The sequence below is a fragment of the Leiobunum rupestre genome, chromosome 4 (genome assembly GCF_980474605.1).
Source record: "Leiobunum rupestre chromosome 4, qqLeiRupe1.1.hap1, whole genome shotgun sequence".
NCBI classification, from domain to species: Eukaryota; Metazoa; Arthropoda; class Arachnida; order Opiliones; family Sclerosomatidae; genus Leiobunum; species Leiobunum rupestre.
Window position 1 is genome coordinate 71,163,519 of NC_143387.1, and position 72,089 is coordinate 71,235,607.

Genomic DNA, 72,089 nt, shown 5'->3' on the forward strand with positions numbered 1-72,089 from the left:
CAACCAAATCCGTAAACCCAACGGTTTTCGAGATAGTTTTTGAATGACCTTGAAGACATGGTTCAAGGTCATTTAATTTTACACTAGTAAATGTCCCCCTGCACGAGGAATGTTCCATAGAAATGTGTAATTTTTCATAAAAATGTATTTAAGTTATCATTTTTCTTTTTAGTGGACACCCTGTATATTATCAATATATAACAAGAGCATGACACTGACATTCCTTAGCAGTTAGAAATGAGAAGTTGGAAACCACTAGTTCATCTCCTAATCCTTATAGTGAAAATGGCTTTCGCTATCTTACAAAACCTTTCTAACAAAGAAACTGTGATAAATGAAAATCCCCAACCCATTGAGCCTTTGAAGGCCGTTAAAATTAAACAACTGATCATTTTCTTTCTCACTTTCAGCCTACACGGCCGATTTAAAACACCCCCGAGTCCGTTCGTGGCGTGGTGGGAGCGCGGAAGAACATTTTAGAAAAGTAATTTCGAAGTGGCTCGAGCGGAGAAAGTACTTGTTAATCGTCGGTTCTGGATGCGAGCACTCATCAGCGGCGCTCCACCCCGCCCATCGAATAATTGAGGACAGTAAAAATCGCGCACTAAGCCCGGGTCTGCCCCCACCTGTCCCCGAATACACCCCCCCCATTGAGGTAAAATGGCCAAATTTGGGAGGAGGGGGGTGGGCTCTCAACTGCTCCGTTAATTAAAGCGTGGGGGGGGGGGGGGGGTGGGCTCCAGCTCGGTTTACCGTTAATTGCAAAAAGGAGAGGGTGATGAATGGAAGGGCTGGAACGTGGCAGCGTGGCAGCTACGGTCGCGTTTATTGCTTCGTTGACCAGCCCCCTTCCCCCCTCGCCACGTGACCACCGGCAGCACCAGCCATAATCTCCCCCGCTGACCAGAGTACACACTGTTCCCGGTCCGCCCGCGACCTTCAACAGTCATTAATTCTACTTCCGACGCTACCAGTTTCTCTGTTGCGCACGTTGTTGTCTCTCTCTCTCTCTCTCTCTCTCGCTCTCTCTTATTATTAGATGGCGCTGTACGCGGCTGGTTTTGTTTCAGCGCAGTCCCTGAACTAAACGCCAGCGTCGTAAACTCGACTCTCCCGCCCAGCAATATACGCCGAGGATCTGCATCCGTTAATCCAGTTTCGGGGCCCGAGTTGATCGAATAAATCCCCCTTCATTATTGGCCCATTGTATACGCGACTGCTTCGGGAATAATATTTTCGGCAACAGTACACGTAAGAGGTGACGTCATTACTAGTCCCGGGGTTAAAGACGACCATTTTGGATTTGGGGAAATTCAATAGCCACGTTTTTGCGATCGAGACAAAGAAATTAATTAATTACTAACGCGTTTATTAAAAATATCTCGTGGTCCGGTATCATGTGTCAAAATTTAATTGATAGGGCTGTGCGAGTAGTGGTTTTAGGCAATTGAGTCGGTTATCCAGTATCTAATTTTTTTCATCGAGTATTCGAGTCGAGTAATATTGAAGTCGAGTCAAGTAATCGAGTACTTGATTAAGGGGCAACTTTATCTTATTCGAGATGAGTAACTAAAATAAAACCTCGAGTAATATTTTTAACGAGTCGTGTTATCGAGTACTTGATTAGGAGCTGGTTTTATTCAAAAAATTATGTAATTAAATTTAAAAGTAACTTTCAATGCCGAAAAAAATTCCTTTAATTTAAATGAACCACAGTTTCCACAACTTTGTAGGTACCGTTTATTGCCCCCCAAAAAGTGGTAAAAACCCCTCTTTGAACTTTGAAGCAACGAGGATAAAAAAAACTACTCGACGAGTTTAGATGTTTATAGTCATTTTGCGTATTTAAAATTGAATGAGTACACATTTTTTAAAAACAAGAGATTGATAAAAAAATATAAAATATTAATCTTTATTCAGTAAATAAAGTTGTATTTTTTATTTATCTACCTCGGAAGATCGTCTAAATAAATATTTTTAAAATGAGCCAAATCTAATAATTCATAAAAGGGTTTGAGATATATCAAATATCCATTCGTACTTCTTTGAAGTAATTTTTTTTTAACAAAAAGATGTACTTAAAATAAATCTCAAAGTAAACAACGCATAAAGCAATAAATCCTAAAAGTGTTATCTTCCGGTGCAAAATAATTTAACGGTAGTTTGCAACGTGGTGGGAAGATGGTAATGAAACCGGGATAATCAAATTTATAACGTAATCGTCCGAGAGCGCCTTTTCGTTTCCAGTACTCCCATTACGAAAGCCCACTTTACAGGAGAGGCCGACATCGCTTCATCGCGAATCAGAGCGCCACTTTAAGCCATTATACGTCTCGCCACCGTTGCAAGTCCCGAGCTACTGTCGAGGGCCTCACGAAACCCCGATCACCATCAGCGGCGGCGATCGCGTGTTATACTCTCATCCCCGGATACTATCTCATAAGCAATGCGTCGCGCGTCTATTCCCTCCCCCTTGTGGCGATGCTAGGTATTTAGAATGGCTGCTGTGGCGCCGGCTTAATGGTCCCAACGTAAACTCTTCCCCCTTCAGACTATATCACGTACACTATACAGGGTGTTTCAAAAGTTATGCCAAAACTTTAAAGAGTTGTAGTTGGTGAGTTGAGAAGTATGACTGTGTCCCATTTTCCTACGATGAGTGAAAAGAGCGCCAGAGAGCTTCACAGTGTGGCCTACTAGCCCCTGGAAGTAGGCCGCAGCAAGCGCAAAACCAAGTTGCAGGGACTTTAAATACTGTATAAGTTTAATTTTTTACGCTGGTTACCTCGATTATTTACAAAGTCCTTTTTTGACTATCACAAGAAACCCAAACTTTAATGTTTGCATTTCCCTGCTGGTTGGTTTTCCGCTTGTTGTGGCCTCCTTCCAGGGGCTAGTAGGCCACACTTTGAAACTCTCTGACGCTCTTTTTAGGAAAATGGGGAAAAAACAGGCATAAGCTTCTGAACTCACCCCCTACAACTCCTTAAAATTGTTGCATAACCTTTTGAAACACCCGGTATAGCTTTCTTTTGTCTTCCTTGTTGTCTGAGAGATAAACAGTTTCTCTGTTGGACCACATTTTACGAGTTGGGTTTGATTTTGCTTTCCTCGCGTTTTAAAGTTTGGTAAAATTTACATCCTTGTGAGCGTACGCCTAAATATTTTTTGTCGATGGAGAAACCGAATTTATCCCTTTGATTATTTATTTCTGCTAAAGGCTGGTTTCACAAGGCCAAAACTCAGTGACGGCTAGCGTTAACTCAAAAACATTGTATAACGTTTGAAGGCCTGATTTTACTAGGGCCAAAACGCAGTGACGGCTAGGCTGGGCCGGTCTTAGGGCAAGGCGAGCCAGGCGACTGCCTAGGGCCCCGCGCTTCACAGTGCTTTCCGGGGGCCCCTATTTCATATCTCGCTGCCTAGGGCCCCGCACAGCGTAACGCCGGTCCTGCGGCTAGCGTTAACGCAAAAATATTGTATTAGGCCCCCCGTCGTCGCGTTTAAGTCCTAGTGAAAACCAGCCTTTAGAGAGAATGTCGAGACGAGTTTTGGCCATAGAAATAGAAATGAGACTAGAACCACTGCGCTTACCGCCAATTCCAAGGGAAAAGGGCAAGTTATAACGCTGCCATTAGGTTGGAATCTGGCTATCCGCGCAATCTGACAAGCGCGTTAAACATTGTCGCCATGGTTACGGCGGAAATTTTGAAGGTGGCGAACCGCGGTGCCCAGTGACGATACTTTTGCATTTTTCGCGTCTATAAGCATAACCCAGTAAAATTAAAAATGGTAAAACATTGTGTTTTTTTGCTCTGAAAAATCCGATTTCGGAAAGAAATGGAATGCTCATTAATATTGTTGGAAGTATTTTTTATTAATCTCGGAATATAAGTGTTTTTAATTTTCAGCGAACTTCAAGACCATGTTTGACTTTGAGTTGGGGATGGGCCATCATCGCGATAGTTTAATAATGAAACTAATTATGTTATATGCCAAAGTTCGCCTGCGCAAAATTGCCAGAGACAAAAACCTGGAAATGAAAGGGAAAGCAATTAGGCATAAGGTTTATATGCTTATTTTATTTCAAGGCCAGAAAATTGAAAACATTTATAAAACTGTAATTTACGGTAATGTAGATTCTTGCGAACGTAATGATTTTCATAGTTGTTTAAATAACTTATATAATGTCGTTGAAATAATAAATCTCTCTTTTTTACAACTCTACTATGTCGAAAACCGATCGAAGAACATTAACAAACCAAACGACGTGGCTTACGACGTTATGCCACGTGTTTATACATAGTTTCAATTTTTTTTATTTTATGGAGCGGATATGCGCGATCCCACTCTAATTGGTGCCTTCTAGCTGTTTCCGACCAATCCAATCGTTGTTCTAGTCTCATTTCTATTTCTATGGTTTTGGAACAAGTTTAATATTTTTTGCGTCTCCAACTCTTAGCGCATGCGCAATGCGTACAAGAACGCGGTTTGAGCACGTTTTGTTTGTCCACGGCCAACTTTGATCAGGTGCTGTTCGCGCTCTAGCGGCCAATCCATTCTCTGAAATTCCGCGAGCAAGGATTTTGCCGCTATAACGAGCACGGCGCTGTGCTCATACAGTTTTTTTTATATTGGCTTCAATGCTAAAAGAGTGTTATTAACGCGTCTTACACGCCAAATTTAAAATGTCACATATATATCGGCAACTTTTGTAATTAAATGGTAATAATACACGTTACTTTATTAATATTCGCAAGTTTTGTCCAAGGTAATTACGTAAAAATGACAATAATACAATTTTAATATGAATAAGTTTGAATTCCCCGCCTGTGGTACGTATAAAATAAACTATTGCAAACATAATATTCCGCTAGGGGCGCTCAATTCATACAGATATCTTTGGCACGTAGGTTAACATATAGAAACTTTAACGAATATCGAATCACCGTAAGCTTATATTATTAATCCAATGTAGAACCATCGAAAATAAAGAAAAGCAATAGCAACCTCGGTACTTTAGGCCTCTTAACTTCCGGTAACGGTATGCCTTAAGCTTTGTCTATTGAAATATTTATTAACCTCAAGTGCCTCTAGCAAACCCCGTAGCTTTAGATCTTCGAGATTTGAAAGCTAGAAGTTGCTATTCCGTTTCTATATTTTATCTCGAAATACTGAAAAAATTTCAATAATCGGGCTCAAGATAATTTTTGAAATGAAAGTTCACAACGTTTTTAAAAGTTGTTGAAATTTGAGAAATTTCGATTCATTTTAACATCATAACGTGAAACTGGTCTAGCAAGTCATAAAGTCTCGTATTTAGCTGTTAGCTGGTGAACAAAGAGAAAATTATTTAAGTTAACTTCTATTTGAGCCAAGGTTTAATTTTTAATCGGTTCAAGTCTAGGGGACCACAGCTCGAGCAAAAATCTCGGCTGTAAAGCACTCCCGTTTTTAATCTTTTTCAGATATTCCAAGTTTATTCATTTAAAATTTATAATGTTTATCAGGTTAAATACGAAAACTAACTCGATAAAGATCATTTTATCGGTTACGAGAAACTTTCCAGACGCAGACAATGAGCAAAGAACAGCTTTCATCCGGACACAAAACGCCTACCTGCATACGGCGACTCCACAAAGATCTACAAAAGCGTCTTACGTTACTTACCGACGAAATTAGACAATCCCATTTCTCTTCCCAGCATTAGAATCTGTCGTCTTATTAATATTCGCGAGGCTGTCTGTCAGCCGGTTTCGTATTCGCAACCGAAACGAGTCTAGGTGGTTCTGTGGTGCTGGCTATTCCGAGGTAGCCCTTACGATCTAGCGTTTGCTATTTTCAAATCAGGGAGAAATTCCTAAACCTAGACATTGTAGGGCTATAAGTCGCAAGAAGACTTGGCCCTTGTACCCCAATAATCATATTTTATACGTAAAATAAAAATATTTGAATTTGAATTTGAATAGTTCATTTTATAAAATAACCTTGGCCATCTTGTTGAAATGTTGCCTCCCCGCTTCAGCTGTGGATCCGTTTTCTCTCCCACTAAAGAGTTTATGAACTCATTCTTAGGCATTGGCTGAACTATTCCAGGGCAACATTTCAACAAGTTGGGCAAGCGTAAAAAGACATTTTATAAAATCAACTATTTGACCGTGTAAAATTATAATAAAATGCAAATATGAACTTTTTATAGGTTCTATTTCCATCCATCATAATTGTCTGATTTAAAAATTACGTCTTTGCGCGTGACATAACCTTTACATTTTGACGCATACCAGGCATATTTCAATGCTTTTATACCCTAACATGGCGGCGTATTTTCACGCGCCAAATGAATTTTAAGATATACCAATTGGGTACCATGAAAAGTCCTAATGCCATATTGGTTTCCAAATTATTTTAGATAAAAGGGGGCGCTGTGCAACATTAGGGGACTAAATCAGCCTTTGGTTTTATATGCCACTCGCGCTCACGAGACAGCGCGTGTAATAAATAAAAAAATATCGTGTGGCTTATACAAACACGAAGGCATAATGCTGTGCAGCGCCCCCTTTTATCTCAAAACATTTCAAGGACCTCGTTAAGGAAAACTGAACGAAGGCTGTACGTCTATTCCGCCATCTATTGAATCGTGACATTTTAATATATTATATAATTTCTCTTTAAATTTAAAGATGTCGCAAAAGAACACAATGATATATAATAATAATAATAATAATAATTTTCATTTATTATTACCGTAAAATAAATTGATTTATATAATTTCTTAAATATAGTTTTTAGTATCTAACCAGATGGCGCCAAAAAGCACAGGGAGATATTATTAAAATAAGTAGACCAAATAATTTTAAAATAATTTGTGTAAAATAATTTGCTATAAAAACGTTATAGATGGCTCAAAACCGCACAGTGCGATTTATTAAGCCCAGAAACTGAAGATCGTGTTGCGCAAAATACGGAGAATGCGCCGACCTATCCATAAACTGATCCTGTCTCGCTTTGGTATTTGATTGTGTGCTGGCACGCGATGCGACGGCTTGTTGGGACTATGTACATCTATAGTTTTTCCGCCCTGGTAGCGCGCTGAGTATGCTTATCCCGCTTCCGGTTGAGGCGTGGGAACCCGGCGTTTCCGGAATTCTTCTTGCAGCTTCCGATATGGAAAGATTAGTGCAAGATATTTGATCCTTCCCGTACCGATGACATTTGTAAATATTTAATCGCGCTGATATTGATATAGGGTAAGAAAGAAATGGATTCTTCTACCTATTTGCCGACATATTTCTCCAGGTATACGTTTTAACATAAGTATATAATATATATTCTTAGAGAGAAGTATACAACTCTACGTACCGATACAGTTATTCTCGTGAAAAGTGTAACTTCGTAGGCTGATTTACCAAATACTTTTCGGAAGAAAAATAGTGCTGGGTGAAAAACATGGTGATTTTCTAAAGCCCTCACATCGGAAAATTATGGTTTAAAAAGAAGTTTCATTTAAATGTTTTTAATTATTACCTAAGTAAAGGTCTAGGCCTTTTGCGTTACGAGCACACGCCCGTTATTAAGCGGTAGGCATTATAAACCGGCACATATCTCGCGAAATGTATTATGAATGCCCTTAGCTTATTCAAAATTTCATAGCTTCCAAAGTTATCAAAATAATTTATCAGAACGAAACAATGGCTATTTGAAATAACTAGAGTTATTCTGAAGGTATTTATTTTTCAAATTTCAGGTTTAGACGCGTTTTGCGTGGCATTTATCAGCCAGAGCGTGGCTGCTCCACCAAGTAAGATGATATTTTAGATGTAGAAATTTGAAAATGCTGCGGTCGTCTTTTCGTACGTTAATTTTCATCTCGCATGGACAATGTCGTTAACATGGGGCCCTATGCTAGACCTTTACTTACAAAGGAGACTACCCGAGGTGTAACACACCGATTTTGATCAAACTCGGATGTTTGGTAGACCTTCATGTAACTTGAAAAACCCTGAAGGGAAATGTCTCCATAGGCAACTGTTATGCCATGGCAACCAAAAATGTTTTTAACAACACAAAATGGAAATTTTACCATTGAATATAGCATGGGAATCTGACCAATTTTAAGGGTACCCCCTGTAAAAGTTTTAATCAATTTCGACTTTTTTCATTATTTTTATATTTATATTTTCTAAAATTGATCAGATTCCCATGTTATTTTCAAAGGGAAAATTTCTATTTTGTGTTGTCAAAAATGTTTTGGTTGCCATGGCAAAACGGTTGCCTATGGAGACATTTCCCTTCAGGGTTTTTCAAGTTACACGAAGGTCTACCAAACCCCCGAGTTTGATCAAAATCGGTGTGTTACACCTCGGGTAATCTCCTTGTTAGTAGGGCCTTATGGTAAGCTTATAGTCAGACTAATACCGCTGGTAAATCCTAAGCCTTAAATCGGTGTTTACATCCGTGGTTTGAAGTGAAATTCACGCGCATTTGAAGGTATGCATAGTTCATACTTTGGTTTTCCACACTGTCAAAGAATTTATTTCCAAGAATTTCGTATTATTTCTCAATAATACTCATCATAAAAGAAAATTCTATTCTTAAGCTTTTGCATTTCTTTCCAAGAATTTCGTATTATTTCTCAATAATACTCATCATAAAAGAAAATTCTATTCTTAAGCTTTTGCTCTTCAAAGCTGTTTTTTTTTCAAATCAGGGGGGTAATGAGAAATCACCCCCATTTGGCCTGCTACTTGAATGGCCCAATCATTTGGCTGGCTTCGAGCCATATGATTTTGAATTTAGACTTACAGAATAAGCATTTTTGTCATTTGGGGTGCCAACTGTCCGAATTCCAAATAATTTGTACAGACTGGATCCAAATGAAAATTACAGAATAGCCTCCCTGAACAAAAACTTCCTAGTTTCACAGCTTCCAGATGGCGTTACACTCGGATTTTAGGGCGTCAACATTTTGAAAAATAGAACCATAAGGTTATAATTATGTTTTACAAATGTGTGATAATTTGTTTTAAAATTTGCGCATTCTTATAGCCAGAAACCACTCCTCGAATATAGCTATCATACACACAGGCCTATTAAACTTAATTATTGAATTTATTGTTTAAGAGCTGCTGGGGCCTTGCTCTCTTTGCATTACATTGACTCAACGTCCTTATAGACCTAAATACGTTCTTGATTGTAATTCAGCCATTCAGTGGCGTAGCAAGAAATTCGTCAAGGGGGGGGGTCGAAGTATGTGAATGTTAAGAGGGGGGTCGAGAAGGGGTGGAAATTTAGTACAGTCAAATGTAGGCCCAAGTGGGGGGGTCTGAACCCGGAAACCCCCCTTGTCTACGCCACTGCAGCCATTTCTAAATAGACCTAAATACGTTCTCGATTCAGCCATTTATAGCAAAGTGGCTTATCACTATGCGCGTTATTCCCTTCGTAGAATTCGAACTGTACAGTTAATTTATTTAACACGCCCGGAGTGCAAACTTTCAATGAAATCTATTTTCTGCTGGTAGCGGTGGGCTAAAAATCCAATTTGGAGGAGCGTGCGGGTATGCGGACGCAATGAACTGTCTGATCTTCAGAGCTCCATAGCTATACTGCCTTACAGCGCGTCCCATTTTCCACCGCACCGTGGCGCCCATCTAATATACTCAATTATCTCCCCCGGTAACGTATATATTACGACCTTCCAACAATTCCTATTCATCGTTCTCCTACAACTCCCAGCCTCCATTTGGGGGCTTCATATATCGATGAAGGAGAACTGCTGAATACGGGTTAAAATGTATGAGATTTGACCAATCATTGGAAAACTACGCCATTTGGAATTTCCTTGCTTGTTAATAGATCCCTTATTATTGCGTGAAGCGGGACCCACGAAAGCGGGATTGATAAGTTAGAACAATAGCGAAACTGGTTATTTACGCTGAAGCTATTTTGTTATTATTATTCCAAAAATAAATGTGAAACAGGACCCACGAAGGCGGGATTATTTCAAAAGTAAATGTTAAATAGGACACAAGAGGACGGGATTATTTCAAAATAAATGTGAAGCAGGACCCACGAAGACGGGATTGATGAGTTAGAACAATAGCGTTACTGGTTATTTACGCTGAAGCTATTTTGTTATTATTATTATTCCAAAAATAAATGTGAAACAGGACCCACGAAGGCGGGATTATTTCAAAAGGTAATGTTAAATAGGACACAAGAGGACGGGATTATTTCAAAAGAAATGTGAAGCAGGACCAACGAAGACGGGATTGATGAGTTAGAACATTAGCGTTACTGGTTATTTACGCTGAAGCTATTTTGTTATTATTATTAATAATAATAAATGTAAAGCAGGACCCACGAAGCCCCGATTAGTAAATTAGAACAATAGCATTACTGATTATTTTCACAGAAATTATTTGGGTAGTAAAACATTTATAATTTCGAAAAGAAATGTGAAGCAGAACCCACGAAGATGCGATTGATAATCTAGGATAAGATAATAACTGGTTATTAACATTGACACTATTTTTTAACCTACTTCTTCGTGGAATCTATTTCATCTCGCTTCATCGGACTGCTACTATTGGTTAACCGCTTCTTCGTTGGAACTGTGCAACTTATAATTATAAATATCCACCAGAAGCTATTTACTAGCCTAATCCCAACCACACGTTATATAGTCTTAAAATAGTCTACACTAAATGACCGCTTCGAGGGGAGGGGCACCTTCACAAAGGTTCTTCGTTGGAAATTGATAATTACCACCAGTAATAGAATATCAATAAGTAATAATAATCACCGAACTGGTTTTCAGAGCTATTTGCGAAAGCATGGTTTAGTTCAGCAAAAGACAAAATGTATTCTACAAAGAACGATAATATACTACGTAGTTCGGTTGCAAATACAACAACATTCGGCTAAACTAATACCCAAGGCACCACCTTAAGCTCAAGTCAGCTAGCGGCTTTTAACGCGTTTATACCAAAAGTGACGTAAGACCAAAAAGTGTGTTAGTGCGATATAATATTTAATGAGAGCTTGTCAACATTTGAAATTTTCTCCACTCCAGCGCCGCCGAGTGAGGCGTTTTAGAACGTATGTCTACGGGCGAGTAAATCAAGAGAGAAAATCGCGCCAGACCATAGACTAAATATAACGTTGCTAGTACTATTCCAAATAGTAGGCTATGTAGTCTATTGTGAGACTAGCTCTCAGTAAATATTTTAACGGGCGCAAAGGTAGATTTGACACACTTTTATGTCTTTTGTCTTATCCTAGGTGGCCGGTTTACAAAGCGTGGGAGGGTGGTGGAAAGCCCTTCATGCCACGCTAGCCAACAGCTCCTTACACTCACTTTTACCGTTAACCTTTACAAGTTTTTATGGTAAGGGGTAACTGATAAACTTGGGGGAAATTCTGTTTGTAAACCCAGTGAAACAAGCTGGGATCGAACCAGGCTTCTCTCGCTTCGAGGCGAAAGTGCTAACCACTCCTCCACCCTACCTGAGTGATGAAAATTAGCATGATAAAAATCGTTATTATATTAGTTACGTAATTACTAATAGCACCTTAGAAGCTAGTGATTAACCCGATCTCAACCATACCCATAAGATATACGCCAAACTATAGTCTAAAATTTTATATTGCTGGTAGGCTTTCAATTCGAGGTGAAATCTATAACCGTCACCTGTTCGGCTAGTCTGCAGTTTTGACTTTCCCAGAAGCAGCGCCATCTATCAGAAAGGCTTATTAAAGGAGGCTTTTAAAACCGCCCGAGGGCGCCACCGACTTTTCAAAAAGGTCCGTCGGGAGAGGCCGGAGAGCTCTCAAAACGTAACGCGTTGAACGGTATCTTCCGTCGAAGCTTTATACGCTTTTAAGATGGCTTTGGCGGGGCCGATGAGAGCCTCTGATAGAGAGAGACAGAGAGAATAAACGTGGTCCCTCTCCCGTTCACGGACGCTTTAATAAAGCCAGAGATCGTCCATTTTCAACGCTTCAGGGAACATTCGCCAAAGGCAGAAGGACGTCACTGATCCCTTTATATTCGTCCGCTACGTACAACTATGTATAATTTAGAGGGCTTTGATTTGATCTAGCTGACTGCGTGAAAGGACGCGTTTATTTTGATATATATATATAAAAGAGTTTCGAGGTCCTATACTTTCGATTTTACGCACCTGACCTTAAGACTGTACACGATTGGATCACATGAATTGGGCTAAGTAAATACCAATGACGGGGAAACTCTCAATGAAGATATTCGACTGAAAAGAACGACCCCGATTATTGAACACGTATCTAAGTGCGAACCGGGGCGAACGCGACGATTATATATTTAGACTAAGCGCGAGCGTGACAATTATGGGGCTTATAATAAGTGCAAATGCGACGATTATACATTTAGACTAAGTGCGAACGTGACGATTATGTATTTTATAATAAGAGCGAACACGATGATTATGTATTTTATAATAAGAGCGAACGCGACGATTATGTATTTTATAATAAGAGCGAACGCGACGATTATGTATTTTATAATAAAAGCGAACGTGACGATTATGTATTTTATAATAAAAGCGAACGCGACGATTATGTATTTTATAATAAGAGCGAACGCGAAAATGTTTTTGACCACTTACAACCAAAATAAGATTTTTCCATTATTTTACCCAAAATTTGTAACAAATTTACCTTAAAAATGTTTCAATTTACCCAAACTTGATGAAATTTACCTAAATGTGGTCCAAATTACACATTTCGTGATTTTCAAAAATTTTCAAAATTTTCGTAGCTCCCTGTGAAACCGAGAAAATCCCATGCTTTTTTAAATGGAAATTTTATTGTTTTAAGTGATCAAAACCATTTTCGGTTGCTATAGCAAAACGAATGGGTAGTGCAACGTCTCCTTTTGGGAAATTTCATATCTCATATAGGTCTACATTACGCCCGACTTTGAACAAAATCGGCAATAAACACCTCGGGTACTCTCCTTGTAAGTGTGATCGCAAGATTTAATATTTTAAACTAAGTGTGAACGCGATGATTATATATTTTAGAACGTTATATTTAATGTTGTAGACTAGGAGTGTTTTCAAGTTTGTGAATTTGAGATTGAATATTTATGATTAGTTGTGAGCGCGATATCATATACTAAAGATATTCATTAATTGTTTAATGAATAATCAAATTTCTATCGATAACCATTTAAAATCTTAGTCAATATACTACTACAGTATAAATCTGTCGAACGTTAAAGACCTCAAATTCATCATAAGGTAAAACAGTAGGGTAACGTATTGGTTTGGATACACAAATTTTTATAATTATATTCGGCAAATGATTTAACAGACTTAGAGTCGTATTTGTAGCTCTTCCGAATCCCAAAATATCATATGACCGTAAAGATTGGACCAAAGCGTAATACACAGTTTTCAAAACTCGGGTATTTAGTATACTTCTTTTGGTCAAGTAATTAATACGCGCGTCCCATTTCAACTCATTCTCGACAAAAATTTCAAGATATTTCCAAGAATTGACCTTTTCAATAACATTACAGCCACAGGAACTATTAGTCACATTTTCACAACAATCAATTTTTTTATGTAAAAAAACACCGGATGAATTAACAATTCCTTTGTCCGAAAAAGCAATATATTTTGTTTATGATCAGCGTTTAAGTTTAAAAGATTTAATTTTAAACATTGATTAACATTAAAAACACGTATATTGGCTTTAAGCAATACATTTTCCCACGTCTTCCCAAGTCTTCCCAACAAAAACCAAAACAGTATCACCTGCAAATAATTCAACGGTAATGTTTTTTTTGCAAAGTGCAGTTACATAGATTAAAATTAAAATTTCCATAGAAAGTCATTAGCTTGCTCAATTAAAATTTTGAAATTTTGAAATTTTTAATGTTTAGGCTTAGTTTCTCCTTTAGATTTAACAGTCGCCAGCCAGATTTCCCGCACGGTACTGATGAGTTCCAAATAGAACGAAACCGGTCTACCGTTGGAATTTCTGGCTATTTTATTTAGTTTTTATGTAGTTTATTACTCGAAGATCTATTTGATCCGAGATTCGCGTTTTTTGTTTGCTCGAAGACCTATTGGTACGAGTTATAATAAGTTTTTTAATTTCTTCAAATTTGTTTAGGATTTAGCTATACTATCCCTTTTAATTATGGACTAATCTACTTTTTCGCGTATTTTATCAATTAAAATTAAAATTGATATCGATAGTTATTAGTTTGTTTAATCATACGCAGAAACTTGGACCATTTGATATCGTTGACCAAACTGAACTAGAATTGAAACCCATTCAATTGAAAATACAGCCTGTTTTACGAAAGTGCGAAAATGGGATGAAATATACGAGGGGCAGGTCACTTCCTTGATTAACGACGCACCCCTCGAAAGATTAAATCCGATTAAATCGTGATTATTTTGATTAAATTCAATTTAATCACGATTATGTTGATTAAATCACGATTAATCATGATTAAATGATTATATCTGATTTAGGAATGATTAAATGATTAAATCTGATTAAAATGATTAAATCCTTATTAGTATGATTAGATCGTGATTAGTATGATTAAATTATGATTAGTATGATTAAATCCTGATTAGCATGATTAAATCGTGATTAGTATGATTAAATTATGATTAGTATGATTAAATCCTGATTAGTATGATTAAATCGTGATTAGTATGATTAAATCGTGATTAGATCGATTAGATCGTGATTATATTTTCTATTCTTGATAAGATTGATTAAATCATGAAATAGATTTTTTAATCTTGATTACCCTGATTTAATCACGATTAATCTGATTTAATAATTTTACTATGATTAAGACGCACCCAAAATGGAAGTGACCTGCCCCTCGGAAATATATAACTCGATACGCGAAATGCTTAGAGAATGTTTCCTATCATTTTCCATCTCGAATGTATTCGAAAGCGGATCAAAGGTTCTATTACCACCGATCAAATTTTAAATTAGCTCGATACTTCACTTTTCATTACGACTATATCTTTTACAAATTCCATTACCATTTGATCTACAAGATGAACCACTTAACGAAATTCAGAGAAGGGAGCGGGTGATAATTGGGTGGTTCAATTCAATTTGTACGCGGTAATTTAGAAGTCCCCAAATAGCAACACAATCAAGAGATATACGCTTACTTGAAATAAGCTCGCGAACGTGCCTTCAAAGAGCGAGCGGCGCGGTGTACGGAGAGCGGGGGGGAGGGCGGCCGGGGGGAAACCAATATTAGAGAAGAGAGACACGTTGAGGGGCGTGCTGGGATGAAACCATCGCTATTCGCGGTCGGCTCAGGAATTACAAAAATTCGATAAAACTCTCTCTTACGAAAGATTTTCTGATTTTTTCTCTTTCTCCATTTCGCTTCTTTCCTAAAAAAACCTTATCGGTACTGGCGCTCGGGTCAACTTCCGAACGTCTTCGATATTCGCGAAGGGTAGCTCTATTTTCAATAGCATCCTTTTTACACACAATCCAAGGGATTTGTTAAGTTAGAAGAAACCACCTATGGACTGTGAGAAGGATGATAAAATACGCGAAAAAGTAGATTAGTCCATAATTAATAGGGATAATATAGCTAAATCCTAAACAAATTTGAAGAAATTAAAAAACTTACTAATAACTCGTACCAAAACGCGAAACTCGGATCAAATAGATCTTCGAGTAATAATAAAAAAAAAATGGACTAATCTACTTTTTCGCGTATTTTATCAAGGGATTTGTGTGTATTGGTTTCACGTACAGTGTAGTCTATGCCGCCGTGTCGTAGACTCGTACGTAACTCTTTACCAGTTAGGGCAGGAATCCATACCTCTACTTGGAATGCGTTTCCTGCCGTATCGCGTATGGTAAGATCACTCTGACGGCTTTGGCCCCGCCTACTAAAGAATAAATCCCCTCTGCGCGAGCTCCCCTCTCCCGTTGTTGTTTGTTAAGTTAACATAGTGACGTCAAAAAAACCATCAGCCACACCGAGACGAAAATCTGTCTCTATAAGCATTCCAAGTAGAGGTATGAATTCCTGGTTAGGGTTATAAATTTCAACGATATCTAGTTCGACGCTACATTTACCGGCCCCGGGATACCAATATTTTTTTTAAATCTGAGCCCAAGAAGCTAATCATTTTTCCATTTAAGTGGATTTTCGACTTTAAATCTACATAATTTTTTTAAATTAAGACCGACTTGTTTAAAAATTAAATTTTTAGTTACTACTGATCATTTCTGAACTACGTTTTCGATTTCGTTATTATTTTAGTTTTAGGTGAGATTTCAGGCCAATTCGCGGGACATCAAAACCCACCGTACGCACAATTGTGATATTTGAATTTCGTATGAATTGATACAGGCGGCATCTAACTCCAAAAAACATGGCTACCTTATTACCAATACCAGGTAACTCGAAAAATTCGGTTTGTCTAAAAATTAATTTAAATGAAAGTTTTCACGTTTCGTTACCTTATTTATAACATAGTTATAACATCGGGGGGGGGGGGGGGGGGGATTGTGTGTACTTAAATGTCCTTGATATCTTGTTATCTTTGATTTTCAGGCGGGAAAACTAATTTTACACTCCTCTCTGTATTTGTATAATTTTAAGGTCAATAGATAATTAGCTGTAGCTTATTCAAGCCTTTTCGATTCATTGACATAATATATCATTATATAATTGACTACTAAATCACCAAATCTATTTCGATCACTGGAGGAAAGTTTAATTTGTACACAGAAAAATATTTATCCAAACGTTTAAATTTTATCATTTTATTAAATACTATTTTTTTAAACGCCCCTATTCAAATAGTTTGAAAATCACTTTTCTAATTGTTTGGGGTTGTTTTCTGACATCCAGTATTTTAGTAGATGTGATCTGTCTTGTTGGAAATTTTCCTCTAGTTTAAAATTCGAAAAAAGACGGAACTCTTAAAAAAAGTTAAAACCCTTCAATAATAAGAGGACCATTAAACGTTTACTTCAAACGTCAGAACCAATACAGTATAGACTTTTTCATGAAATATTTAATCGGAGACAAAACATGACTTAAATCAGTTAGTTAATCTCGCTCGGCCTCAAAGCGGTATTTTAGATTAAACTAAATCCTGAAATCATAGCAAGAATGTTTGTTTCTTCCCAACCGGACGAGAAATTTAGCAGAAGAACTGGATCACCTATTTTAGTAGGAACATACTGCAATGTAGGAGTTTGCTACTAAATCTTATTTCATATGTTTTCAAAGAAAATTAAGTTTGAAATAAGTTTTATTTTTAATGTTTGTTCAATACGCCAATAGAGCTGCAAATTCTTTTTTTAAACGTTTAATTATTCCGTTAAGTTTTAATTATATTAAGCGATTAGATTTAGCCTTTTGAAAAAGTATTTAATTTATCTAGAAAATGTAACCGTTTTTTAGTCATAATACCCAAATTCAATTTAAAACGAATCGTTTAGTCACGTCTGAAACTAGTTTTATCCCGTCGGATAGCCCACTTTATTTATAAATTTATTTTTTCCTCAATTCCATGGCCAGTGAGATTAGGAAGTGCTTATCAAAGCTTACCATCCTCCCAAATAGTAACCGTTAGCGCCGCAAAAAATGAAGAGCTGGGGCGCGTCAAAATTCGAAGAATTCTTCCCTTGATAGTGAGAATTCTCACTTCTCAAAAATTTGACGGTCCTTCTCGCCGGAGGTGACGTAATCTCTTCTCACGAGCTCTCTTGAGTAGAATAAGAATGCCTCCCAGCATTCTCACTTGGTCAAAAAAGGGGGGGGGGGGGATTATAAATAAAAATGGCAGCTGATATTCTAGTCAGTTTACTTGACGCTGAAGAAAATAAAAAGTATGATATTTTTATTATTAGGCTGAACCTTCCACTAGTGCTTAAAATAATTTTGATAATTCTAATATTAATAGTTAACGAGATATAAAGTCTTAACTAAAGGGTAGTTTGGGCGCTTGCCCAACTTGTTTAGCTCCGGGGGTCCGAATTAAAACGTAATAACTTAATTACTTTTAAATTTTAAATTGTAAACATTATTTTTGTCACTAAACAAGAGGCTGTTCTACACTTAAATATTTATTTTTTAGGTTAAAATACAAAATTAAAAGAGTTCAGCTTGAAAAGGCGCGAAAGTAGACAATGGCTACTGTAGTCTTCCCCCTTAAATTATAAATCAAATGTTTTCTTCCTTCAGATATTGTCGTGAAATCGTGTAAAAATAATATTTATTGTCAAAGGCTTAGATCACAATGTTCGTGACATTCTCTTTAGAAGATTTTTTTACATTTGACGCTTTTAAGCGAGCTCTCACTGACAATTTGTGAGAGAAAAATTCTCACGAAGAACTCTTCTGAAGAGAAGAATTCCTTCTTAGAATTTTGACGCGCCCCTGGTGTTCCAACACCAAACACCTGACGTGATACTCCCTATAAAAGGTTCGAAGTTGCGGCAGGCCCCGAGGCAAAGAACACGACACACTAAAGAAAGCATTGTGTCGCGAAAGAGTGCTATGGCGGCGATACTTCCGCGAAAGAAAAAAAATCCTTGTAAAGGAAAAATGGGCCTATTCTCCCAAAATATGGTCCCTTTTGTCGTTGCCATAGACATATAACAAAAGGAGAAAAGTATGTATGTACGTGTATGTATATATATATATATATGTATATATATATATATATATATATATATGTGTGTATATATATATATTCATACTTGGTAGACTTTCAATTCCCCCCTCTCTCCTCCGTCGTTCGTTCTCTGGAAAAAAGACCGTACGTCGACGGTCGGGAACTATATAATGTGACATTTTAAAAGGACGACTGCTAATATGGGCTATATACCAGTGTTGGCTGACTCCGTTCATTTTAGAGCCGGTTGGAACTTTTAGAGTGAAACTGAGAAATTCATTCCAGCGAGTAGACCGACAGTATGGATTATATCAGTGTTGGGCGAACTCCGCTCTTTTAGGAGCCGGTTGGAACTTTTGGAGTGAAACTATGTCAAGTCGATTTTTAACCTAGCTCCTAATTTGGTTTCTACAGCTTTTAATTCATATAGCAACTTCTAATACTTATTTTCGTAATTTGAATGCTAAATAATTATATGTTTTCAATATAGTTCATAAACTGGGGTACTGGTGTATTGAGCAATTTGAGCTATAGGAAGAGCGGAGCAGAGTATGTATAAGTATAAAGGTAAACTGAGCGCCAGAGAGCTGTTACTGTAATCTATACAAAAATGAGCTAATGCACTCTCGCAAGTGAGCAAGAGATGAAATGAGTTAGAAATTATCAATTCTAAATCTAAGTAAGAGATGAAACGAATTAGCAATTATCAATTCCAAATCTGAGCAAGAGATGAAATGAGTTATCAATTATCAATTCCAAATCTGAGCCAGAGATGAAATGAGTTCAAAATCTGAGCCGCCAGAGATGAAATGAATTATCAATTATCAATTCCAGTACTGATCAGATATTAGAGAGCTGAAATGGCATTTTCGAGATTTTTTTTTTAAATAAGCAGGAACCGCTTGTGAGTTGAGAACGACTCTTTATAAATGCCCAACCCGGCTATATCCGCGAACTTCAGAAATGGAACTTTTATCAGCCCCTGGCGTCATTTTACGCCGGCGTCGAACAAGGAGGTAAAACGATACGAATGGAGAAGAACAGTTTATGGCTTGGCTACTCCGCGAAAGAAAAATTAGTTTGATATTTTCCAAAAGTATGCGTTCAGTTAACCGCCTTTGACAGAATCTGGGTCCATCGTAAAAACAAATCGCAGAATGTTAAGTTACTGTCATACGTTTTGTTTGGAAGTTCGGTATCTTAGGCCATCTGGGCTAGAAAACCAAAGAATTTAAATCTTTTTTGTGTTTTGACTGATGCGAAAGCTAATGTTAGATTTTACAAACATTAAGCAAACCCATCAATTAATATACCTTTTTAGCTGTAAACCTTTGGTAATTCTGTAATATACTTTTCGAAAAACAAATCTAAAATATTTATGTGCAGATAGGCAACTCTAAAATATTTATGTGCAGATAGGCAACTCTAAACTATTTATGTGCAGATGGGCAACTCTAAAATATTTATGTGCAGAGAGGCAACTCTAAAATATTTATGTGCAGAGAGGCAACTCTTAAATATTTATGTGCAGAGAGGCAACTCTTAAATATTTATGTGCAGATAGGCAACTCTTAAATATTTATGTGCAGATAGGCAACTCTTAAATATTTATGTGCAGATAGGCAACTCTTAAATATTTATGTGCAGAGAGGCAACTCTAAAATATTTATGTGCAGAGAGGCAACTCTTAAATATTTATGTGCAGAGAGGCAACTCTTAAATATTTATGTGCAGAGAGGCAACTCTTAAATATTTATGTGCAGATAGGCAACTCTTAAATATTTATGTGCAGATAGGCAACTCTTAAATATTTATGTGCAGATAGGCAACTCTTAAATATTTATGTGCAGATAGGCAACTCTTAAATATTTATGTGCAGATAGGCAACTCTTAAATATTTATGAAAACGCTTCTTCTTAGTTTGGATAAGATCAAAATGTAGTATTTTTTCGCATCAGCCTTTAAACGTATCTCGCCTCGAAATGGGATAGACTGATACGATACATACTCGCTGGGCCCATTAATTCTATTAAATCCAAGTTTTAAATAGATGGTTGTCAACTTTGCGCACCCCAGGATGGGTTTTATCGAACCACGCGGGAGCATTCCTCCGTGGACCAATAACAGTCAATAGATGGCTTTATAATAGTAAACAATGGAGTATACGAAATGATAGAGTACACGTACCGGGTGCTGCATTTCCCCTTAAGCCAGTACGTGCTTTCCTGTAACAATTCTGGGATTACAGTATTCTCCCGCGAATGAAGCGGGAACCGAGCCAGAGACGCCGTGAAGGGGACATCTGGATATGCGACGAGGAGGGGGAGTTATAGGCGGAGTGAGAGGTGCCGTGTGGGGAGGAGCGTTTGACGCGCGGAGTGGGGGACTTATATTCGCAGCCAGAGGAGGGAATTAATATTCGACGTGCGGAGTGGGGGGAGTTATAGCTGAAGTAAGAGTCGCCGTGGGGAGGGAATTAATAATAAACGGGCAGAGTAGGGGAATGAATATTCGCGATAAGAGGTGCCGTGAGGGGAATTATATTCGCAGCCAGAGGTGTTGTGAGGGGAATTATATTCGCAGGACGCCAGCCAGACGTGCCGTGAGGGGAATTATATTAGCTTCTAGAGGTGCCGTGAGGGGAATTACATTCGCAGTCAGAGGTGCCGTCAGGGGAATTATATTAGCTTCTAGAGGTGCCGTGAGGGGAATTACATTCGCAGTCAGAGGTGCCGTCAGGGGAATTATATTAGCTTCTAGAGGTGCCGTGAGGGGACTTATATTCGCAGCCAGAGGTGCCGTGAGGGGAATTATATTCGCAGCCAGAGGTGCCGTCAGGGGACTTATATTCGCAGCCAGAGGTGCCGTAAGGAGAATTATATTCGCAGCCAGAGGTGCCGTGAGGGGAATTATATTCGCAGCCAGAGGTGCTGTGAGGGGAATTACATTCGCGGCTAGAGGTGCCGTGAGGGGAATTATATTCCCAGCCAGAGGTGTTGTGAAGGGAATTATATTCGCAGCCAGAGGTGCCGTAAGGAGAATTATATTCGCAGCCAGAGGTGCCGTGAGGGGAATTATATTCGCAGCCAGAGGTGCTGTGAGGGGAATTACATTCGCGGCTAGAGGTGCCGTGAGGGGAATTATATTCCCAGCCAGAGGTGTTGTGAAGGGAATTATATTCGCAGCCAGACGTGCCGTGAGGGGACTTATATTCGCAGCCAGAGGTGCCGTAAGGAGAATTATATTCGCAGCCAGAGGTGCCGTGAGGGGAATTATATTCGTGGCCAGAGGTGCCGTGAGAGGAAAAGAATATTCGTCTTGCTGAGTTGGGGAATCATATACTAGGCCAGAGGTACCGTGAGGGGCCCTAGATACGAAGAATAGCAAGAGTAAGTGAAAATGGGAAATTAATATTCCACAGCGTAAGTGAACTTTTAGATGAAGTAAGAGGCACCGTGAGGCCGAAATCAGAGACGGCGTGAGGGGATACGCGTATTCGGCAGACCGAGTGGCGGAACTTATAGGATGAGCAAGAGGCGCCATGAGGGAGAATGAATATTGAGGTGGAGGGAATTGCAGGCGGAGTAAGAGTAAGGGAAAGAACGGACTGTACAAGAAGCACCCTGTATGTTGAGAAGATGTTGTCTCAGGAATATGATGGATTGGTGGTGTTTCAAGGCGAAATTGTCGAATCGATACGTCATAGCAAAGACAATGAGGCTCCGAAATTATATCGATCAAAAATATTTCAGTGTTCGGTTCAGATATAGTTTTAAAAAAGTTTAATAATATATGGTAGCTCGTTCTAATCATTCTTATATTAAATACTTTAAATATAGAATTATTTTGACAGAGCCGTCAAATCTCTTGAACGACGACCCAAAATTGAAGAAACCTTTTTAATTTAAGAAATAACATAAATTTTAAAATTTAAATATAACATATGTAGTAGTAAAAGACGGTTACTTACGTATACGGTAATTTAAATGACAATAATAAACACCACTTTATGTACGTAATAAGAGTTTTAATAAAAATTGAAAACAACGACTAGTTTGGCGCTCTGTACAGAGTCGTTGTTTTTAATTTTTATTAAAACTCTTATTACGTACATAAAGTGGTGTTTATTATTGTCATTATAATAACCATATATTTGTTTTGTACAAAATAAAAGACTTCGTATTTAAGGTTTTTGAAATTTAATACTTAGCTTCTCCGATTGGCTAAGATCCAAGTGTAGTTTATTTTCGTATCAGCTGCTATGAAATATATATCGCCACTTTCACCATTAATATTTGATCGATTTGTGCGAAATATACTCGTCCTGATGGTTGTATCGTAGATTAAACTAAATTCTAGTGTATATTGGAATACCAGTAATATTTCACAAACGAGAGTAACGTTACCTGATGATATATGTTGGGAAGTAATGATGCTCTCCCTTGTTTCAGAAGGATCGTTATAATGATGCACTTTGGAAAATAATTTGATTAACAGCCGGATGAAATACGATACGACTAATTTCGGAAATGCCTTTAAAATGATTTAAAGTGCAATTTAACACAGAGCTAGCTGTTATTGCATAAATATCGCGCATTATTGGATTAAGAATATCTATATTTCAACTGTCAGGAGATTGACTATGTTGAATCGATCCGCGGGCATCGTGGCACGTGAGGGCGGAGGGAGAAGGTCACCGGGGAGCGGGGCAAAGGTCACCGGCAAGCGTTTCAATCGCGTTTTAGGTTAACGGTAATAGTTAGTGTAGGGAGCTGTTGGCTCGCGTGGCGTGCATGGCTTGCCACCACCCTCCTACGCGTTGTAACCCGGCCACCTGAATTAATGGCTTTAAAAGTAGCTTGATGACTTAGGCCTACAGCCCCATTTTCATGCGTCAAAATTCGCTTCCGCCACTCGCAAGCGTGAAAATAAAGCTAAAATATCTGTTTGAAACAGATCGACGCGGAAAGTGAAAAAGTGTGTAGCGGAAGCGGATTTTGTCGATTTTTACCCGCTACCAGCGACCATGAAAATGGGGCTTAAGGTGGTGCCTTGGGTATTAGCGTAGCTGATTATTATTATTATTATTATTATTATTATTATTATTATTATTATTATTATTATTATTATTATTATTATTATATATTTTTTTTTAAGCCTACCTGTCAAGCAGGTAAACATTTATTGGACATTCCTTTTCATATGTTACAAATTTTCAAATACGGGACCAAAAACAAAATAAAATTCGCCAAAAAACATCCAGCAACATAAAAAAAAATTAAATATTAACAGTTAGAACGACTTTCCCGGAGTCGTCTACTTTACAGATTTTTGTGTTCATGAGGGCATTTATCATATTTATTTCATTTCTTTTTTTTAATTCATAATGGTGAGTGCAACATCTCAATAACTTAATTGAGAAGGCCGACTTCATTTTTAGTTTGACGTTCGGTTCATTGGTGTTCATTGCATTTTGGTAAGTAAAATAAATGATTAGTTTACAAATGTTTAAAATTAGTATTATACAATTACCATATTCGAAATCGCTACTATCGTTAGACCAATATAAAAATAAATTGTCTTTTAGTATAAAATTGGGGATAAAAAGGGCGATCATTGCAGATACCCGATTTAAAAACCATTCAGTTATTTCGCAAGTAAAGAATAAATGTTCTAGGGTGCCTTTGGTCTTCTTACATAGAGGACACAAATTGGATAAATTAAAAACATGGAAAGCAACCTCTGGAGTGATAACATTGGCTTTAAGTAGGCGATACAAAATATTCGACTCTCTCCCCGTATAATGGGTACGCCATATACATTTAAAGCTAATTTTAACATCAGTTTCCTTGATATTAAAGATTCCCAATGATCTCGTATTTATCATTTCCTTTTTCAAAGCATTTCTCCAGTCATTTTTTGTACAATCTGTTACTAATTTGGATTTTTCACCAATTTTAATTGTTAAATTTTTTACATAATTTTTCTCATCTGGCTCGCCTTCTTCCCACAAGTGAATTTCGTTTAACGGAAAAATAAGTAAAATTTCTTTGACAAGATTGCCATATTCCCGATTAAGGGCTCGCACAGTTGGGACCGACATTTGGAAATCAGAATTTGTAAAGGGATTTAAAAATTGTCTAGTGTTACAATTCATTAACTGTTTTATAAAAAGAATTCTAAAATTAAACCAATTATAATTGAATTGTAAATTTTCTAAAAATGGATTATTTTGTATTGTTAAGTTTAAAAATTGTTGAAAACAATTGGGTTTTTCCGAACTTTTCATAGATTTTAAAAAGCATATACAATCATGATAAAAACGAGGGGTAAAATCAAATTTAAAATCATTGTTTTTTAAAGAGAACACGCGGAAACTCATATTATACACATTGCTTTTGGTTATATAAAATTCAAAAAAGGCAATTTCGACGCTATGCGCCTCATTGGACAAGATTTTTTTGAATATCTCCAGGGTAAAGGCTCTCCATTGCGTATCTAACGATTTAAGGCCCAAACCTCCACTATCGACAGATTGACCAACTACGTCTCTAGAAACCCAGTGCTTATTGGAGTCCCAGATAAAATTTAAACATTTTTTCATTACCGGATCTGAATATTCCGTAGGAAGTTTTAAAATTGGAAGTTGGTAATAAAACTTCGAAAGTTCGATATTACACAGCTGAGTTCTAGCTTTATAGGATAACCGGGGCTTAATGTCACTAGCAATGACTAGCTTTTCATCCAATTGAGCAATTGTTTTCTTGAAAAACGTATCTTGCCATGAGCCATCGACGTTGAAGTCGACGCCCAGTGCACGAATACTAGAATTGCTCCACTTGATGCCTAACGGTGAATCAAAGCGATTCCGCCAGGCACCAAGCCAGAGCCCACTGCTTTTACTCAGATTAATTTTAGCATTGCTTACATTAGAATATTTAGCGCATTCAATTTTTAAAATTGTCAAACCGGAATCAGTCGAAATAAAGTTATTTAAATCATCTGCGAAGGTACTAACTAGCAACGGACGAGGAATAAACGGCAAACAAACACCATGAGCATATAGTTTATCGCGCAAGTGACATAGAAAAGGCTCAATAGATAAAACGAATAAATAAGCCGAAAGGGGATCCCCCTGGCGGATTCCTTTCTTTATTGTAAATTTAGAAGTTAGATTTTTATTTACTTTAACGCGCGCTTCGGCGCTTTGATATATTACTTTTATAAAATTAATAATAGTGCTGCCAATGTTTATATGATTTAAAATAGAAAGTAAGTACTTGTGGGAGACGTGGTCAAAAGCTTTTGTTTGGTCTAAAGAAACGGTGGCAAGTTTATCACTCGAGTTCTGACTATAATAGTGAATAATATCTCGCATAATATTTAAGTTCGAAAAGATAGTTCTATTTGGTACTCCGGACGTCTGGTCTTCGTGGACAACATATTCAATAACAGCGAGTATTCTATTAGCAATTATTTTGGCTATTATTTTGTAGTCCACATTGAGCATTGAAATTGGACGCCAATTCCCCAAATCAAGTGGATCACCTTTCTTAAAAATTAACACTATTATCGCACTCGCAAAAGAGCTAGGAATTTTTGAGGGATTTAAAATATGATTAAAAACATTGTATAAAATATCGCCAATTAAAAACCAAAAAAATTTGTAAAATTCACAAGTGAGACCATCAACACCGGGAGATTTGCCAGATTATAAGCCGTTTATAACCTCTAACAGTTCCTTTTTCGTAATATCGCCTTCACACCCAGTTTTTTGTTCATCGCTAAGCCGAGGAAGAATTTCAATGTACGAAATACAGTCCGTGACAGGTTCAACATCATAAAGGTGAGCGTAGTATTTTTTTTATTTCCAGGTACAATTCGGGTTCAGAGGTAGTTTCTAGTCCATTACTTTTTTTCACAGACATCAACCGATTTATTCCTTTGGATTTTTCAATTTCCGCTAACTGGAAATAAGAATACTGTGCAGCTACAGAAAAATTAATGTTCGCTCGGACCATCATAGCCTCATTCATTTTCGAGTTTTTTTAACAGGTCGCCAATTTCGTCATTCTTTTTAGTTGTCGATTTGTACGTATATTCTTTTGTTAGTGATTTTATCTTATATTTTATCGACTCCCACCATTTTAGTTTATCAGCTCCCATATCGGGGAAAGTTTTTATCCAGTAACTCCAATTATATTTAATTATTTTAGTAAAGTGTTCATCTCTTAATAGTGCATTATTAAAGCACCAATTTTCCGACGTACTTCTATTCTCATTTACTGCTGGTAAATCTAATTCCATATACACACCCAAATGGTCAGATCTAGCGCCACCGAGTCTAGTTTGAATATTTTTGACGAAAGGATAAAGTCTTGGTGAAATGTAAAAACGGTCTAGCCGAGCTTGTTTGTTTGGGTCACCACTGTTCGCCCAAGTCATCATGTTACCATTTGGATTTCTTGTTCGGTACACGTCCTTCAAGTTGTGGGCATTTATTAGAGTTGGCAGACATTTTTTCTGGTTTCAAACGTATTTATGCGATCAAGAACTGGTGATAGCGTGCAGTTGAAATCCCCCATTAACATAATGTTGTCGGGATTAATATTCGAAATGTCTTTACTTATATGTTCTATTAGTTTAATTGCCTCCAAATTAACTTGCGAGACGTAACAATTGTAAATAGCAATTTGTAGGTTTAAAATTCTAAAATGTAATAAAATCCTTTGACAAAAACCAATTGTGATGTTACACACTTTTACACTAATATCATTATTAAAATAAAAATTCTTATTGTAAACGAAGCCAACCCCACCCCTATGGTTGGTACAACCAGTAAGGGAGGTTATGTACGGGATTGAGATTCTGATATTGGACGGATGTTTATTAATGAAGGTCTCTTGCCAACAAACAAAGGTTACTTTCTTCTGCTCCATGTTATTAATTTCTTTAACGAAGTCAATAGGGGTTGTTAATCCTCTAGTGTTGTGGGTTAAAAACATTATTCTCATTAGTAGTATAAAAGTTTGTGTTTGTTTTTTTTTTTTTTTTTTTTTTAAGATTTGGGTTTACGAAGATTTTTTATGAGCGTTACCAGTCTAATTTTTTCTGCTTGGTCTTTTTCTTTGGACAGTATTTCTTCCTCTATTTGTTTAGCTAGCTCGATTAGGTTACTTGTATATTTTAAAGCGCAAGTTTTTGGTTGTTTTCGTGCTCTGGCGTCCTCTAGAAAGGTTTTCATTTTTTTGGGTGATAATTGTTTTTGGTTAATAGTTACAGTTGTTTTGTTTTTTTCTGCAAGATCTAGAGATAGTGTCCTCTTCCTTTTCGCAACATTTTCATCTGAAGCGTCAAGACTAGAAGTTGCTGCTGTTTTGTCAAGGGACCTTTTGTTTTTTGTGGGTGAAATTAGATCTACCTGGTTACGTTGGGAAAAAACTATTTCTTGGGAGTTAAGGCTTGGAGATGACATGATATCTGCCCAGCTTGTTTTATTGGCTTTTGATGTTTGTGATGACCTACCAACAGGGCTATAAAAAATTTCCTTATCTGACTCTATTGCTTCATTCTCATTTGCCGCTATTTGTTGTTCGTTATCAGCTGTGTTTACCTTCGATATAATTTCGTTTTCTACAAATTCTTCATCTTGATTAGATTTTTCTAGATTAAGCATATCTTGATTTTTTTTCTTATAACAATTTTCAATGTTATATCCTTTACGATCGCAAAAATTGCAATATTTCGCAGTGGCCTTTTCTAGAAAAATGGCGTAATTTTGGTATCCGTGTTTGAAGGTTATTCTTTCTGGGGGGTCTTTTTCGAGGAGAATAAAAACTTGTCTTTTATAATTGTAGTAAGGACCTCCTACTATTTCTGCATATTCTAGGTCGGGATTTATGTAAAATTTTGTGATTTCGGATGTCACCTTTCCAAATCTGCTTAATGTCTTAAGATAATCGGCTGGTACTTCGGGCATAACATTCAACGAAATTATTTTTTCGGCACTTCTCGTAAGCCTTTCCACGTTAATTAGGACATTGTTAACCCCGATGCCATTTATGGCCAAGTCCTCGACCATTTCCGGCGTCCTTACGTAAGCTAAAACTCTGCCTCTGGATACACGTCCGCAATGAATGGTATTGGACTTACCGATGACGGTGTTTATAGCAACGATGTATTTGATGGAAGAAATTTCTGGTTTTGAGTCAAAAATGACCGCGTGTTCCCTTGTCATCTCTGGAGGACACGGTCGCTGGTTGCCTGGTTGATCAGGCGGATCTTGCGATTGGCGAATCTCCTGGTCAGCTTGATACGCCATCAAACTTAATACAGCTTCGAAAACTCTGAAAGGCGGAAAACTACACTCTCTAAGCCTTATCCGATGAAAACTATATAGAAACGCGGAGCGAAAAACGGACGTCTACACTCGACCAGAGCAAGACGCCGATTTTATAATTATTATTATTATTATTATTATTATTATTATACCAGGCTGATTTGAAGTTTGGTTCTTGCTGACAGAGCACGAAGGGGATTAGGACCCACAATAAAAACCAACCAATCATGGACCAGTCCCGGACTAGAATTGAACCAATCCAGGACTTGTCTTAGACCAGTCCAGGACCGGTTTTAAACCAATGTTTAACCATCCTTAAAGAGAAAAAGCTAAAGGAAGTGAAATATTTAAAAACGCAAATATTGCAGTCCGTCTGTGACCAGTAGGACCGGAGTAGAATCAATCTTAATCCGAATTTAAATCGTTGATATCTCAAAACATTTAAATAGGGTAAAAACAGGCTTTCCAAGAGATATTATTAAGATACATTGGATCTTCCATTCCAGTTAGAGGGATTTCTCAAATCACCTTCACCCACAAATTTTGAAAAAAGTAGATCCTTATAGACGTAAAAATTGAGAATCTTCTATATATTCTACACAAATATATTTACATCTATACTATATATGTATGACCGGGTTATCTCTGAAATTAGCTGCACCCACCACAATTTATGAAAAAGAGTACCTCATTCAACCTCCGTTACCTCGATCCGCTCTTGGTTGGTTGCTTGGGTGGGATTTTTTTTAGCCCATCAGCATAGAGAGACATTCCAGCCATGGCTAGAAACACTACCTACGTAATTAATCAAGGCCAGTGCATGCTCGAAAATTTTTTTGGTCTTTCAAATTCGCTGCAAATTCTCGCTAGGTGCGAATGTACTTCGAATCTACTGCTCAGGCCTAGTCTATATCATAGGTCATGGTGATAAATCACGTAGGCTACGGTCGGTAGTGGCTGCATCGCAGCTTCGTAGGACAGCGTTTAAAGAATAAAACTAATAATTAAGTATTTTTTTATTAATCTCAATATTCATATTACCATATTTTAAAATCAAAATATTAGTTAACCTATATCTACGGTTTAAAGTTGTATATTTTGCCAATTTTGCATAAATACATTATTGAAAAGTTATATTATTTTTGCATAAATACATTATTGAAAAGTTATATTATTTTTGCATAAATACATTATTGAAAAGTTATATTATTTTTGCCTAAATACATTATTGAAAAGTTATATTATTTTTGCATAAATACATTATTGAAAAGTTATATTATTTTTGCCTAAATACATTATTGAAAAGTTATATTATTTTTGCACAAATACATTATTGAAAAGTTATATTATTTTTGCATAAATACATTATTGAAAAGTTATATTATTTTTGCCTAAATACATTATTGAAAAGTTATATTATTTTTGCATAAATACATTATTGAAAAGTTATATTATTTTTGCCTAAATACATTATTGAAAAGTTATATTATTTTTGCACAAATACATTATTGAAAAGTTATATTATTTTTGCATAAATACATTATTGAAAAGTTATATTATTTTTGCCTAAATACATTATTGAAAAGTTATATTATTTTTGCATAAATACATTATTGAAAAGTTATATTACTTTTGCATAAATACATTATTGAAAAGTTATATTACTTTTGCATAAATACATTATTGAAAAGTTATATTACTTTTGCATAAATACATTATTGAAAAGTTATATTATTTTTGCATAAATACATGATTGAAAAGTTATATTATTTTTGCCTAAATACATGATTGAAAAGTTATATTATTTTTGCATAAATACATTATTGAAAAGTTATATTACTTTTGCATAAATACATTATTGAAAAGTTATATTACTTATGCATAAATACATTATTGAAAAGTTCTATTACTTTTGCATAAATACATTATTGAAAAGTTCTATTACTTTTGCATAAATACATTATTGAAAAGTTATATTACTTTTGCATAAATACATTATTGAAAAGTTATATTACTTTTGCATAAATACATTATTGAAAAGTTCTATTATTTTTGCATAAATACATGATTGAAAAGTTATATTACTTTTGCATAAATACATGATTGAAAAGTTATATTACTTTTGCATAAATACATTATTGAAAAGTTATATTACTTTTGCATAAATACATTATTGAAAAGTTATATTACTTTTGCATAAATACATTATTGAAAAGTTCTATTACTTTTGCATAAATACATTATTGAAAAGTTCTATTACTTTTGCATAAATACATTATTGAAAAGTTATATTATTTTTGCATAAATACATTATTGAAAAGTTATATTATTTTTGCATAAATACATTATTGAAAAGTTATATTACTTTTGCATAAATACATTATTGAAAAGTTATATTATTTTTGCATAAATACATTATTGAAAAGTTATATTACTTTTGCATAAATACATTATTGAAAAGTTATATTATTTTTGCATAAATACATTATTGAAAAGTTATATTACTTTTGCATAAATACATTATTGAAAAGTTATATTATTTTTGCATAAATACATTATTGAAAAGTTATATTATTTTTGCCTAAATACATTATTGAAAAGTTATATTATTTTTGCATAAATACATTATTGAAAAGTTATATTACTTTTGCATAAATACATTATTGAAAAGTTATATTATTTTTGCATAAATACATTATTGAAAAGTTATATTACTTTTGCATAAATACATTATTGAAAAGTTATATTATTTTTGCATAAATACATAATTGAAAAGTTATATTACTTTTGCATAAATACATTATTGAAAAGTTATATTACTTTTGCAAAAATACATTATTGAAAAGTTCTATTACTTTTGCATAAATACATTATTGAAAAGTTATATTACTTTTGCATAAATACATTATTGAAAAGTTATATTACTTTGCATAAATACATTATTGAAAAGTTATATTATTTTTGCATAAATACATTATTGAAAAGTTATATTATTTTTGCATAAATACATTATTGAAAAGTTATATTACTTTTGCATAAATACATTATTGAAAAGTTATATTATTTTTGCATAAATACATTATTGAAAAGTTATATTATTTTTGCCTAAATACATTATTGAAAAGTTCTATTACTTTTGCCTAAATACATTATTGAAAAGTTATATTATTTTTGCATAAATACATTATTGAAAAGTTATATTACTTTTGCATAAATACATTATTGAAAAGTTATATTACTTTTGCATAAATACATTATTGAAAAGTTATATTACTTTTGCATAAATACATTATTGAAAAGTTATATTACTTTTGCATAAATACATTATTGAAAAGTTATATTATTTTTGCATAAATACATTATTGAAAAGTTATATTATTTTTGCATAAATACATTATTGAAAAGTTATATTACTTTTGCATAAATACATTATTGAAAAGTTATATTATTTTTGCATAAATACATTATTGAAAAGTTATATTACTTTTGCCTAAATACATTATTGAAATATTATATTACTTTTGCATAAATACATTAATGAAAAGTTATATTACTTTTGCAAAAATACATTATTGAAAAGTTCTATTACTTTTGCATAAATACATTATTGAAAAGTTATATTACTTTTGCATAAATACATTATTGAAAAGTTATATTACTTTTGCATAAATACATTATTGAAAAGTTATATTATTTTTGCATAAATACATTATTGAAAAGTTATATTATTTTTGCATAAATACATTATTGAAAAGTTATATTACTTTTGCATAAATACATTATTGAAAAGTTATATTATTTTTGCATAAATACATTATTGAAAAGTTATATTATTTTTGCCTAAATACATTATTGAAAAGTTCTATTACTTTTGCATAAATACATTATTGAAAAGTTATATTATTTTTGCATAAATACATTATTGAAAAGTTATATTATTTTTGCATAAATACATTATTGAAAAGTTAAATTACTTTTGCATAAATACATTATTGAAAAGTTATATTATTTTTGCATAAATACATTATTGAAAAGTTATATTATTTTTGCCTAAATACATTATTGAAAAGTTATATTATTTTTGCATAAATACATAATTGAAAAGTTATATTATTTTTGCATAAATACATTATTGAAAAGTTATATTATTTTTGCCTAAATACATTATTGAAAAGTTATATTATTTTTGCATAAATACATTATTGAAAAGTTATATTATTTTTGCATAAATACATTATTGAAAAGTTATATTACTTTTGCATAAATACATTATTGAAAAGTTATATTATTTTTGCATAAATACATTATTGAAAAGTTATATTATTTTTGCCTAAATACATTATTGAAAAGTTCTATTACTTTTGCCTAAATACATTATTGAAAAGTTATATTATTTTTGCATAAATACATTATTGAAAAGTTATATTACTTTTGCATAAATACATGATTGAAAAGTTATATTACTTTTGCATAAATACATTATTGAAAAGTTATATTACTTTTGCATAAATACATTATTGAAAAGTTATATTATTTTTGCATAAATACATTATTGAAAAGTTATATTATTTTTGCATAAATTCATTATTAAAAAGTTATATTACTTTTGCATAAATACATTAATGAAAAGTTATATTATTTTTGCATAAATACATTATTGAAAAGTTATATTATTTTTGCCTAAATACATTATTGAAAAGTTATATTATTTTTGCATAAATACATTATTGAAAAGTTATATTATTTTTGCATAAATACATTATTGAAAAGTTATATTATTTTTGCATAAATACATTATTGAAAAGTTATATTACTTTTGCATAAATACATTATTGAAAAGTTATATTATTTTTGCATAAATACATTATTGAAAAGTTATATTATTTTTGCCTAAATACATTATTGAAAAGTTATATTATTTTTGCATAAATACATTATTGAAAAGTTATATTATTTTTGCATAAATACATAATTGAAATATTATATTACTTTTGCATAAATACATTATTGAAAAGTTATATTACTTTTGCAAAAATACATTATTGAAAAGTTCTATTACTTTTGCATAAATACATTATTGAAAAGTTATATTACTTTTGCATAAATACATTATTGAAAAGTTATATTACTTTTGCATAAATACATTATTGAAAAGTTATATTATTTTTGCATAAATACATGATTGAAAAGTTATATTATTTTTGCCTAAATACATTATTGAAAAGTTATATTATTTTTGCATAAATACATTATTGAAAAGTTATATTACTTTTGCATAAATACATTATTGAAAAGTTATATTACTTATGCATAAATACATTATTGAAAAGTTCTATTACTTTTGCATAAATACATTATTGAAAAGTTCTATTACTTTTGCATAAATACATTATTGAAAAGTTATATTACTTTTGCATAAATACATTATTGAAAAGTTATATTACTTTTGCATAAATACATTATTGAAAAGTTCTATTATTTTTGCATAAATACATGATTGAAAAGTTATATTACTTTTGCATAAATACATGATTGAAAAGTTATATTACTTTTGCATAAATACATTATTGAAAAGTTATATTACTTTTGCATAAATACATTATTGAAAAGTTCTATTACTTTTGCATAAATACATTATTGAAAAGTTCTATTACTTTTGCATAAATACATTATTGAAAAGTTATATTATTTTTGCATAAATACATTATTGAAAAGTTATATTATTTTTGCATAAATACATTATTGAAAAGTTATATTACTTTTGCATAAATACATTATTGAAAAGTTATATTATTTTTGCATAAATACATTATTGAAAAGTTATATTATTTTTGCCTAAATACATTATTGAAAAGTTATATTATTTTTGCATAAATACATTATTGAAAAGTTATATTACTTTTGCATAAATACATTATTGAAAAGTTATATTATTTTTGCATAAATACATTATTGAAAAGTTATATTACTTTTGCATAAATACATTATTGAAAAGTTATATTATTTTTGCATAAATACATAATTGAAAAGTTATATTACTTTTGCATAAATACATTATTGAAAAGTTATATTACTTTTGCAAAAATACATTATTGAAAAGTTCTATTACTTTTGCATAAATACATTATTGAAAAGTTATATTACTTTTGCATAAATACATTATTGAAAAGTTATATTACTTTTGCATAAATACATTATTGAAAAGTTATATTATTTTTGCATAAATACATTATTGAAAAGTTATATTATTTTTGCATAAATACATTATTGAAAAGTTATATTACTTTTGCATAAATACATTATTGAAAAGTTATATTATTTTTGCATAAATACATTATTGAAAAGTTATATTATTTTTGCCTAAATACATTATTGAAAAGTTCTATTACTTTTGCCTAAATACATTATTGAAAAGTTATATTATTTTTGCATAAATACATTATTGAAAAGTTATATTACTTTTGCATAAATACATGATTGAAAAGTTATATTACTTTTGCATAAATACATTATTGAAAAGTTATATTACTTTTGCATAAATACATTATTGAAAAGTTATATTATTTTTGCATAAATACATTATTGAAAAGTTATATTATTTTTGCATAAATACATTATTAAAAAGTTATATTACTTTTGCATAAATACATTAATGAAAAGTTATATTATTTTTGCATAAATACATTATTGAAAAGTTATATTATTTTTGCCTAAATACATTATTGAAAAGTTATATTATTTTTGCATAAATACATTATTGAAAAGTTATATTATTTTTGCATAAATACATTATTGAAAAGTTATATTATTTTTGCATAAATACATTATTGAAAAGTTATATTACTTTTGCATAAATACATTATTGAAAAGTTATATTATTTTTGCATAAATACATTATTGAAAAGTTATATTATTTTTGCCTAAATACATTATTGAAAAGTTATATTATTTTTGCATAAATACATTATTGAAAAGTTATATTATTTTTGCATAAATACATAATTGAAATATTATATTACTTTTGCATAAATACATTAATGAAAAGTTATATTACTTTTGCAAAAATACATTATTGAAAAGTTCTATTACTTTTGCATAAATACATTATTGAAAAGTTATATTACTTTTGCATAAATACATTATTGAAAAGTTATATTACTTTTGCATAAATACATTATTGAAAAGTTATATTATTTTTGCATAAATACATTATTGAAAAGTTATATTATTTTTGCATAAATACATTATTGAAAAGTTATATTACTTTTGCATAAATACATTATAGAAAAGTTATATTATTTTTGCATAAATACATTATTGAAAAGTTATATTATTTTTGCCTAAATACATTATTGAAAAGTTCTATTACTTTTGCATAAATACATTATTGAAAAGTTATATTATTTTTGCATAAATACATTATTGAAAAGTTATATTATTTTTGCATAAATACATTATTGAAAAGTTAAATTACTTTTGCATAAATACATTATTGAAAAGTTATATTATTTTTGCATAAATACATTATTGAAAAGTTATATTATTTTTGCCTAAATACATTATTGAAAAGTTATATTATTTTTGCATAAATACATAATTGAAAAGTTATATTATTTTTGCATAAATACATTATTGAAAAGTTATATTATTTTTGCCTAAATACATTATTGAAAAGTTATATTATTTTTGCATAAATACATTATTGAAAAGTTATATTATTTTTGCATAAATACATTATTGAAAAGTTATATTACTTTTGCATAAATACATTATTGAAAAGTTCTATTACTTTTGCATAAATACATTATTGAAAAGTTATATTACTTTTGCATAAATACATTATTGAAAAGTTATATTATTTTTGCATAAATACATTATTGAAAAGTTATATTATTTTTGCCTAAATACATTATTGAAAAGTTCTATTACTTTTGCCTAAATACATTATTGAAAAGTTATATTACTTTTGCATAAATACATTATTGAAAAGTTATATTACTTTTGCATAAATACATGATTGAAAAGTTATATTACTTTTGCATAAATACATTATTGAAAAGTTATATTATTTTTGCATAAATACATTATTGAAAAGTTATATTATTTTTGCATAAATACATTATTGAAAAGTTATATTATTTTTGCATAAATACATTATTAAAAAGTTATATTACTTTTGCATAAATACATTAATGAAAAGTTATATTATTTTTGCATAAATACATTATTGAAAAGTTATATTATTTTTGCCTAAATACATTATTGAAAAGTTATATTATTTTTGCATAAATACATTATTGAAAAGTTATATTATTTTTGCATAAATACATTATTGAAAAGTTATATTATTTTTGCATAAATACATTATTGAAAAGTTATATTACTTTTGCATAAATACATTATTGAAAAGTTATATTATTTTTGCATAAATACATTATTGAAAAGTTATATTATTTTTGCATAAATACATTATTGAAAAGTTATATTATTTTTGCATAAATACATTATTGAAAAGTTATATTATTTTTGCATAAATACATAATTGAAATATTATATTACTTTTGCATAAATACATTATTGAAAAGTTATATTACTTTTGCAAAAATACATTATTGAAAAGTTCTATTACTTTTGCATAAATACATTATTGAAAAGTTATATTACTTTTGCATAAATACATTATTGAAAAGTTATATTACTTTTGCATAAATACATTATTGAAAAGTTATATTATTTTTGCATAAATACATTATTGAAAAGTTATATTATACTTGCATAAATACATTATTGAAAAGTTATATTACTTTTGCATAAATACATTATTGAAAAGTTATATTATTTTTGCATAAATACATTATTGAAAAGTTATATTATTTTTGCCTAAATACATTATTGAAAAGTTCTATTACTTTTGCATAAATACATTATTGAAAAGTTATATTATTTTTGCATAAATACATTATTGAAAAGTTATATTATTTTTGCATAAATACATTATTGAAAAGTTAAATTACTTTTGCATAAATACATTATTGAAAAGTTATATTATTTTTGCCTAAATACATTATTGAAAAGTTATATTATTTTTGCCTAAATACATTATTGAAAAGTTATATTATTTTTGCATAAATACATAATTGAAAAGTTATATTATTTTTGCATAAATACATTATTGAAAAGTTATATTATTTTTGCCTAAATACATTATTGAAAAGTTATATTATTTTTGCATAAATACATTATTGAAAAGTTATATTATTTTTGCATAAATACATTATTGAAAAGTTATATTACTTTTGCATAAATACATTATTGAAAAGTTATATTATTTTTGCATAAATACATTATTGAAAAGTTATATTATTTTTGCCTAAATACATTATTGAAAAGTTATATTATTTTTGCATAAATACATTATTGAAAAGTTATATTACTTTTGCATAAATACATGATTGAAAAGTTATATTACTTTTGCATAAATACATTATTGAAAAGTTATATTACTTTTGCATAAATACATTATTGAAAAGTTATATTATTTTTGCATAAATACATTATTGAAAAGTTATATTATTTTTGCATAAATACATTATTAAAAAGTTATATTACTTTTGCATAAATACATTAATGAAAAGTTATATTATTTTTGCATAAATACATTATTGAAAAGTTATATTATTTTTGCATAAATACATTATTGAAAAGTTATATTATTTTTGCATAAATACATTATTGAAAAGTTATATTATTTTTGCATAAATACATTATTGAAAAGTTATATTATTTTTGCCTAAATACATTATTGAAAAGTTATATTATTTTTGCATAAATACATTATTGAAAAGTTATATTATTTTTGCATAAATACATAATTGAAAAGTTATATTATTTTTGCATAAATACATAATTGAAAAGTTATATTACTTTTGCATAAATACATTATTGAAAAGTTATATTACTTTTGCATAAATACATTATTGAAAAGTTATATTACTTTTGCATAAATACATTATAAAAAAACTTCTATTACTTTTGCATAAATACATTATTGAAAAGTTATATTATTTTTGCATAAATACATTATTGAAAAGTTATATTATTTTTGCATAAATACATTATTGAAAAGTTATATTACTTTTGCATAAATACATTATTGAAAAGTTATATTATTTTTGCATAAATACATTATTGAAAAGTTATATTATTTTTGCCTAAATACATTATTGAAAAGTTATATTATTTTTGCATAAATACATTATTGAAAAGTTATATTACTTTTGCATAAATACATTATTGAAAAGTTATATTACTTTTGCATAAATACATTATTGAAAAGTTATATTACTTTTGCATAAAAACATTATTGAAAAGTTATATTATTTTTGCATAAATACATTATTGAAAAGTTATATTATTTTTGCATAAATACATTATTGAAAAGTTATATTACTTTTGCATAAATACATTATTGAAAAGTTATATTATTTTTGCATAAATACATTATTGAAAAGTTATATTATTTTTGTCTAAATACATTATTGAAAAGTTATATTATTTTTGCATAAATACATAATTGAAAAGTTATATTACTTTTGCATAAATAGATTATTGAAAAGTTATATTACTTTTGCATAAATACATTATTGAAAAGTTATATTACTCTTGCATAAATACATTATTGAAAAGTTCTATTACTTTTGCATAAATACATTATTGAAAAGTTATATTATTTTTGCATAAATACATTATTGAAAAGTTATATTACTTTTGCATAAATACATTATTGAAAAGTTATATTATTTTTGCATAAATACATTATTGAAAAGTTATATTATTTTTGCCTAAATACATTATTGAAAAGTTATATTATTTTTGCATAAATACATTATTGAAAAGTTATATTACTTTTGCATAAATACATTATTGAAAAGTTATATTACTTTTGCATAAATACATTATTGAAAAGTTATATTACTTTTGCATAAATACATTATTGAAAAGTTATATTATTTTTGCATAAATACATTATTGAAAAGTTATATTATTTTTGCATAAATACATTATTGAAAAGTTATATTACTTTTGCATAAATACATTATTGAAAAGTTATATTATTTTTGCATAAATACATTATTGAAAAGTTATATTATTTTTGCCTAAATACATTATTGAAAAGTTATATTATTTTTGCATAAATACATTATTGAAAAGTTATATTATTTTTGCATAAATACATTATTGAAAAGTTATATTATTTTTGCATAAATACATAATTGAAAAGTTATATTACTTTTGCATAAATAGATTATTGAAAAGTTATATTACTTTTGCATAAATACATTATTGAAAAGTTATATTACTTTTGCATAAATACATTATTGAAAAGTTCTATTACTTTTGCATAAATACATTATTGAAAAGTTATATTATTTTTGCATAAATACATTATTGAAAAGTTATATTACTTTTGCATAAATACATTATTGAAAAGTTATATTATTTTTGCATAAATACATTATTGAAAAGTTATATTATTTTTGCCTAAATACATTATTGAAAAGTTATATTATTTTTGCATAAATACATTATTGAAAAGTTATATTATTTTTGCATAAATACATTATTGAAAAGTTATATTACTTTTGCATAAATACATTATTGAAAAGTTATATTACTTTTGCATAAATACATTATTGAAAAGTTATATTACTTTTGCATAAATACATTATTGAAAAGTTATATTATTTTTGCATAAATACATTATTGAAAAGTTATATTATTTTTGCATAAATACATTATTGAAAAGTTATATTACTTTTGCATAAATACATTATTGAAAAGTTATATTATTTTTGAATAAATACATTATTGAAAAGTTATATTATTTTTGCCTAAATACATTATTGAAAAGTTATATTATTTTTGCATAAATACATTATTGAAAAGTTATATTATTTTTGCATAAATACATTATTGAAAAGTTATATTACTTTTGCATAAATACATTATTGAAAAGTTATATTATTTTTGCATAAATACATTATTGAAAAGTTATATTATTTTTGCCTAAATACATTATTGAAAAGTTATATTATTTTTGCATAAATACATAATTGAAAAGTTATATTATTTTTGCATAAATACATTATTGAAAAGTTATATTATTTTTGCCTAAATACATTATTGAAAAGTTATATTATTTTTGCATAAATACATTATTGAAAAGTTATATTACTTTTGCATAAATACATTATTGAAAAGTTATATTACTTTTGCATAAATACATTATTGAAAAGTTATATTACTTTTGCATAAATACATTATTGAAAAGTTATATTATTTTTGCATAAATACATTATTGAAAAGTTATATTATTTTTGCATAAATACATTATTGAAATGTTATATTACTTTTGCATAAATACATTATTGAAAAGTTATATTATTTTTGCATAAATACATTATTGAAAAGTTATATTATTTTTGCCTAAATACATTATTGAAAAGTTATATTATTTTTGCATAAATACATTATTGAAAAGTTATATTATTTTTGCATAAATACATTATTGAAAAGTTATATTATTTTTGCATAAATACATAATTGAAAAGTTATATTACTTTTGCATAAATAGATTATTGAAAAGTTATATTACTTTTGCATAAATACATTATTGAAAAGTTCTATTACTTTTGCATAAATACAATATTGAAAAGTTATATTATTTTTGCATAAATACATTATTGAAAAGTTATATTACTTTTGCATAAATACATTATTGAAAAGTTATATTATTTTTGCATAAATACATTATTGAAAAGTTATATTATTTTTGCATAAATACATTATTGAAAAGTTATATTATTTTTGCCTAAATACATAATTGAAAAGTTATATTACTTTTGCATAAATACATTATTGAAAAGTTATATTACTTTTGCATAAATACATTATTGAAAAGTTCTATTACTTTTGCATAAATACAATATTGAAAAGTTATATTATTTTTGCATAAATACATTATTGAAAAGTTATATTACTTTTGCATAAATACATTATTGAAAAGTTATATTATTTTTGCATAAATACATTATTGAAAAGTTATATTATTTTTGCATAAATACATTATTGAAAAGTTATATTATTTTTGCCTAAATACATTATTGAAAAGTTATATTATTTTTGCATAAATACATTATTGAAAAGTTATATTACTTTTGCATAAATACATTATTGAAAAGTTATATTACTTTTGCATAAATACATTATTGAAAAGTTATATTACTTTTGCATAAATACATTATTGAAAAGTTATATTATTTTTGCATAAATACATTATTGAAAAGTTATATTACTTTTGCATAAATACATTATTGAAAAGTTATATTACTTTTGCATAAATACATTATTGAAAAGTTATATTATTTTTGCATAAATACATTATTGAAAAGTTATATTATTTTTGCATAAATACATTATTGAAAAGTTATATTACTTTTGCATAAATACATTATTGAAAAGTTATATTATTTTTGCCTAAATACATTATTGAAAAATTATATTATTTTTGCCTAAATACATTATTGAAAAGTTCTATTACTTTTGCATAAATACATTATTGAAAAGTTATATTATTTTTGCATAAATACATTATTGAAAAGTTATATTATTTTTGCATAAATACATTATTGAAAAGTTAAATTACTTTTGCATAAATATATTATTGAAAAGTTATATTATTTTTGCATAAATACATTATTGAAAAGTTATATTATTTTTGCCTAAATACATTATTGAAAAGTTATATTATTTTTCATAAATACATAATTGAAAAGTTATATTACTTTTGCATTAATACATTATTGAAAAGTTATATTATTTTTGCCTAAATACATTATTGAAAAGTTATATTATTTTTGCATAAATACATTATTGAAAAGTTATATTATTTTTGCATAAATACATTATTGAAAAGTTATATTATTTTTGCATAAATACATTATTGAAAAGTTATATTACTTTTGCATAAATACATTATTGAAAAGTTATATTATTTTTGCATAAATACAGTATTGAAAAGTTATATTATTTTTGCATAAATACATTATTGAAAAGTTATATTACTTTTGCATAAATACATTATTGAAAAGTTATATTATTTTTGCATAAATACATTATTGAAAAGTTATATTATTTTTGCCTAAATACATTATTGAAAAGTTATATTATTTTTGCATAAATACATTATTGAAAAGTTATATTATTTTTGCATAAATACATTATTGAAAATTTATATTATTTTTGCATAAATACATTATTGAAAAGTTATATTACTTTTGCATAAATACATTATTGAAAAGTTATATTATTTTTGCATAAATACATTATTGAAAAGTTATATTATTTTTGCCTAAATACATTATTGAAAAGTTATATTATTTTTGCATAAATACATAATTGAAAAGTTATATTACTTTTGCATAAATACATTATTGAAAAGTTATATTACTTTTGCATAAATACATTATTGAAAAGTTATATTACTTTTGCATAAATACATTATTGAAAAGTTCTATTACTTTTGCATAAATACATTATTGAAAAGTTATATTATTTTTGCATAAATACATTATTGAAAAGTTATATTATTTTTGCATAAATACATTATTGAAAAGTTATATTACTTTTGCATAAATACATTATTGAAAAGTTATATTATTTTTGCCTAAATACATTATTGAAAAGTTATATTATTTTTGCATAAATACATTATTGAAAAGTTATATTACTTTTGCATAAATACATTATTGAAAAGTTATATTACTTTTGCATAAATACATTATTGAAAAGTTATATTACTTTTGCATAAATACATTATTGAAAAGTTATATTACTTTTGCATAAATACATTATTGAAAAGTTATATTATTTTTGCATAAATACATTATTGAAAAGTTATATTATTTTTGCATAAATACATTATTGAAAAGTTATATTACTTTTGCATAAATACATTATTGAAAAGTTATATTATTTTTGCATAAATACATTATTGAAAAGTTATATTATTTTTGCCTAAATACATTATTGAAAAGTTATATTATTTTTGCATAAATACATTATTGAAAAGTTATATTATTTTTGCATAAATACATTATTGAAAAGTTATATTATTTTTGCCTAAATACATTATTGAAAAGTTATATTATTTTTGCATAAATACATTATTGAAAAGCTATATTATTTTTGCATAAATACATTATTGAAAAGTTATATTACTTTTGCATAAATACATTATTGAAAAGTTATATTATTTTTGCATAAATACATTATTGAAAAGTTATATTATTTTTTCATAAATACATTATTGAAAAGTTATATTATTTTTGCATAAATACATTATTGAAAAGTTATATTACTTTTGCATAAATACATGATTGAAAAGTTATATTACTTTTGCATAAATACATTATTGAAAAGTTATATTACTTTTGCATAAATACATTATTGAAAAGTTATATTATTTTTGCATAAATACAGTATTGAAAAGTTATATTATTTTTGCATAAATACATTATTGAAAAGTTATATTACTTTTGCATAAATACATTATTGAAAAGTTATATTATTTTTGCATAAATACATTATTGAAAAGTTATATTATTTTTGCCTAAATACATTTTTGAAAAGTTATATTATTTTTGCATAAATACATTATTGAAAAGTTATATTATTTTTGCATAAATACATTATTGAAAATTTATATTATTTTTGCATAAATACATTATTGAAAAGTTATATTACTTTTGCATAAATACATTATTGAAAAGTTATATTATTTTTGCATAAATACATTATTGAAAAGTTATATTATTTTTGCCTAAATACATGATTGAAAAGTTATATTATTTTTGCATAAATACATGATTGAAAAGTTATATTACTTTTGCATAAATACATGATTGAAAAGTTATATTACTTTTGCATAAATACATTATTGAAAAGTTATATTATTTTTGCCTAAATACATTATTGAAAAGTTATATTACTTTTGCATAAATACATTATTGAAAAGTTATATTATTTTTGCCTAAATACATTATTGAAAAGTTATATTATTTTTGCCTAAATACATTATTGAAAAGTTATATTATTTTTGCATAAATACATTATTGAAAAGTTATATTATTTTTGCATAAATACATTATTGAAAATTTATATTATTTTTGCATAAATACATTATTGAAAAGTTATAATACTTTTGCATAAATACATTATTGAAAAGTTATATTATTTTTGCATAAATACATTATTGAAAAGTTATATTATTTTTGCCTAAATACATTATTGAAAAGTTATATTATTTTTGCATAAATACATGATTGAAAAGTTATATTACTTTTGCATAAATACATGATTGAAAAGTTATATTACTTTTGCATAAATACATTATTGAAAAGTTATATTATTTTTGCATAAATACATTATTGAAAAGTTATATTACTTTTGCATAAATACATTATTGAAAAGTTATATTATTTTTGCATAAATACATTATTGAAAAGTTATATTATTTTTGCCTAAATACATTATTGAAAAGTTATATTATTTTTGCATAAATACATTATTGAAAAGTTATATTATTTTTGCATAAATACATTATTGAAAATTTATATTATTTTTGCATAAATACATTATTGAAAAGTTATATTACTTTTGCATAAATACATTATTGAAAAGTTATATTATTTTTGCATAAATACATTATTGAAAAGTTATATTATTTTTGCCTAAATACATTATTGAAAAGTTATATTATTTTTGCATAAATACATGATTGAAAAGTTATATTACTTTTGCATAAATACATTATTGAAAAGTTATATTACTTTTGCATAAATACATTATTGAAAAGTTATATTACTTTTGCACAAATACATTATTGAAAAGTTCTATTACTTTTGCATAAATACATTATTGAAAAGTTATATTATTTTTGCATAAATACATTATTGAAAAGTTATATTATTTTTGCATAAATACATTATTGAAAAGTTATATTACTTTTGCATAAATACATTATTGAAAAGTTATATTATTTTTGCATAAATACATTATTGAAAAGTTAAATTACTTTTGCATAAATATATTATTGAAAAGTTATATTATTTTTGCATAAATACATTATTGAAAAGTTATATTATTTTTGCCTAAATACATTATTGAAAAGTTATATTATTTTTGCATAAATACATAATTGAAAAGTTATATTACTTTTGCATAAATACATTATTGAAAAGTTATATTACTTTTGCATAAATACATTATTGAAAAGTTATATTACTTTTGCATAAATACATTATTGAAAAGTTCTATTACTTTTGCATAAATACATTATTGAAAAGTTATATTATTTTTGCATAAATACATTATTGAAAAGTTATATTATTTTTGCATAAATACATTATTGAAAAGTTATATTACTTTTGCATAAATACATTATTGAAAAGTTATATTATTTTTGCATAAATACATTATTGAAAAGTTATATTATTTTTGCCTAAATACATTATTGAAAAGTTATATTATTTTTGCATAAATACATTATTGAAAAGTTATATTACTTTTGCATAAATACATTATTGAAAAGTTATATTACTTTTGCATAAATACATTATTGAAAAGTTATATTACTTTGCATAAATACATTATTGAAAAGTTATATTATTTTTGCATAAATACATTATTGAAAAGTTATATTATTTTTGCATAAATACATTATTGAAAAGTTATATTACTTTTGCATAAATACATTATTGAAAAGTTATATTATTTTGGCATAAATACATTATTGAAAAGTTATATTATTTTTGCCTAAATACATTATTGAAAAGTTATATTATTTTTGCATAAATACATTATTGAAAAGTTATATTATTTTTGCATAAATACATTATTGAAAAGTTATATTATTTTTGCCTAAATACATTATTGAAAAGTTATATTATTTTTGCATAAATACATTATTGAAAAGTTATATTATTTTTGCATAAATACATTATTGAAAAGTTATATTACTTTTGCATAAATACATTATTGAAAAGTTATATTATTTTTGCATAAATACATTATTGAAAAGTTATATTATTTTTGCCTAAATACATTATTGAAAAGTTATATTATTTTTGCATAAATACATTATTGAAAAGTTATATTACTTTTGCATAAATAAATGATTGAAAAGTTATATTACTTTTGCATAAATACATTATTGAAAAGTTATATTACTTTTGCATAAATACATTATTGAAAAGTTATATTATTTTTGCATAAATACATTATTGAAAAGTTATATTATTTTTGCATAAATACATTATTGAAAAGTTATATTACTTTTGCATAAATACATTATTGAAAAGTTATATTATTTTTGCATAAATACATTATTGAAAAGTTATATTATTTGTGCCTAAATACATTATTGAAAAGTTATATTATTTTTGCATAAATACATTATTGAAAAGTTATATTATTTTTGCATAAATACATTATTGAAAATTTATATTATTTTTGCATAAATACATTATTGAAAAGTTATATTATTTTTGCCTAAATACATTATTGAAAAGTTATATTATTTTTGCATAAATACATGATTGAAAAGTTATATTACTTTTGCATAAATACATGATTGAAAAGTTATATTACTTTTGCATAAATACATTATTGAAAAGTTATATTACTTTTGCATAAATACATTATTGAAAAGTTATATTACTTTTGCATAAATACATTATTGAAAAGTTATATTATTTTAGTTAAACGATGTCCATTAAAATGTTTATAGCTTAACACGAATACCTTTTCTAAGAATGATTTTTGATACTAAATATTTTGCGGTTAATGTTAATTAAGAAAGAAACATAAATAGTAACATTAACATTTTGAGTTCCCCGTCTGCCATAAATTAAATTAGTGTTTTATCTTTTTAATGTAATAGAATATATTACCTATTTTACCTCCTTCCACGATCAACTTCATCCGCGGTGCTAGAAAATTTAAAATGAATTATGATTTCATACTGTTTTACCTATTCATTGTATTACCGTTTCTCAAGTCGAATACGCGAATGCGTGTAAGAGACAAAGACGACGGGTTGACGTGGATTACCCGGGGAAGAACTTCAACGTTGGCCGTCATGTGGGGTCCTATTGTTAGTTTTTTTTTCATTGTTTAAGAAACATATTAATACGAAAAATATTAACTTCGGAGGGATGTAGCGTCCTCCCTTGTACCTATAATGAAAAATATTTATCAATTACTTGTGAAATATATGAACATAAGTAGATATACCTTACTTCCTCTATTGGTGGCCCACGCCCTCCCCGCAATAGTTCTTTTTATAAACTAACGTGGCCTTCTTGTTGAAATGTTGCTCTTACGTCACAGTCTCTTACTTTCACAAGCCTACGAGCGCGCGCTACAGTCAGGAGGAGAATAGATTTTTCTAGCGCGCGTGCAAATCACTCGTGCGAAGAATATACTAATAAAGCTGCGTCTTGTGACGTAAGAGCAACATTTTAACAAGTTGGGCAAGACCACTTTTTATTTTATAAAATCAACTATTAATGCAGTAACGAAATCGGACGGAGTTTCAGAGGTAGATGGTTGATTCTCCTTAAAATTTCATTATTTCAATAAGGATCGTAATAAAAACGTTTCAAAACTTACATTGAAGTACCAAAACGAATTGTGAGAATACATTGAAAAGTGCGACCTTTTTATACTCGTGGGAGGTAGTGTAGAAATACATTACTGAACACAGTCCAGCTTGGAGAAGTTCTCGTTATCGGTACTTCTAACTGTGACTGGCATGCCGAGAGCGATCTGAGATTCTTAATGTCCCTTAAAAATAAAAACTTTCCTAAAAAGTTTCGTAATAAAACGTTTAAAATATCGAATTATTTAGTCAATCAAGCTATAGGTATACCTGTATTATTTTTGTGGCCAGTTATTGAGCGGTCACATTTCACTCCTATACGGTTCAATGGGATTTATTGGCCGTCGTTTTGAGTGATAGATATTGTCAATTACAATGATTATAATAAGTTTTATTTAACTAAAGTCTACATAGAGTTACAGTTTATTCCGAGAGTGGGTTTCTGGGATACTCTTTATAACATTAAGGCTTTAAATTTTACCGTAGCAGATTTGACATACTTTATATAACTTAGTCAATAATCATATATTTGTGTCCTATGAAAAAAATTATGTATGAAAAAAGTACAACTAGATAAATGGCCAAAGTTTAAAGACCATTTGCGTTAAAAAAAGGGCTTCAAATTGAAAATGAGAAAATTGAGCATAACAGATTTGAAATACTATATATTACATAGACATCGCGTTGACAGCTTTTTATTATGGTTATTGTAAAATAACGCAATGATTGTGTTTTTAATGGAATATGCAATTATCATTTAAAAAGTAGCAGCCCACCGATTTGATATTTTAGGCCATATGTTGTTGGAAATGTTATAATTAAATTTTCAGGTCATTCCACGTCAAATCAAATTAGGTATCACAACAACTTGAACAATAACAAAAGTTTCTTTTAAAAAATGTTTGGAATATGAACTACTAGCTGGGTAGCCCGTCCTTCGGCTGGGCCCCAGCTAGAACTAAAATCCCGTGAAGACTGTTTTGGCCGGGCCCCAGCTAGAAATAAAATCCCGTGAAGACTCTTTCGGCCGGGACCCAGCTAGAAATAAAATCCCGTGAAGACTCTTTCGGCCGGGACCCAGCTAGAACTAAAATCCCGTGAAGACTCTTTCAGCCGGGCCCCAGCTAGAAATAAAATCCCGTGAAGACTCTTTCGGCCGGGACCCAGCTAGAAATAAAATCCCGTGAAGACTCTTTCGGCCGGGACCCAGCTAGAACTAAAATCCCGTGAAGACCGAGTCATAAACAAAACCCTATTTCCTCCCCCCCCAGTCTCCATTCTCCAAGTGACGATGAAGCAGCCGCAGAAAAATATTGGTTGTATAGAGAAACAGACGCAAGACAGACAGACAGAAAACACTTAGGAATATAGTATAGATTTACGAAATCTTCCAGGATTTTTTGTTCTGTTAGTAGATTACTTTAGTTATTGGTCCAAAGTCAAAAATATCTCGGTAAGGAATATGTTTCTCACTTACAATGTTAGTATAGTATACGAAAAAATGCGAATAAGATAAATATTTATATGTGTTTTAAAACTACCTAATGGTTATCTATCATAATATTTTAAACTATGTTTTCGATCTGTCTGTCTAACTAATATGAGTAATTGGAATCTAAAATTGTGAATAAATAATGGAAAACACAATTGTATCAATTACTTAGAGCATCAGTTTATAACATCGGGGGGTTGTGTGTATACTTACATGTCCTTGACATCTTGTTCTATCAAGAGGAAAGCTGCTTAATATTTTAATCCAGAAGAGCTACTAATAGATATAGGTTAACTAGTATTTCGATTTTAAAATAATGTAATATAAATATTGAGATTTATGAAAAAATACTTAAACATTGGTTTTATTCTTTAAACGCTACGAAGCTGCGATACAGCCACTACCGTCCGTAGCCCACGTGATTAAATCACCATGGCCTACGCTATAGACAAGGCTTGAGCAGTAGATTCGACGTACTAGCGGGAATTTGGGGCGAATTCGAAAGACCAGAAAATGTATTTTTTTCCGAGCATGCACGGGGGTTGATTAACTACGTAGGTAGTGCTATAAAACACAAGCACGCGGCCGACTGTGCGAATAACAAATGGGCGTTTGTTCTTGCGATGGCCATTCTTGCGGTGCTTCCCTCTATCCCTTCTTCGTTGTTCATTTTAGCGAAAACGATAAATAAAACGAGGAATGTATTCAGGAAAACGGAGAGTATGCGGGAAGCATCGTGTTCGTTTTGTGATTTCGTGGCAAACACCACGCCCTCTACCTTTCCTCGCGTAATCTCCCCCTTTCTTGAGGTAAGGACCCTCTCTCTCTATCAATCCGTGTAGGCGGAGAATATTTACCTGATATCATGGAAACAGAGGCGACGGTCGCGGCCACATATTATCTGATCCTCTGTATACATTCTTGATAATAAACCTGCTTCGCGCGATGCGGTTGCTGTTATTTTCGTTGGCTAAGATTCCTTAGAATGTCTTTATGGGCCCCTTGTTTAATGTCCACTTATCTTTATTAGATTCGGCTGGCTGGAAACCAGCCCCAGCCAACTGCTATTGCAGTTTTTTATACAAATATTCGGGACATAAATATTGCAGATATACGCGGGGAAACGAAATTAACATAAAGCGAACGAGATATTCGTGGTTTGCTCAGTTTGGATTAGTTGAAGAGTTCACGTTGATAAGGGAAATATTGGTTTATTGTTGTTCCTAATTGTGTTCAGTGAGTTAATAAACTATAAGAACTAAATTTTTAATAAGTCTTAGAATGGTCGATCACGCAACTTAAGCCAAGCTTAAAGGGCCCCATCGGTGTTTGAATTTTATTGGTTTACTGCGCGAGCTCCGGAAAAATTGTAGAATACGATTAGCCGGTCCTGCTATCACGTGGTACAAAAGAGGCGGAACTACTTGATTTTGACCCATATTATTCAAACTCCGGTGTGGCCCTTTAAAGAAGAAACAATACACTCTTAGAAATTGGGGTGTTGATTGAACTTGATTCAAACCGTTTTAACACTATTTGTACACTTTTTCATGAGTCGAAATTTGACACTGCTAGGGGCGTTTTATTACACAAATCAAACCCCGTATTAACACCTTCAAGATTTTTGTCTTAAAAATACGGTGTAAAAAATGAGATTTAAAACTCCTTTTCCAGACTATTTAAACACTGTTTTATCATTCTTTGTTTGTAACACAAAATATTTCCAATAACCGTGTAATAACACACCTTTAAATAGTCATTTTGCTATTTGTATGCTTTAAATCACACCTTTAAAAGTATTAATACACCCATTTCAAGAGTAAAATCACACCCGTGAAGGAGTTAAAAGTAACCTTTAGAGGTGTAAATAAGCCATTTTAAAGAATAAAATAACACTCTTAAAGGTGTAAATTCGCACTTTAAATACAAGTTGGCCAGCCAAAATATACCTCTCCTCGGAAGAATAGTCCCTAGTGGTATTAATTTCTCGAGATAACTCTTTAAGATATATCTCCGAAATTTAGAGTTATTTGTTAAAAATGTTATCCCAGTTCTATCCCGCCCGGTATAAAATTTTAATTATAATTAAAATAATTGAGACGAAACGACCAATTTTAATTTATTCAGAATATCATAAGTTAGTTGTTACAACAGTGAGTTAGACGTACTATAACACTGCACAATTGAATTTGACCCTTTTTTTACAGTACAAGTTTATAAGTTGAATACATGTATAATACGAAGCAAATTTTAATGAAAGAAATATCTACAGAGGGTATGATAACGACCGTTCGCTTTTTGGTTTATAATTTTAACGGAATCGGGCTGATTTTAATTATCAGTAGATTTAATATTGTTATTTAACTATTAAAAATGGCGTATTAACACTTTTAAAGGTGTGATTTCACTCTTAATAAAGGGCTTATTAACACTTTTAAAGGTGTGATTTAACTCTAACAAAAGGGCGTATTAACACTTTTAAAGGTGTGATTTCACTCTTAATAAAGGGCTTATTAACACTTTTAAAGGTATGATTTAACTCTAACAAAAGGGCGTATTAACACTTTTAAAGGTGTGATTTCACTCTTAATAAAGGGCTTATTAACACTTTTAAAGGTATGATTTAACTCTAACAAAAGGGCGTATTAACACTTTTAAAGGTGTGATTTCACTCTTAATAAAGGGCTTATTAACACTTTTAAAGGTGTGATTTCACTCTAACAAAAGGGCGTATAAACACTTTTAAAGGTGTGATTTAAATCTTACCAAAGGGCGTATTAACACTTTTAAAGGTGTGATTTCACTCTAACAAAAGGGCGTATTAACACTTTTAAAGGTGTGATTTCACTCTAACAAAAGGGCGTATTAACACTTTTAAAGGTGTGATTTCACTATTAATAAAGGGCTTATTAACACTTTTAAAGGTGTGATTTCACTCTAACAAAAGGGCGTATTAACACTTTTAAAGGTGTGATTTCACTCTAACAAAAGGGCGTATTAACACTTTTAAAGGTGTGATTTCAACCTTATCAAATTGAGTGGAAATGGTGTTAGAACGGTGTGAAATGAATCCCAATTTCTTGGAATGTTTATCTCATTTAAACATTTGTACAGTGTTGTCACACTCTTTTTTCACCTTTAAAAAGTTGCTCCGTTTTGGAAGTGTTAAAACGGTGTGAACGAGGTGTAACAATTTCTTAACACCTTTTAAACACCCCTATTTCTTAGAGTGTAGGTGATTTATTTTCGCTTGTTCCGGGATTTGGGAGTAGGGTAAGAAGAGTAAGGCTATGACGTCATTTTACTCCGATTCTGTAGTGGCAAATAGTTTGAGTCAGAGTAAAAACGTTTTTTTCAAAAATGGCTGCCTTTTAGCAGATAAATTCGAGCTAGCAGACGAAAAATCCGATTTACTCCTTTTTACACTTCCTTTTCAGAAGGAGTTAAACGAGTAGCCCTAATACTCCGAAACAAGCGAATCGTAATTATCATCCCCGGAACAGGCGAATAAACACCACCTATAAGGAGATTCTATAAAATACGGGAGGTCACGTGTTTGTGTTAGTTTTATTGTATTGTTAAAGATAAGAGCGCGTGATATTTTGGGATTTAAGAGGCCGCGTGCAAAATTGCGCGAGCCAATTTATATGATAAAATTGAAAAGCGCGTGCAATAAAAATAGCACTTTTATCCATGTTTTCACTATATTATATTATAGAAAGAGCTATTCGAACCAGTCTGCGACCAGTCCGGGACAAGCTTCGTACCAGTTACCAGCGCAGGATAAGATTCGGGCAATTTCTAGGACCAGAATCAGACCAGTCCAGGACTAGTCCTGTGGTGGTGCCTTGGATATTAGCTTAGCTGATTATTGGCCGTCCAAGGTCATTCCTGGACTTGTCTTAAACCAGTTCACGACCGGTTTTAAACCCAGCTTTAAACCAATCTTAAGGAGAGAATGGTAACACAAAATTAAAATTAATCAGTGGATATGTGTATATCATTTCCTATAATAATACAGCTTTCATTTCTAAAAATAATCCGATTGCACATTAATCTGATTTACGAAATAATTAATAATTCACTGTAAATTAAATTAAATTTTACAAGAATACTCGGAATAAATCAATCCGCAAAGAAAGGAAGTTCAGAGGAGATAAATCTCCCGTTATCTCAGTAAAGCAAATCTTTCGTTTGTTTTTTAAAAGCTGCAGGTATCAGTTTTTTGGAAGGGAGCCCGGAAATCGATAATTTGCGAACTTTCCGAATAAATTATTCTTGTCACTTCCCTCCAAACGCAAAGGGCTGTTCTCCACAAACTATCTGAACTTTGGAAATAGGGAATAAAAGGAAACCTAAATCGAAATATGCGGTTCGTTTTGCGAAAAAAATCATCAGCTGCTACGACCTCAAAAACGATTGAAATAACTACGATAAGGCTTTGGAATTTTTGCATTTTTAAAACAAACATTTAACTTTCTTAGATATAGAAAATTGCATCTGTTTTTGAAAATATATCAATTATTGTAGAAATTATATTAATAGACCATTCTATAAAATGCTACTCACGTGGTTATTTACTTTTGTTTATAGAGAGGCGGAAGGTTTGGCCCGATTTTTCATGAACCAGGCAGGCTCAAAAAAAAATTATCTGGCAAAAATGTCAACCTAGTTGTATGGATAAATAGTGGATTGTTTATCAAAATCGTACTCATTTAACGGTTATAGTTTTATACAAACCATCATAAATAGTTAATTCACTATATCTCATTGATTTTGTAAATAGTTCATTTATGAACTTACTATATTTTGAAATATACTATCTTCAAGTAGGCTACCTTAGCTTTATTTTTAAAATCGAATTAATGGTTGACGCTTCAGAATATACCGATCAAATAGAAATGAGTATATGCAGAATTTTTGGACCCCAAGAATATATAAGTTTGTAAATCCTACTGAAGTGTTTGGCGTGGTTAGCTAGGAATTTAAAGAAAGGTCTATTATCAATTTTTTTTTAAATTAGTAAAATATCGGTGCGAAATTATGGAAGATGGAGAAGTATTAGAACTTTTGAAACTTTGAGATGAGCATTATTTCTTAGATAAAGGAAATATTTTATAAAATACATAAAAATTCTTGGTGAAATTCTGTCTGTTTAAGAAAATCAAAGGATTAGTTTTTCGGATTTATAAATTGAAGTATTCTTGCTTTTTGATTTATTTTTCTTTAAAAGATCTTGTTCTTGAAATAAGTAAACGCTTTTGTTGACTTGACTCACTCATCGATTGAAATTCAATTTAGTAAGGATTAAATTGAAAAATCTGCTAACGCCCTTTACGATTGGGTTTCAACGTGACTAGCGCCAATCACCCACACTACCAAAAGCAGAAATCACAGAGTTCGCTGCCTTTGTTTGTGTACTCAAGTAATATTGATTTCGAGTATAGGTGGTTCAAAAGAGAACGTTTTGTTATGGCCATTTAGGACTCTTGGAAATTGGAATTGAATGGGAGTTCTTTTTTTAGGGGGCTAGATGACCAATTTTTAAAAATAAATAAAATTTAAAAATCACTTTTGGAGACCCCAGAGGCAATTTTTTTGAACTTTTAGAGGCCCCTAAAATAGGCCTAAAATTTTTGAACATAGGCACGTGCCTACTTGTGCCTACTGCTGGTGGGGGCACTGATCACCCCTAGCTACCGTTAAATCTGGTGGCAGAAATACAGAACTCGTTGAAACACCAAAAATATACTCCTAGTGTTGTAAGTCGGAAAATGACCGAAACCTTTCCGGATTTTACCGAAAAAAATAAAAAAAGTTTTCATTCCATGATTAGTCTAATACATTGTTTGCAAATTTAATTTTTTTCGAATCTAAAAGTAAAACTAAACCTCTAGACTAATTTAAACTGATTAACAATGTAACACTATTAATGTTTTGTAGTATGTTTAATGTTATTAGACATTTTATATCGATAAAAAGTTAAAACATTAAAAACCCTTAAAAAGTCATTTATGTTTCAATTTTTTATTTTTCCGGAAAATTAATAACTCTATATACTCTTTTTATTCTCAAATAGCCACAAAGGATCGGGTGTCCAAATTTCCAATTTATAAGATAGCCATTTTGAACGTCGGGTCACCATTTTCAAGGCTAAGATCAGCTTTTTTCATATTTTGTTTTTGCTATCGGCCATTTGTCCACCCCTGATATTAAAACACGCGGTAGGACGGGGTGGAGGTGTGTGACGTCCAGGGTTGGCAAATTTTTGCTTTTTTTAAATCGGATTTTTATTGATTTTTTGATTTTAATTAAAATTTCAAAGTTTTATATAATTTAGTATCATAATTTTACATAATACAAATATGTTTTAATTTTTAAAGACTTAATCTATATATATGAATTAATTAAACTTAAGCTAATAATCATATAAAAGTTTTTATTTTTTAAAACCAAATTAATTAAAATTTCCACCAACAGGTAGAATCCAATGCAACATTAGGGGGGGGAGGGAGGAAGTACAAGAAAGATTATATTTAAACCTAAATTATAGCAATTGGCAAGGTTTTTCTTTTTCAAAAATACTATATAAATATTAATTTAAATCGTGATTTAAATCAAGTTGATTTAAATCAGCCAACACTGGTGACGTCATGGAAGACGTCATCATCCGCAGAAACTGTTCTTCATAGACCAAATAAGCTGTATATCTCAAAATGGAGGATTAAGAGAGTCGGAACTCAGTGGAGCTAAGCCCCGTTGAAGCTTATTAATCTTTCGGATATTCCGTGGAGAGTCAACTCGCGGGAGGCTGAAAGCGTAACAATGCTGCCTCCTCCCATTCAATCACGCATCGATCCCAACTTATACACCCAGATCATGCGCCTCCTCGCCAAGTTCTAACACACCGTAAGCGTTCGCTGCCATAACAGCTATATTTATACAAAGGTTCAATTGCTAGGGCATTGATTGCAATCCCATTGCTTATACCATAAGTCTATAATCTCATTCCATAAGTGTGGCAGTTAGTCAAAATAATTAATTCAATGATAGCGGGAATGTATTTATTTATACTTAGGGAGAATGGCTATGTTGGGACTAGTTGAGGGCCCCTCTGACCCTGCACGCTCTAGCTGCGTTCCCCGAGCTTAATTCTAAGCAGTCTATTGGTTAATACACCCACAGATTAACTACCTCAAGAGGGACTTTATCACTTAAAGTAATTTCAATTATTTATGTTTCGAATGTGATGCGGCTTGTTTAAGAGTGCGCCATCTAGAGGTAAGTAGAGGCATATTTAAAGGTACAAAGACGAGCACGTGCGACAATAAAACATGTGTTGTAGGAGCACGACTTTTTTTATTTCGTAAAATAAAGAATTTTCACTCGCTATTTTCTGTTTGCTGTAGAAAAAGGCGCGTCACTTTTGATACACTTTTTTTCGAGGTTGTTGCGTTTAACCAATGAAAAATGTACGCAAGAAAATGCACGACTTTTGACGGGTTGCGTTCTCCTTGCGTGGGGTCAGTGGTGGATTTACCATAAGGCTGAAAAGGCTGGAGCCTAGGGCGGCAGATTTTAGAGGCGGCAATTTGGGGACCGAATTTTTTTAGCCGTCTCACAGAAATCAAAAAGATTTCTGTGAGACGGTTTTCTGATGTCTTGCAACTAAAGAAGTCTACAAGACATTTTCCGGTGACTTTTCCCTTTTCAATTTCATTGTACATTCAACGTACCGCAAATTTCTATCAGTTCTATAAGCTCTATGCTAAAACACCCAGAAAAAAACGGGTTTTTTAAAACCCGGAAAATTGCGGAGTTTAACGGTAATAGTAAGTGTAGGGAGCTGACGGTAAGCTCGCGTGGCATGAAGGGCCACTCGTAAATAAGGCAATAAAAGTCGTTTGCGACTTGGGGCCTGTGGTGGTGCCTAAGGTATTAGTCTATTTAATTATTAAAAAAAAATAGATACCCAAAAACTATTTCTTGCGCACTTTCAACCAAGTTGTTGAATTGTAAAAAAAAATGGGAGCTGACAATTGTAAAGGTAAGGGCGGCCAAATGTGAACAGCCTACTTTTGGGAAATGTGTAAATCCGCCACTGCGTGGGGTGCTGGGTTTGATGCTCCTAGGTGGCACTATGGTCTAGTTTTCCGTTTGGTACGAGCGTGAGGGGGATTGCGAAGTGGAAACGCTAAAATTTGACTAAGTAGAAATAATTACGTTATTGGTGATAGCTATGTGTGGAGTTACCTAGAATTATCGTCATATCTCAAAAGATCAGCGCCACTAGCGAGAAAAATACGCGATGTAAAAACAATGATCACGCGCTCACCATGACAACGAGGGTTAATGACTTATCCCCAAGTCTACTTAAAATATGTGATCATCCTAGAAACGACTCTCATTAAAACTTTACACGGGAAGATAGAGAACACTTATATGAATGTAATAATACACTTATGGCTATAGTGTCTTATCTGATTTGAACATAAATTTCGATTTTATTGCGGAAGGGTGTCCATAAACGCAACGAAACTTTTATGGCCCCGCATACCAACATGTTTTACGACTTTTAAACTCGACTATTATGACTATCGGCTAAAACTAAAGTAAACGACATTTTTGAAAATTTTTAGTGAGTTGTAAATTTATACTTTAGTATAATAGGCCTTTCAATGAAACCTGTTCAGCACTCGCCAAGGAGTATTAAAATTCCGCGCCTGGACTGACAGATTCCTTTTTGTATAGTCTTTGTCACTTGTGGTCGCTTGGTGCCTGAAATAAGGAAATATTTTTAACGCTGTAAACGTTAGGCCTAAGTTGGTATTCGGGATCATAGATATAGATAATAAGTCGGGATTTCATTATTCTAAAATGCCTAAAAAGCTACGTGGGTTAAAGGAAACACTTGTTGCATTCCGGATTGTGAAAGTAATACTTTGAGTTCTAATGGGATCAGTTTTTCTCGTTTTGAATTTTCCTTCAATATATTCGGAGATTTGAGCATTAACTGTACTTTTGCTGGTTTTGGGGTTTTATTACCGTCTAGTGGCTCCATATCTTCTCTATTTAACTGAAAACTAGAAATTATTAAGTTATTTACATTAGATTTATTTCATTTAATTAAAATTTTAACTTACCCAACGTTAAATATCTTCACGAAGGACCACAGAGAACGGTAACGCGTGTGCCGAGGCTTACAGTTTCAAGCGAAATCTTGGATTGAAGTTGGATAAAATCTGGTAGCCGTGTAACAGAAATTAAATCATCTAGTTCCGGTTTTACACGGCGGGCGGGATGGAAGGGGGACGTAACTTTTATTGAAAGACCTATTCAGTAGAATTAGTAATTATAAATTGTATATCTTAGGGAAATAATTAATAATCATATCCAAAAAAAACGCTTTCGCCTCGCAGCAAGAGGAGCCGGGTTCGATTCCAACTTATGGGACTGGGTGAAAACTCGGAACTACTCCTTCCTCGTTGAGTTTGCAAGTTCTCTCCCCACTGGTTAAAGGGGTTTTCCCCCGAGTTCTTCGGTTACCCCTTCCATAAACACTTGTCTAGGTTAACGGTAGTAGTAGGTGTAGGGAACTGTTGGCTCGCGTGGCATGAAGGGCTTGCCACCACCCTCCTACGCATTGTAACCCGGCCACCTGTTTAAAGGCATTATAAGTCGCTAGATGACTTCGACCTAAGGTGGTGCCTTGGGTATTAGCCTAGCTGATTATTATTATTATTATTATTATTATTATTATTATTTTTATTATTACCGATTTTATTATATGTATAAGCAAACAATTAACAAATAAACGCCAAATATTTGAATATTTGGCGTTTATAAAGTTTTTCCTCGAGACTGCCGAGTTATCCTCGAGTCCCGGTAAAATTATAAATCAATATAATATAATCTCCGAAAAGGCGTGTATTCAAGTTATCATTTTTGTCTATATAATCTTTGTTGAAAATATCAGAAAAACCTAGAAAATTTATGTTCCCGATATAATCTTCTACCAAAAAATAAACCTAAAGATTTTTCGATCAAATGTGAATCGATAAACCCCAGGTTTGGGAAAATTCAACAAACGGATTTTCCGCAGATACATAATCTCTTATCACAACAAACATCAAACCGCCTCATCCGAAACTGAAATGTATTTCCAATATCGGAACTAGTAAAGCCGAAGCTATTGGGCAAAAGCAAGCGGGCAAGCATCTATCCCACCAGAAGTTCATAATATATATCTTAACAGAGAAGTATCTATTAGCGTTGACCAAATTTCCGATAGAGCCCAATTCTAAAAATAACCACTATGAAGGTCGCTCGATAAATTAGACCTAAGGTGGTGCCTTGGGTATTAGCCTAGCTGATTGTTATTATTATTTATAATTATATTTTCTTGTTTATAGTAGTTATTTTTATTAAACGATTTTTAGTATATTTTCAAGATATATATTTTGAAGGTCAAGATGACTATTTTCAAGGTTGATATATCCCTATTTATAGTACATAATTTTTATTATACAATCTTTTGTATATATTAAAGATAAACATTTTAAAGGGCGTGATGTCCCTATTTATCATAGTAGCTATATATTTTATTGCACAATGTTAGTATATTTTGGAGATAAACATTTTGAAGGTCAAGACGGCCATATTCAAGGTCGAGATGTCCATATTAATAGTATCTTTATTTTATTGTACGTTTTTAGAATATTTTCGAGATAACATGACCATTTTCCAGGTCAAGATTTCCCTGTTTATGGAAGTAATATTTTAAAGAAAACATTTTGAAGGTCGAGCTCGTCATTTGGTTAAACATACACGTTTCATACAAATAAAAATGCTAGTGTAAAGGTAGACGGATACTTCTACGTAAGAGTTAACTTCTGGTATAGCACATCTCTCTGGGCTTTGGACTCTACTAGTTAAACTATCGGGGAAACAAAGCCTCCAAATTCCAGACAGAGCCATTGAAAAGCTTTCGCGGATTGTTTATCTAAAACTTTCTATTCCCAAAATAACATTGGGCCAGTCCTCCAAATTGGCATCTCGCGCAAACTCCATCAACGACTTCCCCCTTTTCATTTCCCTTCGCCAATATGGCTCATCTCTTCTAATAATTGCGGACACGAAGAAGTTCCTTATAAATATGGACGATTGCCGCTGAGAGAGTGTGTCCTGGTTGGGATTTGATTAGTGGCTGGCATCTCTCGATGTTGCTTTTATTGTTGAAAAGAAGATTGTTCCCAGCCTCCCGCCGCGATTCACCTCGGCTTCAAATTTCGGAGGTGATCACGTCGCTGTTGCCATAGTTACGTATTTCCCTCCAAAACCGCGTTCTCTAACCAGAGAACAATTTGAGGGTTCCACCAATCGCGGGTTTTAGACGGGAAATCGCTAGTGATAAGCTGGTGATTCGACTCGATGGTCAGACATTATGACTTCACTCTCATCCCGGCTTATATTTATAGCGGCAACTTATAGCGATTTGGAGAAAATGGAGTTTGGGCAGAAAGGTCGGTCGACGCGATGGTGAGTTAGAACGGGGTACGTGGGGGCAAAACAAAAAAACCACGCCAATCTTGAGAATGGACCTTGGATTCTATACTTTTACGCACTCCTAGCTGGCCGTCGTGTTGTCTATAGAGGCATCTTAAAGCTTATGACCAAGGTATAAGATTTCCTTTTTTTTATAAGATTCCTTTTTTTTACGATTTTCTAGCTCTTTTTCCCGGTGTTCTCGAAACTAACAAGAGCGCTTTCCATCCAGGCCTACTAGCTCATCTTTTCCACCTCTTTCGTTCATTGACATCCATTTCGTGAAAAATTAATGTCAGATTTTTGGATTTAGAAATATTTGTATTAGTTCCAAATTGTTTTTTTTTCAGGAATTTTGGATTTCCCAAAGTTTACTGAAAATTCTTCCAATATTTCTCAAACGAGAACCAATTTATTTAATTTATGGAATACATATATTTTAGTTTCCATTCCCTAGGAGGGGTTATACAACCAGCGTGTCCGTCTGTGTGTGTGTGTGTGGCCTGCGAACGCGTTCGCATTTTCGGGGCAAAGGGTAATCACTGCGTCGAACAACCGTTTCAGCAGTTTAAAGGTTGGCAAAACCACCATGTGACGGTAAGCGTTAACGGATAAATTTGCGATTGCGTGGATTTTTTTTTTCGTTAACGCCCACCGTCGCTACGTTTGTTATAAGTGCGTATTCTCCAACACCTTCTTATTGACTTTTGGGACAAACCGAGTGCTGAGTATTATGGCAACCTCTCAACTTCCAATGGCAGGGTTTCCACCAATTGTTTACGGTAATCGTCTTAGTTTCAATTTGCGATAGCATCGAGCGGGATTTGAACCCGAGCCCTCCTGCATGACAGGCGAGTGTTCTACCATAGAACCACCGATACATGTTACACTTCACAGAAAATTATAAGCTCAGCTTAAGCGGAAGCGTTTATTACAAATTAACAGAGTATTAAATTTCGGTTTTTATTAAAATAGAACGAGATTTCGTGTTCCATTTAAATTATTGCATCGAAGATATTATAATGTAGCGTCTTCTCTGTTGATTAAAAAGAATGCGCCGCCCAGGTTTTGAACCCGAATATTTTAAAGATTTCTTCCAATATTGCTCAATAATTTTATGCCCAATATTTTAAAGATTTCTTCCAATATTGCTCAATAATTTTATGCCCAATATTTTAAAGATTTCTTCCAATATTGCTCAATAATTTTATGCCCAATATTTTAAAGATTTCTTCCAATATTACTCAATAATTTTATGCCCAATATTTTAAAGATTTCTTCCAATATTGCTCAATAATTTTATGCCCAATATTTTAAAGATTTCTTCCAATATTGCTCAATAATTTTATGCCCAATATTTTAAAGATTTCTTCCAATATTGCTCAATAATTTTATGCCCAATATTTTAAAGATTTCTTCCAATATTGCTCAATAATTTTATGCCCAATATTTTAAAGATTTCTTCCAATATTGCTCAATAATTTTATGCCCAATATTTTAAAGATTTCTTCCAATATTGCTCAATAATTTTATGCCCAATATTTTAAAGATTTCTTCCAATATTGCTCAATAATTTTATGCCCAATATTTTAAAGATTTCTTCCAATATTGCTCAATAATTTTATGCCCAATATTTTAAAGATTTCTTCCAATATTGCTCAATAATTTTATGCCCAATATTTTAAAGATTTCTTCCAATATTGCTCAATAATTTTATGCCCAATATTTTAAAGATTTCTTCCAATATTGCTCAATAATTTTATGCCCAATATTTTAAAGATTTCTTCCAATATTGCTCAATAATTTTATGCCCAATATTTTAAAGATTTCTTCCAATATTGCTCAATAATTTTATGCCCAATATTTTAAAGATTTCTTCCTATATTTTTCAAATTTCTTATTATTTGTCAATAATTGTATGCAATATTTTTCGATATTTCCACAATTTCAGATCTTTCTAAATATTTTCCGCTATTTTTCAATTTCAGATCTTTCTAAATATTTTCCGCTATTTTTCAATTTCAGATCTTTCTAAATATTTTCCGCTATTTTTCAATATTTTCCGACATTTTCCTATAGTATATCAATATTTTCCGATATTTATCAATATTTTCAAATATTTCAGTCCTTTCTCAATATTTTCTAATATTTCAGACCTTTCTCAATATTTTCTAATATTTCAGTCCTTTCTCAATATTTTCTAATATTTCAGACCTTTCTCAATATTTTCCAATATTTCAGACCTTTCTCAATATTTGTTTCCCAGAAGACAAATTTTAAATATTTATTATTATAGTTTCCATATATTTCTTCGGATTTCCTACATTTCCAATATTCCTCCATATTTCTTAAATTTCCTCTATTCCTTGTGGATTTGTAGATTTCCAGAAATAAAAATTTCCATTTCTCGTTACTTGTACGTTAGTGTTTGCCGAACCGTGAATAATAGAGAACTATTCGATACTACTACAAATTGATAGACATTAATCTTCCTTGTCTAATTGAGTTATTCCATTTCTTATTATCAGAAGTAACATAAAAAATGGAACTATAAGTATGACACTTACATTTTTTTTCTTACTGACAACTTTAGAAAACTTATTAATTTAGTAGTCGAAGACAAAGTCATTAATTTTTTTTTAATATAATGATCGAAGTGTAATATATTTTTGTAATTCTAATTTGCAGTGCAGTAAATTTTTTGTAAACGTCCTCCTTTAATTACGATATATACTAGCTCAGCGCAGTAGTTGTATGATTCAATTAAGGGTATATTAAAGGGAATCAGATCAGGGTTTTTGTTATGTTTCCCTTACCCAGTAATCTGATTTCCAAATTGTATCTGATTCATTATCTCAAGTAACCAAGCTGCGCTGCTTTGCTGTGTTTAATCTCATCAGTTATCTGACTTCTACGATTTAATCTCGTGGAAAGAAGATTAAAATAAACAGTAATTAAAACTCCGAAAAGGAATGTAAGTGAGGAATGTGTAAAATCGATAACAACGAGGCAAACGACATCCACTATTTGGTTTGCATTTCGACTCGTATCAACTGATCTGATGAAATCTGAGAGTAAATTCGCAGAATCTGATATCTGATCTATCGTAATTATTAACTCGGTTCAGATAACGAAACTATTATCTCAAAATCGCTTGGAAATTCTAATAAAAAGAAGCATTTGGGACTTCGAAGTATATTTTCGGTATTTTAATGATCAAAGTGTAGTATATTTTCGCAAAAGATGTGAAACACGCCTCATCACGTCCACCATTTAAATTGGATCGATATAATCGATATGTACGATATATATTCCCTCCGCGGATTAGTTGTATGGTAAAATTCTAAAGTGCAATAAAGGCAATTAAAGGGGATCGTGGGAAAGCAATTTATATTTAGTACTTAACCGACTTGTTTCATTTTCAGTATTGATTCGGCGGCGATATGACCGGTTGATAAAGAACAGTGTCTACTTGTTGTAGTTTTTCTACCTCCGCCCCCTTTTTTTCGATAATCTAGAGAAGGGCAGAGTTATGTGTGTGTGTTATGGTCTTGAGGTAGGATTAGACGTTGTTATTGATTTAAGCGTTGACGCTGATGGTATCGCTCGCATTGTTGGGCCTTTGCTTTTTATACTCGTACCCTCCCGCGCTCAGTTTCGAGATTGACCTAGAATGTCGTGTTCTAAAGAAAGTGTTCTATGGAACTCTCCTTCAACGTATTAATTAGCAAATAAAAGTTTAAAAGGTTATATTAAAAACAGTTTTATTTGTTCTATCCTTGCGCTAACAGATTTTTATGGCGTAAGTTCAAAAACTTTTTTTATTACATAATTAAGAAATGTTAATTAATACATGACAATGGCACTAGCACTGCCGAAACTAGTCGACTGCTTTTATTATATGAATATCTTAATTATGTAATAAATAAAGTTTTTAACTTAAGCAATATCCCTTTTTAATAATTTTATAAAATTATATTAATTATTAAGGTCCTGATTGTTTTATATTAGTCGAAATGTTACGATAACTAACAGATTTATTGGAAATTACCTACCCATAGCATTGTGGCGGTAGATTAGCAATCTATAGAAATGTGGCGGTAAATTAGCAATCTATAGAAATGTGGCGGTAAATTAGCAATCTATAGAATTGTGGCGGTAAATTAGCAATATATAGAATTGTGGCGGTAAATTAGCAATATATAGAAATTTTGCGGTAAATTAACGATCTATAGAAATGTGGCGGTAAATTAGCGTCTATAGAATTATGGCGGTAAATTAGCAATCTATAGAATTGTGGCGGTAAATAAACAATCTATAGAATTGTGGTGGTAAATTAGTAATCTATAGAAATGTGGCTGTAAATTAACAATCTATAGAAATGTGGCGATAAATTACCGATCTATTTAACTGTGGCGATAAATTACCGATCTTTTTAATTATGGCGGTAAATTACGCATCTACAGAATCGTGGCGGTAAATTACGAATCTACAGAATCGTGGCGGTAAATTACGCATCTACAGAATCGTGGCGGTAAATTACGCATCTACAGAATCGTGGCGGTAAATTACGCATCTACAGAATCGTGGCGGTAAATTACGCATCTACAGAATCGTGGCGGTAAATTACGCATCTACAGAATCGTGGCGGTAAATTACGAATCTAAAAAAATTTACCGATTAAAAAATATGTAATTTATTGATTTGATAAAAAATCATATTTTTGCTTTTGTATTTTAGAGTTTTCAATTTCATAAAGACTGCATTGAACTACTTCAGGGGTGCCCAAAATTTCCAATAAAGAAATCCTGTTTTTGAAGGTCAGGATCACCATTTTCAAGGTCGAAGGCGCTCGGTTTATAGCAACTATTTTTTATTAGATTTTAGTAGATTCGTGATGAACCATTTTGAAGGTCGAAATCACCATTTTCAAGGTCAAGATTTCCATTATCCAATGATCGGTCATTGAAGCACCACCACCTATAGGTTTCAACCCCAAATAAATCACGATAAACGCTGAAAATTCGACAGTTACGAGTTAGTAATAGATATTGAACTTTTCTTATTGTTTTCAAAAGCGTTAAACTAAATTATTCAATAATAGCGCCATCTTAATATTGAAAAACCTATTTTTGGTTTTCAAAATTGTTAAACTAAAGTTTTTCAATATGCACAACAAACTAATCAAAAAATTTAACACTCGAAATATTCATTTTAAAGCTTTAAAAAATTTTAATATAGTAACCAGTAAGTACTTTTCAAAAATATTAAAAAACTTGGTTTAAAGAGCCTAAGAACCGTTTGAACAATTCGAGCTCCTCCCCTAAGTGGGGTGGCGAAGTGGTTAGCACTTTCGCCTCGCAGCAAGAGAAGCCGGTTTCGATCGTTTGTGGCACTGGGTGGAAACTCGGAATAACTCATTCCGCGATTAGCTTGCAAGTTCTCTCCCCACTGGTTAGAGAGGGTTTTGCCTTTAAATAAAAACTTGTTGAGGTTAACGGTAATAGTGAGTGTAGGGAGCTGTTGGCTCGTGTGACATGAAGGGCTGGCCACCACCCTCATACCTAAATTAAAGGCCTTTAAAGTCGCTAGATGACTTGGGCTTAAGGTGGTGCCTTGGGTGGTAACCTGGCTGATAATTATATACCTTATCGCTTCCCAAAACACGTCCTACCTAGGAGCAACAAACACAACACCCCACACAAGGAGAACGCAACCCGTCAAAAGTCGTGGATTTTCTTGTGTACGTTTTTCATTAGCTAGACGCTTTAGCGCCTGCTGCCGTCGGAAGGGAAAATTCGGAAATTGTCTTTCCCCCCGCCCGCAAAACGTTCACCGTAAAGGCTCGTGACGCTCGTCCAATGAAAATCGTACACAACCCTTCGTTAGCATGTTTAAAGGCTAGCTGCGTTCTCCTTGTGTTTGTTGCTCCTAGGTCCTACCCTCGAAATTCAAACGATTCTTTGGCCCTTTAACTGGGGGATCTAGTGCTTTCAACATCGATTCTGTGATAGTAGTTGCGTTATCTGATTTTTGCTTTCCAGAAGATAATATATCTATTAAAAATATAATTCAGCTAACTGAAGTTGGTGATTTCAGTTTAGATTGGTTACTTGAGATAATAAATCAGATAATAATTTCAAATCAGATACACATGGGAAAATACTAATGAGGTTCAGAGGTATTAATGGCTTAAATGGCCTATGAATGACGTAGACATATGAAACAATATCAATAATAACAATGCTTATTGAAAATTAAAACGAAATCCAAAAACGCGTTTTCATTAGAATTTATTGGCATGAACGTAACCTGGGAGTCATTCTTCCAAACAAAGAGAGACAAACTAGAAGCTTGTCATCGGCAGTGTTCCAAATATACAATTTTTTCCTTGCTGATAAATAGCTACAAAAGTAGCATAAGACCTAAAAGTGTGTCAGAACGGTATAGTAGTTAAGGAGAGATTGTTGCAAAGTAAACAAGTCGGCCCAGGCCGTAATATTAGTTCCACATCAGTGTATTCGAATGGGCAAAGCCATACACACTTAGTAGACACAGGTAGGCAAACTAATACAAAGCTTTTGAGGCTTTGTGATTTCTTATCGTTGGATATATAAATTTCCACCCTAAGTGAAAGGGTGGATGCCGCCCACCATCAGGAGACCCGGGTGGGCAAAATAATATAAAAACTGTTGAGCCCATGTGATTTCCTATAGTTAGATATACTATTTACCATCCTATGTTAAAGAGGGGCCACCGCCCACCCTCAGGAGACATGGGTGGGCAAACCAATTCATAAGCTGTTGAGGTCATTTATTGACTTAACTTGCAAGGTAATTTGACAAAAAGCTATATTTTAAATTTCGATCTATTTGTGGTAGAGCTATAAACGGGTAGTCTTTACGTGAACTTGTAAGTTAATATACCTAAGTTTTGCGAATGGTATACGGCAAAGATTATCGTAATAAAAATTTACCTTCATAGATATAAAACTACATATGCCCGAATGCCCCTAGTTTTTGGATGAGTATGGGAGTCCAATAATTAATAATGGCGGTACGTAAGTGTGTGAAGGGAAATAGAGTCTTCAATGCTTTAACTTTTTAAGCGTACGCGTGTTCTTAATAATATAATACCTTCTCCCGATAGTGACTTCAAATTATAATTGTTTCTCTATGGTTCTATTGCTTTTATTACCCAAAAGGAAGTTCGTCAGTGTGGATTGAACTCGTAGTTTGTCTTGAACCTTTTGTTTGGTGTAACGAGTGATGAAGTTGTTTAATGTCTCTTGTTGATTTATTTAAATAAGAAAATAAGTATCTCATTGTGGGGCTTTTAGAGCATTTATAAGTACATATGGGGAAGAGGGCATTTAAAATTTTCGAGCTCGTTTATTCGAGTACTCACTTTCGAGCGAGGCATCTTAAGCGAGTATGCCCACCTACCACTGCTCACCACCCGAACATTTAAAATTTTCGAGCTCGTTTATTCGATTACTCACTTTCGAGCGAGGCATCTTAAGCGAGTGTGCCCACCTACCACTGCTCACCACCCGAACATTTAAAATTTTCGAGCTCGTTTATTCGAGTACTCACTTTCGAGCGAGGCATCTTAAGCGAGTGTGCCCACCACCCACCACCCACCACCCGACGCGAAGTTTGAGGTTCACTTGACCTTAAACTCCGAAAATATACGAAAAATAAGGCGTAAAAACGGACGAGAATTTCGACAACTTAACTAGCCAACTCCCCCCGCGTCGCTAAAACTGACGAGAATACAGTAGAAGTTCCGAACAAAATATGGTAAGCTTCCAGTGGCCGAGAGCGTAAAGGCGTCAGTAATCGGAGTTTTTGACTGTGAGTTCGAATCCCGGTTTCGCCAAAACTGCAAATTATTTTCGCAGCGCCATCTGCCGTGTCGTTGCTTTCCACACCAAACAAACAAACAAACACACACACAACACTTAACGACAATCCGTCCATAGCAATAGTCCCACTTCGATATATATATATATATATCGATGTGGAACTAAAAAGGGAAACGAAGGGGGGTCGGAAAATACGTCATCAAAATCTAGTTACTCCAGCGCCGCCGGGTGAGGCGTTTTAGAACGTATGTCTACGGGCGAGTAAATCGAAGAGAGAAAATAACTCCAGACTATAGATTAAATATTATGTTGCTACTATTCCAACTAGTAGGTTATGTGAGCTATAGTGTAACTAGGTCTCACTAGAAATTTTAATAGGCGCGAAGGTACAGCTGACGCACTTTTAGGTCTTATGCTACTTTTGATAGTGGTAAATAGTGGTAAATAGTGATAACTATGGTAAAATATGATAAATTACGGTAAATATGGTAAATTAAGGTAAATAATGGTAAATATGATAAATTATGGTAAATAATGGTAAATATCTGTAAATTATGGTAAATAATGGTAAATATCTGTAAATTATGGTTAATAGTTGTAACGAGGAGTTGTAAATAATGGTACGTAGTTGTAACGAGGAGTTGTAAATAATGGTACATAGTTGTAACGAGGAGTTGTAAATAATGGTACATAGTTGTAACGAGGAGTTGTAAATAATGGCACATACTTGTAACGAGGAGTTGTAAATAATGGTACATAGTTGTAACGAGGAGTTGTAAATAATGGTACATAGTTTTAACGAGGAGTTATAAATAGTTATAAATCAAGGTCATTCAAAATTTATCTCGAGAACCATTAAAGATACAAATTTGGTTTCAATTAGAAAAGTGTTCCTCGCCACATTATAGGTTTAATTTGTTTTGATCATACCTTATTTGAAAAATAACAAGTCGAGGGATTTTAGACAAATCAAGACGGTTGTGATGAAAATAATGTTACTAGAGACCAGGTTGAAGGTCCAACAACTCGAAAAGTCCTCATTCTAGAGTATCAAAATTTGCTAGACATTCTCATCTAGCAGAGGGTCTTTTGAATTTGCAAACTAGGATGAACTTCAATTCATGGTTCAAGGTCATTTAAAGTTTATCTCGTGAGCCAATGGATTTAGAGAAATCGTTTAAATTTTAAAAGTTTTAATCATGGTTGTTTACATCAGGTTAAAGAAATTTAGACTTAAAATTTTAAGTTACACACTTTTTAAATTGGAACCATTTATTTGGTTCAAGGACATTGTAATTTTCCGTTTAAAAAGTCCCCTGGCACGAGCCCCGTGACCTGGCAATTTCCAATCCGTACTAAAAATTGATTTTGGCTTACTAGCGCTGAATCGTTTTTTGTTTACACCCTGCATATTTAGAAATGAAGTAAAACAAATTATAACCAACTTCGCGTTTTATTTTTCTGTTTAAATTATATTTTAGTTTTTCGGCGTCTAAATGTCCGGCGTCCAAATTTCCCCGGCGCCTAAGGGGCAGAGTCCAACTGTCCGGCGCCGAAGTGGTGGCGCCTAGGGGTCGCGGATTGAATTAAACCCCCTTAGTAAACAAACCATTAATTAACATCGAAAGGGATAGATATATGCATGTTCTTAATAATTAATATACTACTGTTAGTATGGAAAATGCCAGATGGAGGTGTGGCTTCAAACTAATGGAGGGAAATAAATCTACGTCATGGCAGGAAAATACCGGTGACCCACAGGTGATTTGAATTCCTTGGAGAGGAAAGGTGGAAATCGACCCAGTTCATCCAGAGGTCATCTTAGTTTCTCTTATCATGACATGACCACCCGAAAGCGAGAGTGTATTCAGGGGACCAGTGTGTCAGAACTTATAGCCCGGTGTACCGGTAAGATTAAAACCACACCACCGGAGGTCTATCATCATAGTGCCCTACGCCAGTGTCCACAGCCCGGACAGGTGACAAATCCAGCACGGGTATAAGTACGCTACTACTGAAGGTCGCACCTTTGACGCAAGCCACTTAACCCAGCAGAAGGTGCAACAATGGGACGACCAACCCCCACTTCGCAAACAGCAGTGGGAATAAGAACGGATGCTATAGCAACTCCAGCCAACACCCTACCTACGTAGGTAGAGAGCCATACCCTTCAGAAAGAGTGTCTAAAGTAGAACGATGGGCACACAGGGGTCCACATAACCCGGCACAGCTGGCACCAGAGATCCCGGTGGACTCCAAAAGGCCGGGAAACGGAACCACTGCGCCTCATACGGAGACCCGCCGCCCCACAGCCGGCAATCCAATCCTCCGAGGCGGCCAGTTTGCCTGGACCCTCTCCGCTGAGATGGTTTTAAGTGTCGCTCCCAATCCACCTAACGCTTTAACAATATGGCTCTTCACTTAAATGTCAAACAAGTCAG